Source organism: Dendrobates tinctorius, unplaced genomic scaffold, assembly GCF_039654945.1.
Source record: "Dendrobates tinctorius isolate UK_male_01 unplaced genomic scaffold, ASM3965494v1 ptg000014l, whole genome shotgun sequence".
Lineage (NCBI taxonomy): Eukaryota > Metazoa > Chordata > Amphibia > Anura > Dendrobatidae > Dendrobates > Dendrobates tinctorius.
Window position 1 is genome coordinate 7,570,950 of NW_027361682.1, and position 60,948 is coordinate 7,631,897.

The following is a 60,948-nucleotide window of genomic DNA, read 5'->3' on the forward strand; positions in this document are numbered from 1 at the left end:
AAGACTGAGAGGAGACTTAATAGCTGTTTACAAATATCTCAAGGGCTGTCACATTGTAGAAGGATCATCTTTATTCTCATTTGCACAAGGAAAGACTAGAAGCAATGGGATGAAACTGAATGGGAGGAGACACAGATTAGATATTAGAAGAACATTTTGACAGAGTGATCAATGAGTGGAACAGGCTGCCACGAGAGGTGGTGAGTTCTCCTTCAATAGAAGTCTTCAAACAGAGGCTGGACAGACATCTGTCTGGGATGATTTAGTGAATCCTGCTTTGAGCAGGGGGTTGGACCAGATGGCCCAGGATGTCCCTTCCAACTCTACCATTCTATGATTCTATGATTCTTATATAGAAGATCTCCACTGAGAGGATCCGATATTGTAGGGACCTGAATGGGGAGAAGATGACGATGTAACATCATAAAGATCCCATGTAAGAAATGTCCGGAGCTGTTACCGGCTTCACATGATCACTACATCCAGTCATGGCCCCGTCCTGCCCCCGGTATAACACATAGTCCCATTATAGTCACACACAGAGATTTATCCCAGGCTCAGCACTGAGGGGGTTAATGTCCCCTGTGCCCAGTAATGGGGAATCTCCAGCACCTACCTCCACCTGCAGACCCGCACACCACATATATGGCTGTTCTGTGCACACAGGACCTGGGATGAGGTCACAGGAGAGGAGGAGTCAGGGGTCACATGATCAGGGGCCTCAGTGTATGCAGAACTCTGCTGTGATAATAATAATGTTATTTCTATGGCGCCAACATATTCCACAGAGCTGTACAAAATAAGGGGGGACATGTACAGACAACAAAGGCAATACAAAGTAACAGATAGTTCAGCAGTTACAGGAGGAGTGGGGGTCCTGCTGCTCACACAGGCTACACTATGAGGAATTAGGGGGATACAATCATACCTCCCAACCTTTGAAGAAGGGAAGAGGGAAAAGGTTGCAAATTTTAGGCCACGCCCCCAACTACACCCATTTCACAACTAGTCACACCCATGTCCACGTCCAACCGCACCCATTTAGCACTGCTGATCACACTGACTGGTACTGAGGGCACTGTGTCTGGCATTATGGGCACAGTGGCTGGTACTGTGGGTACACTGACTGGTACTGAGGAAAAGAAGGAGAGAAAACAGAAAGAAAAAAGACAACAGAAAGAAAGAAAGGAGAGTGAGAGAGAAAACAGAGATAGAAAGAACAGAGAGTAGAAAGACCAGAGAGAGAAAGAAAGTTGGAAAAGAAAGAATAGAGAGCGAAATAAAGAACAGAGAGAGAGAAAGAAAGAGGGGAAAGAAAGAACAGATAGTGAAAGAAAAAACAGAGAGAGAAAGAAAGGGGAAAGAAAGAACAGAGAAAAATAAAGAGGTGAAAGAAAGAAAGAAGGAAAGAACAGAGAAAAAGAAAGAAAGAAAAAACAGAGAGAGAAAGAAAGGAGACCGAAAAAAGAGCAGAGAAAGAAACAACAGAGAAAGAAAGAAAGAGGGGAAAGAAAGAAATAAAGAGGGGAAAGAAAGAACAGAGAGAGAACAGATAAAAAGAACAGAGAGAGAAAGAAAGAACAGAGAGAGAAAGAGAAAGGAAGAACAGAGAGAGAGAGAAAGAGGGGAAAGAAAGAACAGAGAGTGAAAAAAAGATCAGAGAGAGAGAAAAATGGGGAAAGAAAGAACAGAAAGAAAGAGGGGAAAGAAAAATGAAAGAACAGAGAGAGAGAGAAAGAAAGAACAGAGAGAAAGAAAGAGGGGACACAAGAACAGAGAGAGAAAGAAAGGGGACAGAAAAAAAGAACAGAGGGAGAGCAAAAGAAAGAGGGGAAAGAAAGAACAGAGAGAGAAAGAAAGAGTGGAAAGAAAGAACAGAGGGAGAGAAAGAAAGAAGTAAAGAAGGAAAGAGAAAGAACAGAGAAAGAAATAGAAAGAAAGAAAGACCGGGTAAAGAAAGAACAGAGAGAGAAAGAACAGAGAACGAAAGATGAGAGAGAAAGAAAGAGAGGGAAAGAACAGAGAGAGGGAAAGAAAGGGGAAACAAAGAAAAAAGAAAGAACAGAGAGAAAGAAAGAGGGGAAAGAAAGAAAGAACAGAGAAAAAGAAAAAAGAGAAAGAAAGAACAGAGAGAAAGAAAGAGGGGACCGGAAAAAAAACAGAGAGAGAAAGAAAGAACAGAGAGAGAAAGAGGGGAAAGAAAGAACAGAGAGAGAACAGATAGAAAGAAAGAACAGAGAGAGAAAGAGAAAGGAAGAATAGAGAGAGAGAAAGAAAGAGGGGAAAGAAAGAAAGAACAGAGAGCGAAAGAAAAACAGAGAGAAAGAAAGGGGAAAGAAAGAACAGAGAAAGAAAGAAAGAGGGGAAAGAAAAAAAGAAAGAACAGAGAGAGAGAGAGAGAAAGAAAGAGCAGAGAGAGAAAGAGGGGAAAGAAAGAACAAAGAGAGAAAGAAAGAGGGGACAGAAAAAAAGAACAGAGGGAGAGCGAAAGAAAGAGGGTAAAGAAAGAATAGAGAGAGAAAGAAAGAGAAAGACAGAAAGAAAGAGGGGAAGGAAAGAAAGAACAGCGATAGAGAGAAAGAAATGGGGGAAGAAAGAAAAGAAAGAGAGAAAAAGAGAAAGAAAGAAAGAAAGAGAAAAAAATGAAAGAAAGAACAGAGAGAAGAAAGAACAGAGAGAGAGAAAGAAAGAGGAGAAAGAAAGAAAGAACGGAGAGCGAAAGAAAGAACAGAGAGAGGGAAAAAAGGGAAAAGAAAGAACAGAGAAAAATAAAGAGATGAATGAAAGAAAGAACAGAGAAAAAGAAAGAAAGAGAAAGAACACAGAGAAAAAGAAAGAGGAGACCAAAAAAAGAACAGAGAGAGAAAGAACAGAGAGAGAAAGAAAGAGTGGAAAGAAAGAAAGAAATAGGGGAAAGAAAGAACAGAGAGAGAACAGATAGAAAGAACAGAGAGAGAAAGAGAAAGGAAGAACAGGGGAAAAAAAGAACAGAGCAAAAGAAAAAACAGAGTGAGAAAAAAAATGGGAAAAGAAAGAAAGAAAGAGGGGAAAGAAAAATGAAAGGACAGAGAGAGAGAAAGAAAGAACAGAGAGAGAGAAAGAAAGAGGGGACAGAAAAAAAGAGCAGAGAGCGAAAGAAAAAACAGAGAGAAAGAAAAGGGAAAGAAAGAACAGAGAGAATAAAAGAAAGAGGGGACAGAAAAAAAGAACAGAGAGCGAAAGAAAAAAGCAGAGAGAGAAAGAAAAGGGAAAGAAAGAACAGAGAGAAAGAAAGAGGGGAAAGAAAAAAAGAAAGAACAGAGAGAGAAAGAAAGAACAGAGAGAGAAAGAGGGGAAAGAAAGAACAGAGAGAGAAAGAAAGAGGGGACAGAAAAAAAGAACAGAAGGAGAGTGAAAGAAAGAAAGTGGGGAAAGAAACAATAGAGAGAAAGAAAAAGAAAGAAAGAAAAAAAGAAAGAACAGCGAGAGAACGAAAGAAAGAGAGAAAGAAAGAGGGTAAAGAAAGACAGAACAGAGCGATAGAGAGAAAGAAATAGGGGAAGAAAGAAAAGAAAGAGAGAGAAAGAGAAAGAATGAAAGAAAGAAAGAGAAAGAAAGAAGGAAAGAAAGAACAGAGAGAAAGAACAGAGAGAGAAGAAAGTACAGAGAGAGAGAAAGAAAGAGAAGAAAGAAAGAACAGAGAGCGAAAAAAAGAACAGAGAGAGGGAAAAAGGGAAAAGAAAGAACAGAGAAAAAGAAAGAAAGAGAAATAACACAGAGAAAAAGAAAGAGGAGACCGAAAAAAGAACAGAGAGAGAAAGAACAGAGAGGGAAAGAAAGAGGGGAAAGAGAAAGGAATAAGGGAAAGAAAGAACAGAGAGAGAAAGAGAAAGGAAGAACAGAGAGAGAAAGAGGGGAAAGAAAGAACAGAGAGCGAAAGAAAGAACATTGAGCGAGAAAAAAATGGGGAAAGAAAGAAGAGAGAGAAATAAAGAAAGAGGTTAAAGAAAAATGAAAGAACAGAGAGAGAAAGAAAGAACAGAGAGAGAAAGAAAAAGGGGAAAGAAGAACAGAGAGAGAAAGAAAGAGGGGACGAAAAAAAGAACAGAGGGAGGGTGAAAGAAAGAGGGGAAAGAAAGAAAGAACAGAGAGAAAGAAAGAGGGGAAAGAAAGAAAGAAAGAACAGAGAGCGAGAGAAAGAAAGAAGTAAAGAAAGAGAAAGAAATAGAAAGAAAGAAAGAAAGAAAGAAAAAGGGGAAAGAAAGAACAGAGAGAGAAAGAACAGAGAGCGAAAGAAAAAAGAAAGATGAGAAAGAAATAAAGAGAGGGAAAGAAAGAACAGAGAGAGAAAGAAAGGGGAAAGAAAGAACAGAGAGAAAGAAAGAGGGGAACGAAAGAGAGAACAGAGAAAAAGAGAGAAAGAAAGAAAAAAGAGAGAAAGAAAGAGGGGAAAGAAAGAACAGAGCGAGAACGGATAGAAAGAATGAACAGAGAGAGAAAGAGAAAGGAAGAACAGAGAGAGAAAGATAGAAGGGAAAGAACAAAAGAACAGTGAACGAAATAAAAAACAGAGAAAGAAAGGTGAAAGAAAGAACAGAGAGTAAGAAAGAAAGAGGGGAAAGAAAAAAGAAAGAACAGAGAGAGAAAGAGGGGAAAGAAGGAACAGAGAGAGAAAGAAAGAGGGGACAGAAAAAAAGAACAGAGGGAGAGCGAAAGAAAGAAAGAAAGAGGGGAAAGAAAGAATAGAGAGAGAGAAAGAAAGAGAAAAAAAGAAAGAACAGAGAAAGAAAGAAAGAGGGGAAATAAAGAACAGCGATAGAGAGAAAGAAATAGGGGAAAGAAAGAACAGAAAGAGAAAGAAAGAGAAAAAAAGAAAGAACAGAGAGAGAGAAAGAGGGGAAGGAAAGAAAGAACAGAGAAATAGAGAAAAAGAAAGAGGGGAAAGAAAGAAAGAACAGAGAGAGACAGATTAAGAACAGAGAGAGAAAGAAAGAAGAAAAGAATGAAAGAAAAAGAACAGAAAGAACGAAAGAGAGGAAAGAAAAAGAAAGTAAGAAAGAAAAAGGGGAAATAAAGAACAGAGAGAAAGATAAAGAGAAGGAAAGACAGAACAGAGAATGAGAAAGAAACAGAGAGAAAGAAAGAACAGAGAAAGAAAGAAACAGAGAGAGAGAAAGAAAGAAATAAAGAAAGATAAAATAAAGATACAATAGCAGCCCGGCTCCCATTGCAATGCCCACCTGAGCCTCCTGATGAAGGACATATCATGATCCGCTCACATGGCCGACATCCCCGAGTCCAAGGCGATCCCGCTGTCCACGCTGTCGGAGGAGGACACGGTGATGGATCTGAAGCATTCCCTGAAGTGCCTCCATGGTTCCGTCCCAATCTCCTCATGAAAATACCTAATTTCTGGTCAGCTTCCAGCACATAACTTCTGGTGGACCATCATGTGCGAGTTTTAAAGTGCTCCTCGGGGCTCCGCCGTGTACTCCTGTGTCCGTGGTAAAGGCCCGCTTTGTATGCCTCAAACACACTTGGCTCCGCTCCGTACATCCTGTAAACACATGGCTCCACTCCGTACACACACGGCTACTCTCCACATACCCCATACACATGCGGCTCTGCTCCATACACCAAGTACACACACGACTCCGCTCCACAAAATTCATAAACGTGCGGCTCCGCTCCATACACCTCGTACACATGTGGCTCCGTACACCTCGTACACGTGCGGCTCCGCTCCGTACACCTCATACATGCGTGGCTCCGCTCTGTACACCTCGTACACACGCGGCTCCACTATGTACACCTCGTACACACGTGGTTCCGCTCCATACACATCGTACACACACGACTACGCTCTGTACACCTCGTTCACACGTGGCTCCGCTCCGTACACATCGTACACACGCTTCTACGCTCTGTACACCTCGTTCACACGTGGCTCCGTACGCCTTGTACTCGCACGGCTCTGCTCCATACACATCGTACACACGCGGCTCTGATCTGTACGCCTTGTACACACGCAGATCCACTCTGTACACCTCATTCACACGTGGCTCCGTACACCTCGTACACTCACGGCTCCATTCCGTACACATCGTACACACACGGCTCTGCTCCGTACACATCGTACACATGCGGCTCTGCTCCGTACACATCGTACACATGCGGCTCCGCTCCATACACCTTGTACACACACGGCTCCACTCTGTATACCTCGTACACGCGCAGCTCCACTCCGTACACTTCGTACACACAGGGCTCCGCTCCGTACACCTCGAACACACACAGCTCTGTAACATCCACACTGTAAACCCCTCCTGACTCTACATAGAAACTTTACCTCATCCAGCACCATGACAACCAGCACAGCAGAGTCGTGCACACATGGAGGCTCCTGATCATGTGACCCTTGACTCCTCCCCTCCTGTGACCTCATCACAAGTCCTGTGCGCACAGAGCAGCCAAGCAACATCATTGCAGGCTGTGGTGGGTCTCTGGGAGGGCAAGGATGGGGTCAGTGCATGGGGGGGCGGCGGCTCAGTGCAATGCGGGAAAAATAGCGTCCCGAGCGGGATGCGGGTGGGGGGGTCAAAAACAGGACTGTCCCGTGAGAATCAGGACGGTTGGGAGCTATGCTGTAACTGCTGAACTATCTGTTACTTTGTATTGTCTTTGTTGTCTGTACATGTCTCCCCTTATTTGTACAGCGCTGCGGAATATGTTGGCGCCATAGAAATAACATTATTATTATCACAGCAGAGTCCTGCACACTGAGGCCCCTGATCATGTGACCTCTGACTCCTCCCCTCCTGTGACCTCATCCCAGGTCCTGTGCGCACAGAAGAGCCATATATGTGGTGTGCGGCTCTGCAGGTGGAGGTAGGTGCTGGAGATTCCTCATTACTGGGGGCAGGGGACATTAACCCCCTCAGTGCTGAGCCTGGGATAAATCTCTGTGTGTGACTATAATGGGACTGTGTGTTATACCGGGGGCAGGACGAGGCCATGACTGGATGTAGTGATCATGTGAAGCCGGTAACAGCTCCGGAGATTTCTTACATGGGATCTTTATGATGTTACATCGTCATCTTCTCCCCATTCAGGTCCCTACAATATCGGATCCTCTCAGTGGAGATCTTCTATATAAGAGAATTCTCCTGAGTGACCCTACAAGGATGGATAGGGACAGGGACAAGATGGCGGAGAGGATATTACACCTCACCCTAGAGATCCTCTTCCGGCTTACTGGAGAGGTGAGAGATTCTGATGATGTCACATTACATCATTCTTATCTATGGGAATAACGGACAGAACTGGAGAGGTGAGGACTCTGGAAATGTCTGTAGTGAGGTTTATTAATGTGTCTCTCCATAACCAGGATTACACAGTAGTAAAGAAGACCTCTAGGGAGCGCTGTCAGGACCCTGTGTCTGAGGGATGGGGAAGACACCTGAGCCCGATCACGGGGCATCCACCTCCCCCCCTGATACATGAGGACATCAATGACCAGAAGATCCTAGAACTCACCTACAAGATGATTGAGCTGCTGACTGGAGAGGTGACACTGCTGGGAATGCTGGGACATTGTACCTTAACGCTATGGAGGGATCGGGGGATGACAGTATCATTGTATGTGTCAGGTTCCTATAAGGTGTCAGGATGTCACCGTCTATTTCTCCATGGAGGAGTGGGAGTATTTAGAAGGACACAAAGAACTGTACAAGGACGTCATAATGGAGGTTCCCCAGCCCCTCACATCACCAGGTAATAGACAGGACTAAATACACACGGCCTATAAATATCTGTATGTAAAGAATGAATTCAGTCCCTGTATGTGTTTCCTCCAGTTCTATCCAGTGAGAGGACAACACCAGAGAGATGTCCCCGTCCTCTTCTTCCACAGGACTGTAAACAAGAAGATCCCGATGTTCCTCAGGATCATCAGGTAGATGGAGAGAAGGTGTCATGAGATCTCCCCTACGCTGTGTAGAAGCTGTGAAGGTCTTGTGCTCAGTCTTGTTTTGTCCACCAGAATTATATGCTGAATGACCAATTTATTAGAGACAATGATTCTTTCATAACTAAGATTTCTGTATATGGTAATTAGACCAATGACACCAGAGTTCAGCAAAAAATGAAGTGATAATTTTTCAGTGTGAATTCACATTAGACTGAAAAACAAGAGTGATCTGAGCATCTTTGAATGAGGCACAGTCATCGGTGCTCGGGTCAGGACCAATATTTCAGAAACTGCCATCTCAGTGAGATTTATACTGTAATGTGTCAGGAATATACAGAGAATGTTACAATTGATAATAAACTTCCATTGAAAGGGGATCATGTGGCTATTAAAATCTCATCAAAAAGATATCAAGAACCGTTCTTAGGAACAATTGGTGCACAACTAATGCAAACTGCAACTGAATCCATAAAATAATAGGAAATTCGAGTGAACTGATCATGTCAGTCTGGTAAAGATGGAGAGCTTACCTAAGCATTGTGGACGACCAAGTTCATCACTTCATGGCAGTCGTTTACCCTGTGGTAGGAGGACAACGCCCCATACCACAAAGTTTTCTAAAAAGTATCCTGGCTTCATTGGCCAACATTTCTACACCAAGTGTAATCAACAACCACAAATTGCTGAGCTTCTGATGGCCATGGAGGTTCAGTGCTCTACTAGATGGATGTCTCTAATAATATGGCACTTCAGTGTATGTTTCATACTTGGTGAAGATGTCAGGATAAAGCTGACCGTAGAAATGAGATGTTGTCTGGATCTTCTCCAAGTTTCTGGTTATAGAGGCTGTTGGTTAGAATTAGGAGCCGACAGTTTGGATTTATACAGTCCAGCAGCTACTTGATAACTGCTGCTGTCATGTCATTTGTGGCCGTCTTGTTAATTTATAATCTTTTTTATTCTTTCCCGCACCTTTTCCATCTGTCTGTGACTTTTCCAATTTTTGTTTCAGGGTAAAGATCTGCCCCATATTCATACTACAGAGACATATAAGAGGGGTGATGAGCGGTGTAAAGAGGAGATTCCTACAGATATCTGCACAGGTGAGTTCTGATTACATTCTGAATTCTGATACAATTATGTGATTAATTTTTGGGTGCATTACTCAGCATTTTCATACTTGTTTATATATTTACTGTATGGTATGAAATGATGCTTTTCAGAATAAATAGAGAGAGTTAAGCCCCCGTTACACACTGCGATATCGCTAGCAATATCGCTGTAAAGTCACCGATTTTGTGACATTGCAGCGATATTGCTAGCGATATCGCTGCATATGATACTTACCTCCGACCGGCTCCCCCGCTGGTTATCGCTGATCGCGTGAGAAGCTGCTGGATCATTTCTCGTCGGCCACTTCCTGCTGGGCTTCCTGTGGCGCCGACGAGCGACGCGGGAGGGAGGACGCAGGATCGCCTTGTCTGACAGGTAAGTAGCGATCCCCATCCCCAGCGATGTTGCTGGTGAGATCTGCCTGTGTGGCAGCTCACTAGCGACCACCTAGCGATGCACCAGCGATCCTGACCGCGTCATATCGCTGGTTGGGATCGCTGGTGCATCGCTAGGTGTAACGGTACCTTGTGTTCTGGATGTAGAGAAATACGATTGTTGCGTCCAATCACTGGTCACAGCAGCGATGCATTGGCCCCCGCTGAGGTCAGTGAGAGGCTGAAGTGCTCCCAGTTATAAGGTGAGTATGTCTTATTATTTTATCATACGCCGGACCATAGTTTTTCCAGTCCATGAGATATAATAATTTTGCTCCGGATCCCTTTACATTTATTTTACTCAAACCTGAATTCAGGATAAGGATTAGAAGACTGAGATAACAGGGAGATTCCTATGGAAATGGTTTAGGCCTATTGATTTAAGATGAGACACATGAAATAGTAGAGAATCTGTAAAGATGCAGCTTGTAGCCCATGGGATTGTTCTGACTGATGTTTTTAGTAGATTCAGTTATTGTTTCCAGACTGAAACTGATTTCCTCATTCAAGTTTTTTGCATCAAAGGTGAGAGGAAAATAAATCTAACTGAACCTGCAATAATACACAGGACACACCCCAGGACCTTGCTTCAGGCTCTGTACCTGTATCAGAAGCGATTTGCAATGGTTGATGCACATGAGGATGTGCTTAAATAACTGAGGACAGACTGGTGGCTGCAGGAAGATCGGCCAGAAAAAGTAAACCACTTTGAAAAAATCAGTCCACAATCAGTCAAATAACTGTACAGTAAAATAAGCTGGGTACTTCAGTTATAAAGTCCATCGGGAACAGACAAAGGTAGTAACAAGGCAGCATGACACCACGAAGTCCCTGTCACGGGGACACTGTTCATGATCACTTGGCAGAACTTAAGAGGGCTACTTTCAACAGGGTTGTAGCTAGTTAACTGCTGTACAGGGATTGGGACTTACACATGTACCCCTAGACTAGGCCCACGGAGCCACTTGCTGTTCTATGGTGCAAGCTGGCCGGAAGAATTGTCAAGTAGCTGACTCAGAACCATGAGCTATGGTTAGATATAAAATCTTCAGGAAGGAGAAACGTCAGTAAGAAAGCTGAACTCAAAAACAGGAATATCCAAGAAGTCAGGATCTGTGATACACAACCAGAGCCATTTAGGTTAGAATTAGTGATGAGTAGTGTTGAGCATTCCGATACCGCAAGTATCGGGTATCGGCCGATATTCGCGGTATCGGAATTTCGATACTGAGTTCCAATACTTTTAGCATATCGAATACCGGAATCGGAAGTTCCCATAATGCTATGAGCCAGTTTGATTTGATTCAGCCAATGACAATCCTCAGAAGTGTGGGTACATCCTGTTAGGCATGTAGGCATGTTAAGTAATGGCATGTCTGTGATTGGCTGCTGAAATGATGTCATGATGCACTATAAAAGCCGCCGCCATTTCGGGTTCACTCTGCTGTGAATTCAGTTAGGGACAGGCTGCTGTTCAAGACTCTGAGGGATAGTTAGAGATAGCGATTTTCCAAATCATATTGTGCTTTACCCAGGCTACATAATAAACCACTGTAGCTTTCTTTTGCCTTGCAGCAGTGTTCACAGCTGTCTGCAAGGTCTGTGTGAGTGCAGTTCACGCTGTGTAGTGTGTCCTGCAGCCACGTCTGGTTGTAGGCCGCTCAGCGTGTGTCACTGCCTCATACATATTTTTCTTTTTTTGCTGCTCTTTTTTCATTCTGCTATTAGTGTGCATCCATCCATATCTATCTACATTGGTTGGTTGCAAATACTATAGGAGTAGACAGCGGAGCCTCTCTGCAGCCTTTCAGTGCTAGTGCCCAGTTTTCTGCACTGTTCACGGCTGTCTGAGAGGTCTCTGTGTGTGAGTGCAGCTCACGCTGTAGTGTGTCCTGCAGCTACGTCTGGTTGTAGGCCGCTCAGCGTTCGTCACTGCCTCACACATATTTTTCTTTTATTGCAGCTCATTTTTCACTCTCCTATTAGTGTGCATCCATCCGCATCCATATACGTTGGTTGCAAACACTATAGGAGAAGACAGCGGAGCCTTTCTGCAGCCTTTCAGTGCTAGTGCCCACTTATCTGCACTGTTCACGGCTGTCTGAGAGGTCTCTGTGTGTGAGTGCAGCTCACGCTGTAGTGTGTCCTGCAGCTATGTCTGGTTGTAGGCCGCTCAGCATGCGTCACTGCCTCATACATATTTTTCTTTTATTGCAGCTCATTTTTCATTCTCCTATTAGTGTGCATCCATCCGTATCCATCTACATTGTTTGGTTGCAAACACTATATAGGTGTAGAAAGAGGAGCCATTTTTCTGGCTTGTGCCCTTCAGCCGCAGCCAGATTAGTATTACCCTATTTTTTGGAGCCTCATCTTTTGCATTGTAGGTTACCTTCCTGCATTGTAATAGCTCCAAAAAGTTTGTGATACTATCACTTTCAAATCTTTGGTCACATCCTTTTTGTTGTTTTGAAAAAAAAAACAAAATAAAGTTCACCAAACACTCCATTTGACAGTTGTGTAGGCCACATTAGCTCATATTAAAGTGTAGTCCACACACTTTATAAAATTAGCGTTTCTTATAAATGTTAGCAGCTGTTCAGGAATAAGCACACTAAGCCCCCCCTTTGTACTTTTCTGCCTATCTTTATCAGTCTACCAAGATGAAGAAGGCAGGGAGTAAGGCTCGTGGGTATGGGCGTGGAGTTTCAGCAGGAAGAGGACATAGGGATTCTGCAGGGAGAGGACGTGTGGATTCTGTGCCTGCTGCGGGCACCAGTGAGTCAGCATCCCCCAGTTTTACCAGGCAACAGTCCTTTATGTGCAGCTTTGTAGGACCTCGCAGTACCCCACTGCTGTGGGAGGAACAAATTGAAGCCATTGTCGGATGGATGGCAGCTAACGCATCGACTTCAATGACTTCCACGTCCTCTCAGGGCCAGAGCACTGAAGAGCAACCATCTGTCTCTTCACCACCTGCCAAATTGCCCAGGCAGTCAGAGAGCCCTGGACAGGAGCCATCACAGTCTCTTCTTCAGTTCTCTGAATCTGTTGGCTTGGAAAGAGGGGGCCAGCCAAGCAGCATTCAAGAATGTGAAGAAGAGGGAGTATGCAGTGATGCGCAACTGCTTTGTCCCTCTGAATCTGAAGAGGCGGGTGGGCCAGTGCCTATGGTCAGCACACCTCAGTACGCATCAGATGATGACGAGACTCAGGTGCCACTTTCTTATGCGTACTGTGCTGGCGAGACTACCCAGGAGAAACAGGTGTTTGAAGAGGGGAGTGTAGATGATGAGGTCCTTGACCCATCATGGCGTGAGGAACAGGAAGGTGGTGGGAGCAGCTCTGAGCAAGAGATTCCCCGAACGGCCAAAACAGGAGGAAGAGGGAGGGGGCAGACTTGGTTGCCTGTAGCCTCCAGTTCGGCACCCATTAGGAGCATTCCTCTTCCAAAAGCCAAAACGGGCGCTCCCAAGACTTGCAGTGCGTGGTCCTTTTTTGACACAGTTGCAGATGACATTTGCTTTGTCAAATGAAGCTGTGTAATCAGAAAGTCAAAAGAGGGAAAAGTGTCAGCAACCTCAGTACCACAAATATGTGGAAACATGTGCGGACCAAGCACGTGGTGGAGTTAAAAGACACACTGAAGACGTAGGCCAACCTACAGCACCACCTACCACCTCTTCAGCTCGTGTTGTAGCTTCTCCCTCCAGCTCACACACAGCTGTTTCAGCTTCCTCACAGGATCGCCATGAAAGAACCTCTGGCACAGTTGTCCAGAGACCCAGTGACATTCCACCCACAGCACCACGTTCCCGTTCATCTTCACACTCCCAGGCCACTCTACATCCATCAGTAGCACAGGCATGGGAGAAAAGGCGGCCATACTCGGCAAACCATCCCCGAGCACAGGCTCTGAATGCTGGCATTGCCAAATTACTGGCCCTTGAAATGCTCTCATTCAGGCTGTGGAGACTGACACCTTCTGGAACTTCATGGCATTGGCAGTCCCACAATACACCGTGCCCAGCCGCTTTTATTTCAGCAGGCAAGCCATCCCTGCCCTGCAAAAGCATGTGGAGGGAAAAATTAAACATGCGCTACTAAACGCCGTCAGTAGCAAGGTCCACCTGACCACCGATGCGTGGACCAGTACCCATGGACAGGGACGATACCTTTCCCTCACTGCCCATTGGGTCAATGTTGTGGAGCCGGGTACAGATCTTGAGAGTGGCGCTGTACGTGTTCTGCCAACTCCAAGGATTGCAGGAATCCAGTCTGTACACATTGACTCCTCCTCATACTCCAGTTCCTCAGAATCAGCGCTGCAGGAGCCTGTTACGACCGATATGAGCACAGCCGTGGCCAAACGTCAACAGGCCGTACTGAAATTAATTTCTTTGGAGAATCGAAGCCACATAGCGCAGGAGCTCTGGAATGCCATCAAGCAGGAGATCGACATGTGGTTTCTGCCAGCGAATTTCCAGCCAGGCTTGGTAGTGTGTGACAATGGCCGAAATCTGGTGGCAGCTCTGGGCCTAGGCAACCTCACTCATATCCCATGTCTGGCACCTTGTGCTCAACTTGGTCGTGCAGAGCTTTCTGAGGGACTATCCGGATCTTGATGCACTGCTGCACAAGGTCCGCATAGAGTGCGCTCACTTGCGGCGTTCCAGCACGGCAATATCGCGCATTGCAGCTCTGCAGCGCCGAATACGCCTTCCGGAACATCGCATCATATGTGACCTACCCATCAGGTGGAATTCAACGTTACATATGTTGGAGCGGTTGTGTGAGCTGCAGGCAGCAGTAATGGAGTACCAGCTGCATCAGGCGCAAACAAGTCGTACTGTGCGCCGGTCACACTTCAGCACCACTGAGTGGGCCTCTATGAAGGACATCTGCCTCGTTTTGCGTGCCTTCGATGATTCCACGCGGATGGCGAGTGCAGATGATGCACTAGTCAGCATGACTGTCCCCCTTATCTGCCTGCTTCAAAAAACACTGCAAGCACTAAGGGAGGAGGTTTTGGAAGAGGTGGAGGATGAGGAGTCACAAATGCCATCTGCTTCTGGACAGTCTGCGCTACGTGGTACCTCACAAAGGCCTAGGCAGGGGACACTTTGTGAGGAGGATGAGGAGGAGTCAATGGAGGAGGAAGACATCTCTCCAGAGGAGGGAGGTACACAATGCTGTAGTCAGTATGTACAGCGAGGGTGGGGTGATGCAGAGCAGGCAGAGATGACGCCTCAAGCAGGGGACAGCGTTTTTTGGGCAGTTGGGAGTCTGCAGCACATGGTTGATTTCATGCTGCAGTGCCTGAGAAACGACCGCCGCATCGTCCACATTCTCAACACGGCTGATTATTGGGTGTACACCCTCCTAGATCCTCGCTACCGGGACAACTTACAAAGCCTCATAACACCGTTGAACCGGGAGCGTAAAATGCGGGAATACCAAGAAACACTGGTGCAGTCCATCATGTTCTCCATTCCACCCGAGAGCAGTGCTGCTAGTGCTTTACAAAGCAGCTCTGTGCGTCAAGGCAGTGGAGGAAGCTCTGCACAAAGAGGGAGCAGAGGCTGCGCCTCAGCACAAGGCAAGACCAGTATGGCCCAAATGTGGCAAAGTTTTGTGTGCCCGCCACAAATGTCTACACCATCACAGACGGCTCCAGTCAGCAGGAGGCAACGTTTCCGTCAGATCGTGACAGACTATATGTCTTGCCCTGTCAGTGTACTCCCAGACGGCTCTTCCCCCTTCAAGTTTTGGGTCTTTAAGTTGGATACATGGCCAGAGCTTAGCCAGTATGCATTGGAGGTGCTGGCTTGCCCTGCTGCCAGTGTATTATCGGAACGCGTCTTTAGTGCCGCAGGTGGTATACTAACAGACCGTCGCACGCGACTATCCTCCGATTGCGTTGACCGGCTTACTTTTCTGAAAATGAACAAGGCCTGGATCTTGCCAAAATTTGCCAGTCCTCTTCCAGAATAAATAGTTGGTTGGCAACAGTATCCAGGTCTCCTGTTGTGTTCATGTTTCTACCACCTGAACTGTAATCCCTGGGCTTCAACACAGCCAGTTGTTGCTCAGAAGTGCCGTCTGCACAGAGAAAAACACTAGCTCCTGTGTTAGTGGGGTTCAGTAACGCCAGCTGCTCCCCTGCTGTGTGGCGGCAATGTCTTCTGCTGCCTCCACATTCACACTACTTCCGATTTTCAACTTGCTCCAAGTAGGCCTCAGCGTGCTGCATGATTGATCCTGGGCTTCAACACAGCCAGTTGTCGCTTGGAAGTGCCATCTGCACAGAGAAAAACACTAGCTCCTGTGTTAGTGGGGTTCAGTAACGCCAGCTGCTCCCCTGCTGTGTGGACGGCAATGTCTTCTGCTGCCTCCACATTCGCACTACTTCCGATTTTGAATTTGCTCCAAGTAGGCCTCAGCCTGCTGCATGATTGATCCTGGGCTTCAACACAGCCAGTTGTCGCTTGGAAGTGCCATCTGCACAGAGAAAAACACTAGCTCCTGTGTTAGTGGGGTTCAGTAATGTCAGCTGCTCCCCTGCTGTATGGACGGCAAAGTCTCTTGCTGCCTCCACATTCAAACTACATCCGATTTTCAACTTGCTCCAAGTAGGCCTCAGCCTACTGCATGATTGATCCTGGGCCTCAACACAGCCAGTTGTCGCTTGGAAGTGCCATCTGCACAGAGAAAAACACTCGCTCCTGTGTTAGTGGGGCTCAGTAACGTCAGCTGCTCCCCTGCTGGGTGGACGGCAAAGTCTCCTGCTGCCTCCACATTCAAACTACATCCGATTTTCAACTTGCTCCAAGTAGGCCTCAGCCTGCTGCATGATTGATCCTGGGCTTCAACACAGCCAGTTGTCGCTTGGAAGTGCCGTCTGCACAGAGAAAAACACTAGCTCCTGTGTTAGTGGGGTTCAGTAACGTCAGCTGCTCCCCTGCTGTGTGGACAGCAAAGTCTCCTGCTGCCTCCACATTCACACTACTACTGATTTTTAACCGTTCTCCACTTAGGCCTCTGGCTCCATTGTCTCTAGTATTTCCCCTGGCCTCCAACACCGCCAGTTACTGCTCAGAAGTGGCGTCTGCACAATCCACACTTGTTCCTGTGTTACTGGGGCTCAGTCATGTCAGTTGATCCCCTGATGTGTGTCCGGCAATGTCTCCTGCTCTGTCCACATTCCCATTACCTTGGTGTTCCTCCTGCCTCTGACTAGTATCCATGTGTATGACCCGGACTGATCTCTGACCCCGTCTCTTGGTATTCGTCTCTGCTCCTACGTTTCCTCTCTGGCTTTTGACTTCCCGGCTTGTACCCCGACCACGTATTTCGTCTCATGTTTCTGGACCCTGTGCTCATGTTTTGGCTTTCTGACCCTCGGCTTGGTATTTTGACTACTTGTATTGCTGCTCCTTCTGGTACGTCTGCTCCTGCTAGTTTCTGACTCGGTTCGTCTGACCATTCTCTCTCGTTACCTGTCACACTTGTGCTATTGCTCAGTGTTTGCTACTCTTAGTGTGTAACCTCTCTTCCCTCACCAGCTCCCCCTGGTGGAGGTTTCACTATATTATCACTAACCTATACATTTTAAAAGGGATTTTGCACTTTTTTTTTTCCTCTGGTAATGGATCTGCTGCATAACTTGGCAGATCAAGTGTCCAGATTGACTCAGATGGTGCAAGATTTTTCTGTGAATCATCAGTCCCTTGTCATGTCTCATACCCACTTACAGAAAGAACTGACTGAGACTATTAAGAACATGCAGGGAAACACCTCTCATATTGTTAGTCCACCAGGTGACGCTGTAGATAAGGGACAGTTAGGTTGGAGACTCCTTTAAAAATTGTGGCTATTGATGACCTCTCACTAAGGATGGTCTCCATTTCAGTTCCAAAGAATTCACCCTCAGGGTGGGGGCCCTACACCAGGAGCGCATGTCATGCTTTGTTTTGGATAACATCCCTGCTGGCCTGGTGTTAGGGTTTCCCTGGTTGCAATGGCATAACCCGGTTATTGACTGGGGGTCCCGGTATATTGTTAAATGGGGACCTGCTTGTTCTGAAAATTGTCTTGCCACTGTGTCTATGTCATCCGTTAGTCTGGAGGATATTCTGGAGTACCTGAAGGATTTTGAGGATGTGTTCTCCGAAAAGGAGGCTGAGGTTCTACCACCACACCGCCCATTCGATTGTGCTGTTGATCTGGCTCCCGGTGCCAAATTGCCCAAAGCCCGTCTGTACAACCTCTCCGGCCCTGAGCGGGCTGCTATGAAGGAGTATATCTCTGACAGCCTCCGGAAAGGGCATATTCGGCCGTCTGTCTCTCCCGTGGCGGCGGGGTTCTTTTTTGTAAAAAAAAAAAAGGATGGTGGTTTATGCCCATGCCTCGATTTTCGAGAACTGAATAAGATAACCATAAGAAACACTTATCCTCTCCCACTGATTGATTTGTACAATCAATTGTCAGGGGCCAGGTGGTTAAGTTGGACCTCAGTGGAGCATACAATCTCATCCATATGCGGGAGGGGGATGAGTGGAAAACTGCGTTTCTCACCTCTGAGGGTCTGTTTGAAAATTTGGTTATGCGGTTCGGTTTGACTAACGCACCAGCAGTATTCCAGAATTTCATTAACCATGCTTTTTCTGATTTTATTGGATGCTTTATAGTAGTTTATCTTGATGATATACTCATATATTCTTCTGATAGACAAAGTCACATGGGTCATCTTCGTGCGGTTCTCCAGAGGCTCAGGGAGAACTCACTCTTTGCCAAACTGGAGAAATGTTCATTTTTTACTCAAGAATTGTCCTTTCTAGGGGTCATCCTGTCAGCTGAGGGGTTTCGTATGGACCCTAGGAAGGTACAGGCCATTGTGGATTGGGTGCAACCCAGAGATCTCAAGGGTCTTCAGCGATTTCTGGGTTTCGCCAATTACTATAGAAAATTCATCAAGGGGTTCTCTCAAGTGGTCAAACCCCTCACTGATCTCACCCAAAAGGAGGCTGATCTCAAAAACTGGTCAGCTCCAGCTGTGGCGGCATTTTCTTTGTTAAAAAACCGTTTCATGACTGCTCCGGTACTGGTTCAACCTGATTTGTCTAAACCATTCATCACAGAAGTAGACACCTCTGAGGTGGGAGTGGGAGCTGTGTTGTCCCAGGGTCCCACCACATTAACTAACTTAAGACCCTGCGCCTTCTTTTTTAAAAAATTTTCCTCTGAGGAGAGGAATTATGATGTGGGTAACCGAGAGTTGTTGGCCATTAAATTAGCTTTTGAAGAATGGAGGCATTTTTTGGAGGGGGCTGTCCATCGTATCACTGTCATTACAGATCACAAGAACTTGTCATACATCTAGTCCGCCAAACGTCTGACTCCAAGACAGGCATGGTGGTCACTTTTTTTTCCCGAATTCAGTTTTCCATCACTTTCAGACCAGGTTCCAAGAATGTGAAGGCGGATGCCTTGTCTCGCAGCCTAGATCCGGTATCGCCTCCTGAGCCTCCCTCCTCCATTCTTCAGCACAGGGTGGTGGTGGCTGTGGTGTCCCTGAGATTGGAGCAGGAGATTCGTGAGGCCCAATCTCTTGCTCTTTTGTCCATACCTGAAAATAAGCTCTTTGTGCCTGTTCAGTATCGATTAAGGGTGCTTCGGGAGTTCCACCACTCGGCTCTGAGTTGGCATCCTTGAATCTCGGCCACTCGTAAAGCCATCACTAGGCTGTTCTGGTGGCCCTTGCTGACTTCTGACATCACTGGCTTTTTATCCTCCTGTGAAATTTGTGCCTGCGCTAAAGCCTCCCACAACCGGCCAGCCGGGGAATAGGTGCCACTGCCAATTCCTGATAGACTGTGGACTCATCTGTCCATGGATTTTATCACCGATCTCCCCCCCTCTAATGGCAAAACTGTGATCTGGGTAGTGGTGGATAGGTTCAGTAAACAAGCACATTTTGTGCCATTAACAGGCCTTCCTAATGCTGAGACTCTATCTAAACTATTCATTGAGCATGTGATCCGGTTGCATGGTGTGCCTGTCAGTGTGGTGTCTGATAGAGGGGTGCAATTCGTGGCAAAATTCTGGAGGGCTTTTTGTCAAAGGCTGGGAATCAGTCTGACCTTTTCATCGGCCTACCATCCCGAGACCAATGGTCAGACTGAAAGGACCAATCAGTCTTTGAAACAGATTCTACGGTGTCTGGTCACATCCAGACAGGATGATTGGTGCTCTATGATACATATAGCGGAATTCGCTTTCAATAATCGTGTCAGTCAGTCTACTGGTATTTCTCCTTTCTTCTGCAACTACGGGTTTCACCCTCATTTTGGTGAATTTTCCCGACTGGATTCGGAGTGTCCAGGGGCTGATTCGGCGTTTTTGCGGTTGGGGGAGGTTTGGAGGGAGGTTCAGAGGAACATTGGGGAGGCTCAAGGCAAATATAATTTTTTTGCGGATAAACGAAGCTCTGTGGGGCCGGTTTATCAGGTGGGGGATAAGGTATGGTTATCCACCAAAAATATAAGGCTGAGAATTCCCTCTGCTAAGTTGGGTCCCAAGATTATTGGTCCGTATGAAATTCTAGAGGTGATTAATCCTGTGTCCTTTCGCCTGCGTTTGCCTCCGTCATTGCGGATCCCTCATGTGTTCCATAAGGCGCTCTGAAGCCGTCGGTGCCTTCCTCTGATGAGTCTCCCTCGCACTCGTCGCCTGTTATGGTAGATGGCCAGACCGAGTACGAGGTAGAACAGGTGGTGGATTCTCGTATGCTCCGCCGTTCACTTCAGTACTTAGTCCATTGGAAAGGGTGCGGTCCTGAGGATCGGTCATGGGTGCCGGCGCGTTCGGTCCATGCGGATCGGTTGGTCCGGGCCTTTCATGCTCGTCATCCAGGGAAGCCTGGGCATCCAGTGGCCCCCCATTGAGAGGGGGGTACTGTCATGGTCCAGTCCGGAGTTTATTTTCTGCTGTCTTCACTCTGGACTGGTCATGCGGGGGTTAAGCTCCTCAGCCTCATTCTGGAGCTAGCTGGGCTATTTCAGTGTCTCACAGCCTGCTGACCAGTGTTAGTGATAGCTCAAGGTTCCAGTTTAGAGCCTCTCACCCTTGTACCTTGGTGTTCCTCCTGCCTCTGACTAGTATCTACGTGTATGACCCCGACTGATCTCTGACCCCGTCTCTTGGTATTCATCTCTGCCCCTACGTTTCCTCTCTGGCATTTGACTTCCCGGCTTGTACCCCGACCACGTATTTCGCCTCACGTTTCTGGACCCTGTGCTCATGTTTTGGCTTTCTGACCCTCGGCTTGGTATTTTGACTACGTGTATTGCTGCTCCTTCTGGTACGTCTGCTCCTGCTAGTTTCTGACTCGGTTCGTCTGACCATTCTCTCTCGTTACCTGTCACACTTGTGCTATTGCTCAGTGTTTGCTACTCTTAGTGTGTAACCTCTCTTCCCTCACCAGCTCCCCCTGGTGGAGGTTTCACTACACCTCCCCAAAATAATCATCCCCTCATCCTCCTCCTCTTCTTCCTCCACCTTGTCCAGGACAGTTCCCTGAGCAGACAATGCCTGACTGTCATCAAGGCTTCCCTCCTCCTCCTCCGCTGCAGACGCCTGATCCATAATATGCGTCAAAGTTTGCATGAGCAGACGCATAAGTGGGATGCTCATGCTTATGATGGCGTCGCCTGCGCTTACCATCCGTGTGCATTCCTCAAAACACTGAAGGACTTTACAGAGGTCTTTCAGCTTTGACTACTGCACACCCGACAACTCGATGTCTGCCCTCAAATTGCCTGCCGTGTATCCTCCCACAAATGCATTACAGCCTGCCTCTGTTCGCACAGCCTCTCAACCATGTGCATGGTGGAGTTCCACCTTGTTGCAACGTCTATGATTAGGCGGTGCTTGGGGAGGTGGAGCGATCACTGCAGCCTCTGCATACGACTGGAGTCTACGGGCGAGCGACGGATGTGCAAGCACAGTCTTCGCACCTTATGGAGCAGGGCTGGTAACTCTGAATAATTATTTATGAAGCACTGCACCACCAGGTTCAAGGTGTGAGCCAGGCAAGGTATGTGTCTGAGTTTTGCCAGGGCTATGGCCACCACAAAATTACATCCGTTATCACTGACTACCTTGCCTGGCTCAAGATGTAGACTGCCCAGCTATGACTCTGTTTCTCGCTGCAAGTGGTCGGCCAGTACCTTCGCGGTGTGTCCGTTGTGGCACAAAGAGATCATCTTTAAAACAGCCTGCTGACACCACTAGCTGTTCAACAGTGGGACACCTCATGTGCAACACTGGCAGCTGCAGATGGAGTGCTCGTGCGACTGCGCTTTGTCAACGAGCTTTTGCTTCTGGAGGAGGAGGAGGCGGAGGGTCGAACGCCTACAGCCAACTGTTGCCTATACCATGGGCTAGGCAGCACTGTCCCACCGCCGCTGTGCCATGTGGACCCTGCATCCACCACATTCATCCAGTGCGCAGTGATGGACACGTAACGGCCCTGGCCATGCCTACTGGCCCATGCATCTGTTGTGAGGTGCACCTTTCCACTCACTGATTGTTTGAGTGCATGGACAATGCAGTCTTTCACATGCAGGTGGAGGGCAGGGATGGCTTTTCTAGAAAAAAAGTGCCGACTGGGTAGGTCATAGCGTGGGACAGCGTAGGCCATGAGCTCTCGTAATGCTGCACTTTCAACCAAACGGAAGGGAATCATCTCTAATGAGATCAGTTTGGCAATGTAGGCATTCAAAGCCAGTGTACACAGATGAGAGGATGAGTACTTTCTTGTCCTACTCAGAGTCTCTGCTAGGGTGAGCTGGACTTGAGAGCTGCATATGGTGGAACTAGCGGTGGACATGGCGGACTGAAAGGGGGTTGGTGATGGTGATGTGATGGCCTAGATGCAGTCTTTCGTTGGAAAAAAATTGTGATTCCCTGGCCTTGCGACAACACCTTAACATTTCTTGCTGGTGGTGTGCTAACCGGTGGGCTTACAATGGGGGAAGCGATGTAGCATTGCTGGCTACCTTCAATCGGAACAGGTGCACGTGTGCTACCTGAGGTTTTGTAGTCCGTCCACACTTGCATGTGGATGGTGTTAACATTTCTAAGCATGCAGCTGGTATTCAAATTTCGGAGATTTTTCCCTCAGCTAAAGGTCCTTCCACACTTCTTACAGATAACCTTTGCCTCATCAATAGGATTTTGGTCAAAAAAGTGCCACACTGCTCTCTTCTTACTATGGGAAAAATTTTCAGGGCTTGCACGCTGTGCTAATTTGACCATCTGGCCAAGCTGTCCTGCAACTGTTTTTGTTTTTTTAACACGTTTTTGGACTGCTACGGGCCTGCCACATAACCGCAGCTGCGATGTCGATGCCTGCTGCGGATCTTCCTCCTCTTCTGAGCTATTGCCAGCAGCACCCTCTTCCCCCAATGGATGCCAATCCGGGTCAACAGCTGGGTCATCCATCACCTCCTCTTCAATTTCATCTGCACCTTCCTCTGTGTCACCGTGTAAGGTGGTATAGTATGCGGGAAGGGGCACCTGAGTTTCATCAGGGTCAGAATCTGGCTCAGTAGACTGTGAGGGCAATGCAGTGCTCTGGGTGAATGTACCAACAGAATCATATACTGCTGGCTATGCATCAATGCACTCCATGTCATATTCATCTTGGACTGGGGAATTCAGGATTTCACTTGATAACTTAGGCATGGTATGTGAAAAGAGCTCCAGGGAGTAATCTGAAGTGTGGCCTGCCGCATCCTTCACTTTTGGTGGGGGTGAAGGACACAAGGAAAGGTGTTGTTCCTGACCAGGAGCCTACACTGACGACACAGTGCTTGCAGTTTTTGAAACTTCAGAAGAGGAGGCGATATAGCTGGAGGCTGTTTCGGCAATGTAAGCCAAAACCTGCTCCTGATGCTCCGGCTTTAAAAGTGGTTTACCTACTCCCAGAAAAGGGAGCCTTCCAGGCCTTCTGGAGCCAGATGATGCAGGCTCAACACCTCCTGCCTTAGGTGCTATTGTGCTTTTGGCACTACCAGCAGATGCACCACCACCACCATCAGTACCAGCTGCTCCCCCCGCCCACGTCCGCGGCCTCTTCCACCATACTTTCTCATGTTTGGGAAAATGTACCAAAAATACCAGCAGATATATGGTACTATATGAGGAGCGTACAGCTGTATACAGTGTAGAGTAAAATTTAAATCTCTGTATTTATTTCCAGAGTCACACACAGATAGTCAGCATGTATTTCTCTGTGATACCAGCGGGTACACGGTAGTGTGTGAGGAGCGTACAGCTCTATACGGTGTGGGAAAAAATGAATGGTCGGTAACTGTGCAGAAAAAAAAGAATAAAAGTATTAGTGCTGTGTAAAAAGCTGTCTGCACAGCAGTGTACACACACAGCAATACAGCTATCAGGCAGCCTAATAACCATCGCTGTTGCACGCAAGAAAATCCTCCCCTGTCACTGCACACTATCTGTACAGCACAATTGCTATGAGCACAAGCACATAAGAACTTCTTATATCTTTACAGCCCTTACTGTCTCCCTACTGATAAACAGCAACCTCTCCCTACTGTTAAGATCGGCAGAAGTAAATGGAGGTCGGCGGTCAGGGCTTTTATAGACACTATGATGCCAATCACTGCAATACCCTTCTCTACGATGGTGGAGGACGCTGCACATGTCATCTCGTTGCACACAGTGTACGTCTTTGCTCATTGGCTGAAAAAAAGGCACCTGCAAGCATTCTGGGAGATCCGACTTTGGCGCTCGTTTTGCCGACCGCATGACTGACTTCACGCTGTGGTTGGGTTTCGGTCGGCGAAACCCGAGTTTGGCATAAGTCGGCGACTTATGAATCTGGTCGACCTGTTTCGCTCAACTCTAGTGATGAGTAAACACTAAAATGCTTGACTCGAGAAACAAGTATAATGGAAGTCAATGGCAAACTCGAGCATTTTTCCGGTAGTCCCCACCAGGAGATCTGGCGGCAGTAAAATCACTGAAATGAATTTAAAAAGTGCTCATCTGGAATGGGAACAGCACAAGAAAGATGCCTGGACACATTTCTGACTCCCAGGTAGCTGCTGGGAGCAATATTGTTAGAGTATTACTCCACTTTTACGGACTGACAATAAAACATACCAAACTGAAGATAAATCGTATTTTACAGGAAAAATGTTAGAAAACATTGTTTCCTGCATAGTGACTTGTAAATACAGCAAAATTAAAAAGAGAGAAAAAACGCCTCTGCCACCCCTTAGGCTATGTTCATTTTTGCTGCAGTTTTGCACTTTTTCATAGCTTTTAATGGTGAAAAAACGCAGCAAAAATGCTGAAAGAATTAGCATGATCCTTTTTTAAAAAATACAGCAATTTTCCATTTCAGTCAGGAAAAACAAGGAATCGTGTGAATCTCACTGCAGCTCAGCCTGGCTGGGAGCAGAGCCCAGTGACCGGAGATAACTGCTACTGTATGACGTCACCCCCGGTCACTGACTATGCGTTCCCAGCAGCTCATTCACCAGTGGTTTTCAGCCTGGACAGTCGCATCTTGGCACCGTCCAGGTTGAAAACTAATTATCCCCCAGACTTGGATTATGGCATGGGACAGAACGACAGACAGGTATGGTATATTGTTGTTTTTTTTTATTTTAGTTTTATTACAGGAGACCAAGGGCTTCTGTGGAATAGGCATTTTGTGAGTATAACTGTGTTTGTTATTTTTAAATCAAAAAGTAAAACTGTGTTTTGTTTTATTTCTAATAAAAGACTTTATTCTGGCTGTGTCTTTATTTACCATGTAACTATAGGATTAGTAATGGATACATGTTTTATAGACTCTGCTCCATTTCTAAGCCGTGGGCTTGATGTCACCTGACAATACAAAGGTGACATCAACCCCACAAATATGAACTCCAGTTGCCATCGCTACAGGGCAAGAGGGAAGAGCCGGGCAAAGCATCTAATAGATGCGCCTTTTCTAGGCAGCTGCGGGCTGCTATTTTTAGGCTGGGGGAGTCAATATCCATGGCCCCTTACCAGCCTGAGAAAAACAGCACTCAGCTGTGAGCTTTATTAAGGCTGGTTGTCAAAAATGGGGGAACCCTACTTAAATATTTAATTTAAAAAAAACAGCTTGGGGACCCCTCTATTTTTGAAGCTGACAGCTTAGGATTGCAGCCCCCAGCTGTGAGTTTTGAATGGCTGGTTATAGAAAATACAGAGGAACCCCTATCAGCTGCTCCTGCTGTCACTGTTATTAGCAGCAGCAGGGCTAGGCTGATGGGAGAAATAGTCCCATCAGCCACCGCCTGCTGTCTCTTTTATCACTTAAATGTAGCTCATCATTCTCCCCTGCTCGCGCCGATCGCTTGCAAAGCAAGGGAGAATGACGAGAGCTGTGTTCAGCACCCTGCGCCGATACATGTCATATGGATGACATCCATGTGTGTTATGCATATGGAACGCCCCGCAGGGCCGGGGGTTACTCGGTACTGGGCCTTTCAGGCTCTTTGAAGGGGGAAAGTGTCACGGTGGTGATGGTGACCCGGTCCATGGCCCTGGGTGTCCAATAAAGAAGATGGAAGTTCAGTGAGGGGGAAGATGGTGAGATAATTACAGTTGTGGCCAAAAGTATTGACACCCCTGCAATTCTGTCAGAAAATACTCAGTTTCTTCCTGAAAATGATTGCAAACACAAATTCTTTGGTATTATTATCTTCATTTAATTTGTCTTAAATGTAAAAACACAAAAAGAATTGTCCTAAAGCCAAACTGGATATAATTCCACACCAAACATAAAAAATAGGGTGGACAAAAGTATTGGCACTGTTCGAAAAATCATGTGATGCTTCTCTAATTCGTGTAATTAACAGCACCTGTAACTTACCTGTGGCACCTAACAGGTGTTGGCAATAACTAAATCACACTTGCAGCCAGTTAACATGGATTAAAGTTGACTCAACCTCTGTCCTGTGTCCTTGTGTGTACCACATTGAGCATGGAGAAAAGAAAGAAGACCAAAGAACTGTCTGAGGACTTGAGAAACCAAATTGTGAGGAAGCATGAGCAATCTGAAGGCTACAAGTCCATCTCCAAAGACCAAAATGTTCCTGTGTCTACCGTGCGCAGTGTCGTCAAGAAGTTTAAAGCCCATGGCACTGTGGCTAACCTCCCTAGATGTGGACGGAAAAGAAAAATTGACAAGAGATTTCAACGCAAGATTGTGCGGATGTTGGATAAAGAACCTCGACTAACATCCAAACAAGTTCAAGCTGCCCTGCAGTCCGAGGGTACAACATTGTCCACCCGTACTATCCGTCGGCGTCTGAATGAAAAGGGACTGTATGGTAGGAGACCCAGGAAGACTCCACTTCTTACCCCGAGACATAAAAAAGCCAGGCTGGAGTTTGCCAAAACTTACCTGAAAAAGCCTAAAACGTTTTGGAAGAATGTTCTCTGGTCAGATGAGACAAAAGTAGAGCTTTTTGGGCAAAGGCATCAGCATAGAGTTTACAGGAGAAAAAAAGAGGCATTCAAAGAAAAGAACACGGTCCCTACAGTCAAACATGGCGGAGGTTCCCTGATGTTTTGGGGTTGCCTTGCTGCCTCTGGCACTGGACTGCTTGACCGTGTGCATGGCATTATGAAGTCTGAAGACTACCAACAAATTTTGCAGCATAATGTAGGGCCCAGTGTGAGAAAGCTGGGTCTCCCTCAGAGGTCATGGGTCTTCCAGCAGGACAATGACCCAAAACACACTTCAAAAAGCACTAGAAAATGGTTTGAGAGAAAGCACTGGAGACTTCTAAGGTGGCCAGCAATGAGTCCAGACCTGAATCCCATAGAACACCTGTGGAGAGATCTAAAAATGGCAGTTTGGAGAAGGCACCCTTCAAATATCAGGGACCTGGAGCAGTTTGCCAAAGAAGAATGGTCTAAAATTTCAGCAGAGCATTGTAAGAAACTCATTGATGGTTACTGGAAGCGGTTGGTCGCAGTTATTTTGGCTAAAGGTTGTCAACCAAGTATTAGGCTGAGGGTCCCAAGACTTTTGTGTGGCCCATTTTTGGAGTTTTGTGTGAAATGATCAATGTTTTGCTTTTTGCTTCAATCTCTTTTGTGTTTTTTCATTTAAGACAAATTAAATGAAGATAATAACACCAAAGAATTTGTGTTTGCATTCATTTTCAGGAAGAAACTGAGTATTATTTGACAGAATTGCAGGGGTGTCAATACTTTTGGCCACAACTGTAATTGTGAAAAGGGGAATCGAGACACCACCCATGGTACTCGGCTAGGGTAGCCGACGCTGCTATACAGATCCTCTGGAACGGTGGTGCGGCAGCAGCAGAGGTGGTTTAGCTCTCCACAGGCAGAGCTGTGCCCCAGGGCAGTTAAGATGGTGCTTGTGAGCCGGTGATGGTGAATGCAGTGTATGGCAGGCGAGTTGTAAATGACACCAAGGACACAGTTGGGTGCATTTTCAAGGTCTTTACTCACAGTTCTTGTGCACACGATGACCCGCTTGGTACTGTGTCCTCCGAGAGAGGGGTCCGGCAAACTCCCAGGTAGATCAGGAACACCTTTTCATGACTCCTCGTTGTGTTCACCTTTCTAGACCATGTCGACTCTCTCTCTGCGCTGATCTCCTCACTCTCCTGTCCTGCGCCTTCAGAAGCATTGTCGCCAATCCAGCAGTCTTGGACCTTGCCGGGTGACGTGGGTCAGGCCCCGGGGTCCTTTCCACAGCTGCCTTTTGAGGAATGCTCGTGGATTTGGCTGTTGCCCTGCAGTCACTACAGTCTCTGGCTTACTAGTTGAGCCTTGTTCGGTATACCCCACTAGACTTAGGATCTGGCTCCCTCACTCTGGCCTGGTCCTTCCCTTCTGGGATACGGGCCCCACAGTTGGCTTTCGCACTATCCGTGCCCCAAGGACCCATTCCTTCTATTAGGAGCTTTCTTCCTTCTTTAAGGTATCTCTCTGACTCTACTCCCTCCACGTCCGTCCTGCTTGTCTGCTGTCCTGCCACCGACTGACTGGATCTTCCAGAAAGATCCTTTACCTCAGTATTAACTCCGCCCACTCACTCCTCTGATTGGCTGTTCTAAAATCACTCCACTTTCTAAGCTCCTCCCCTTCTACCTACCTTCCCCACTAACTCCCCAACACCCTTTCCTAGCCAGTCTGGGATGAGGCCATCCTCCCAAAGGGTACACCCAGATGCCCTGACTAAACTAGTGTGTGTTGGGTGCGAGTGATAGGAGTCCTGGGTGGTGATCCCTCCTTACCTGAGGGTGGGATACCACACCTCTGGATGAGGTGCAGTACCTCTGTGGTGACCGGACCCTCAGGGGTGCCACATACCCACCTCGTTAAACACGGCACGTACGCGGGCTTGAACAGAGTAGAAACAGATATTATGAGAAACATACAAAATTTTCAGTGATGCATCACAACAGGTATAAAAGTCAGCAGGTAAGGTTCTTCCCTTTATGGGAGGCACTTTTCTTAAACATTACAAATAACTATTCTCTCTTGAATATATACCTTATAAACTTGAATTGATAAAATACCATCTCTTCAATATAAATACTTGTATCAAATGTCAAAAATTCAACATTCAAATATAAACATTTATGTAACTCATTTGAATAAAACATTTTTCTTGCACAGTTGTCCATCCCTGACCGGGGTATTTTCCTTTGGTGCGATGCGGGGGACCCATCTGTAAACCCCCAATGTAGGCCTTGGGCGGGCTACAAGGCATAGTTGATCTGTACTTTGCACCACGTTTTCGGCCTCGCCAACAGGTTTTTGTTCTGTGGTCAAAACACTTTCCAAAGACCTGACGTAAAACCAAGATGGAGCACCTTAAGTGCTAACTTTTTACACTAATAGTTCGGATCATTCATTGTTCATGACCTCACAGTCTTTATTAAGAACCATCAAACAGACCTAACCAGGATCATAAAACAGACCTAACCAGGTAATACTTAATGACATCAACCGTTTAACTAGTTCCAGTCATACCAGTTTCTACTTATTTATGTATGTTTTTCAGGGTAGCACCTGGTACTGGCCACTACCTAGTCAGGACAGTTCTTGCTGCCTGACAATGCCTGCATCATTGCCAGCCATAGTACCTTCTGCATCAGCCTCCTCTAACTCCCACGCTATATTATAATATGCCCATTCAGGTGTAGGGGCTGTGGGGACAGGAAGGGGGCCCATCAGGGTATCCTCAGACCCGATGACTGGGTCAGCCGCAGCTGCGGTATTTGGTGGTTTGACCTGCTCTGACTCCCATCCTCCTACCGCGGTCAGACACAGATCCTGGAGCAGGCTACTCAGCTCCTCTGCATCGATGGTTTTATTCTCTGCATTCAGGCTATTGCCTCTTTCTGCATACCGTGCTGCTGCCATATTTATTGTTCTGTCTCCTCTGTTCTTCCTGCTCACCCCTGACATCTTCCGGGGGCTGGCTTTTCTCTGCTCTTTATGCCTATCAAAGTAATACAGGAGGTGGGTCTTTCCTCCTGACAGACACCTTTGCATCACATGAGGATGTTGGTGGCTCATTCCTCTCACAGCTCCTGCTCTCTGTAATCTGACAAGCCCACACAACCTGTGACACAGCTATTTAACCAGCACTCAGTAATAGTGACGCAGTTAATAATGCCACAGTTAGGCGATGATTTAACAGCCTTACAAACTCACTATTACTCAATACAGATAATCCTTTTAGCAATACTACAAAATCTCTTTTACACAGTATAGTAAATTTCTGGCACACTATACATTAAAGCTTCTGGCACTCAGTATGCTGCAGTCTCTGGCACACAGTACCCAGCTTTGCCAGGCTCTAGGTACCCAGCTTTGCTGAGCTCCAAGTACCCAGCTTTGCTGAGCTCGATGATCCTGTTCGTTGTGATGTCAAAAGTTGGAGCGCCCCGCAGGGCCTTAGGGTACTTGGTACCGGGCCCGTTAACTTCAGCGGGGAATGTCACAGTGACGGTGACCCGGTACGTGGCCCTGGGCGTCCAGTAATAAAATTGAGGAAAGCTGTGTGATGTTGTTGTGTGATGCCACCCGTGGTGTTCGGCAAGGAATGGCCGACGCTGCGGTTTTGGTCCTCTGGCACTGATAGTGACGCAGCAAAGAATGGTTCAGCTCCCAACAGGTAGAGTGGGGGCCCCAGGGCAAAGATAGTTGGTTAATGGTTCAGATGGCGGTGAACGTTGGGGTGCAGAGGAATAAGAGAAGGACACAGAAAGGTGCAGGTTTCTTTACCTTTTACTTGCAAGTCGTTGCAATTCGGGGTACCATATACAGGTGATCGATTGAGTCCGGCTCGCCTGGAGGCATTCAGGGGATCCACCCTGCCAGGTGGGGTTTGGGACCTTCCTTCGGCGCTTTGTTTTCGGGTCCCTGCTGTTAGTAACTAAGCTGCGACCCTCTCTTGTGTGATGGTTTCTATCCTGTATGGCTGACAGCATGAGCCTATATCACGGATACTGTTCTTTTCACCGTCAGCCCCGGGCTCTTGATCTGCTGCCGTGCCTTCAGGTGTTCAATGTCGCCCAGGAACCTGCAGTCCCCTGTACTTTCATATTCGGCTGTCAGGGCGTACAGCTCCTGTTCAGCCTAAGACTCGGGCATCCTCTTTCTTTATCAGTGCTTCGCTCTGGGGTCAACTATACACAATTTTAGCTTCCCCAGAGCCTCTTGTCTCAGCTCCTGTCTTTTCCCTCTTCACAGATCAACTCCCCCATCTCCAACTGACTGGATCTTCCAGAAAGATCCTTCACCTCAGGCTTAACTGTCTTGTCATCAGCTCAGCTGCTCTCGTTTCCATGACAACTCCCTTGTTTACTCTCAGCTGACTCCTTGCTGACTCACTAACCCCATCTGCTGGCCAGAATTTATAAGGAAGCTCCCCTTTCTGACCTGCAGCAGGAATTAACATTAAATCTCTGTTACCTGGCATGGGGCCCCCCCTCCTGCCTCCAGGCATGACTTTACCCCTTAGAGGGAGGCAATGTCACTGTGACAACCGGACTCTGGGGTGTCACACTTATGCACATGTGCGGGACGTTTTGTGGCCCATGCCAACATAAAAAAATGGACATGTCAGCGTGTTTTACCCACGGACACATGGTCTGTGGAAACACACTGACAAGTGCACAGACCCATTCACTTGAATAGGCAAATAATGCTCCGTTCATCCCGAGTCTCTCCGCATGGCTAATTAGTACTGTACAGCCACTATGGGGTATTGCCACATTCAGGAGAAATTGTAGGACAAATTTTGGTGCCATTTTTACCCACTTCTTGTGTCAAAATGTAAAATCTTTGGCTAAAACAAATTTTTGGTGGTAAAAATTTAGTTATTTTGTCTTCACTGCCCAATATGATCCCTGCACCCCTAGATGAATTCATTGAGAGATATAGTTCATAAAATCAGGTAATTTATGGGGAGTTCTGCTGTTCTGGCACCTCATGGGCTCTTCCAGGGGGTCATGGCACCTGCAAACCAAAACATTAAAATCTGGTGCTCCTTGCCTTCTGAGATTTGCACTGTGCCTGAAAAGTATTTCCCGATTACGTGTAGGGTCTTGTCACACTCAGGAAAAATGGACCTCAGTTTGTTGTAAAAAAAAATTAGGCGAGGTTCACTTATGCCTTCCAGAGGGCTACGGATGGCTGCCTACATCCTTCTTTCTTCCTCCGTGAAGCTCCACCTACTTCTGTATGTGTCCTGCGTTTCCCTGCATACCTATCTTTAACATTGGGTACGCAGGGACATATGTTGTGTGCGGATGTGTCCGCACGAGGCAATTTGACGTGTGCAGCAACCGCACGAAAACGGCGTCAGGAACCTCATCCCTCATTGTCACCTATTACTGCCCTGGCTAGTACACTGGCTGGCAAAGAATGCTAGTGGGTCACCCTCCAAGGGCTGTGGGGTACTCGGTACCGGGCCGGTATCAGTGGGATGTGTCATGGTGGCGGTGACCCGGACCGTGGCCCTGGGTGCCCAAGTAATAGGAAGATGTGAATGGTGGAATGTAGTTAAAGGAATAGTTCGTGACGCCACCTGTGGTGTTCGGCAAGGGAGGTGTTAAGCCGACGCTGCAGACAGATCCTCTGGGACAGATGGTGTGGTGCAGCAATGATGGTATAGCCCTCCACAGGCAGGGCTGTTGTCCCAGGGCAGTGTAGATGTGGAGACACTTAGGTGGTGCTGTGTCCGGTGCAGGGGATGTAGCAGTGCCAGGCGGACGGACGCAGGAAGGAATGGAGGACATCAGGGCATGTAGTTCCAAAGCTTTACTCACAGTCTGCAGTGCCCGCTTCTGTGCCGTGTCCTCCAGGCAAGATGGAAAGCTCCCTTCCACACTCCGCCAACTTATGTGCCTTTTCTGAACGTCTCCTCTATAGCGCCTTTAAGTGTGAAGATCTCCTAGTACTGTGTTACACTGGAGTTCCTCCTGTCAGATGTTCCCAAGAACTCTACTTGCAAGGCAGACAGCTGTAGCCTGCTTCGGGGACTCTCTACTCCTAAGTCCCGGCTCTCTATCTGTGTTGCTGTTGTGCCCTCAAGTCTTAGATGGGAGTAGTGCATTTACAGCCCACTACTCCACCGCTGTCTGCTGCAGAACCATTAGTGTCCATACAACCTCGGGGACCGGGCCCCGGCCTTGCGCTTAGAACTTCTAGGCAGGGTTCTTCCTCTAACCCATGTCCTCTGTGTTCCCTTTTACTCCTACGTTCCGTACTTGTCTTTTCCCTTCTATGGGAGCTCAGGCTTCCAGTCAATGTCCTTCTCCTTTCCTTTCCTGTGCCAGCTGGCTCAGATCACTGAGGCAGCTGCAGCACTCCTTCCTCCATCCCTCTTCCAGGGATCCCCACTCCTCTTTGAGTGGCTTCCTTCCTCACTGACCTCCTGTCAGACTGACCTGTCATCCTAAACCATCCCGCTCATATATATATTCTGAACTCCACCCACCTCCCAGCACGTCTAGTGTTATGAATGGGTCACCGTGGAGAAAAAAGCAAACAAGCTAAGCCACAGAAAACCAGAGTGGTTGGTAACTATGCAGATTGCAGATCCCTGATCTTACCACACAACTAGCATTAGCCGTGGAGCGTGCCTACGATGAACCTAGACGCCTCGTCACGGCCGAGGACCACATAAGTCTAAAGCAAGAAAAGGGAAAACTAACTGCCCCAGAGCAGACCCCAAAGGAATAGATAGCCCCCACACATGTATTGACGGTGAAACAAGATGAAGGCACAAACACAGGCAGGAAAATAGGCTGAGCAAATGAAGACACTATCTGCAACCTGCAAAAAACCCTACAAAAATAATGTCCAACACTTCTGATAGCAAAATTAACCCTGACGTCACTAGACTTCTCCCACTATATCAGCACTCTGAAATATTCTGAGACAGCGCAAAAAGAGACCGAACTAGTAAGGGACAAAAAGCCAATTGACAAAATACTGATAAATAAGAGTGGAAATTCAGCTCAGCCCCCAGCCGGGATTGGCAGACCACACAAAAAACTGAATAGACCAACAAAATCAAGTGTGAACATTAGCAGAAAAACTTAGCTTTAGATGACTGGAACAGAGCTGAAAACCAAGAGCTGACAAGCCAGAAGGAATCACCAGCAACTGAACAGGGCGTCGGCTGTCTTAAATCCAATCTGAGAATCCTGAGATCCAATCGTCATCCTCATTCTCAGGTGGCAGATCTCCACCGATCAAACCAACCGCACCACCTCCCGTCACCACCAGAGGGAGTCCAGAAGGGGAACTCACAAATGGTGAGAATGAACTCACAACAGTACCCCCCCCTTGAGGAGGGGTCACCGAACCCTCATCCACGCCACCAAGCCGATCAGGATGGGCCCGGTGAAAAGCACGAACCAATCTATTGGCAAGAATATCGGAGGCAGAGACCCAAGAATTATCCTACTGACCATAACCCTTCCATTTGACCAAATACTGGAGTCTCCGTCTAACCAAACGAGAATCCAATATCTGCTCTACCTCATATTCCACATTTTTTCGACCAACACAGGGTCAGGAGGTGCTGCCATAGGAACCACTGGCTCAACAAACCTCTTCAACAGAGATTTGTGAAATACGTTATGGATCTTGAACGTAACTGGAAGAGCCAATCGAAATGAAACAGGATTAAGAATTTCCAAAATCTTATAAGGACCAATAAATCTTGGCTTAAATTTAGGAGATGCAACCTTCATAGGAATATTCTTAGACGACAACCAAACCATATCACCCATTTTAAACTGGGGACCAATGGTCCTATGCCGGTTGGAAAATCGCTGGGCCTTTTCCTGAGAAAGTGACAACTTATCCACCACTTGGTCCCATATCTGCTGCATTCTCTTAACCACTGTGTCCACACCTGGGCAGGATGAAGATTCCACTTGCCCTGAAGAGAACCGAGGATGAAACCCAAAATTACAGAAAAAGGGTGACCTCAAAGTGGCAGGACTAGCTCTATTGTTCAGCGCGAATTCGGCCAAGGGCAAAAATGAGACCCAATCATCCTGATCAGCAGATATAAAACATCTCTAATAAGACTCCAAGGTCTGGTTTGTTCTCTCAGTCTGTCCATTGGTCTGGGGATGAAACGCGGAGGAGAAGGATAACTGAATTCCCAGATTGGAACAAAAGGCTTTCCAGAATCTGGAAACAAACTGGACTCTTCTGTCGGACACAATGTTCTCAGGAATCCCATGTAACCGAACCACATGTTGTAAAAACAAGGGCACCAACTCAGCAGAAGATGGCAACTTTGGGAGTGGTACAAGATGGACCATCTTCAAAAATCTATCACAAATCACCCAGATAACAGTCATTCTCTGAGAGACAGGAAGATCAGAAATAAAATCCATTGAGATATGGGTCCATGGCCTCTTGGGCACCGGCAAGGGCATCAGCAACCCACTAGAACAAGAACAGGGTTTAGACCGAGAACAAGTCCCACAGGACTGTACAAAATTCCTGACGTCACGACATAAGGCAGGCCACCAAAAGGACCAACTCACCAAATCTCTAGTCCCAAAAATACCTGGATGACCAGCCAATGCGGAGCAATGAATTTCAGACATCACTCTCTTTCTCCACTGGTCAGGAACAAACAATTTTCCCATAGGGCAACGCTCAGGTTTATCCTCCTGAAATTCCTCCAGGGCGCGTCTCAAATCGGGCGAAATAACAGAACTACCCCCTCACCTAGGATGGTAGTAGGCTCAGTCACACTAAGAGAATCGGCAAAGAAACTCCTAGAAAGGGCGTCTGCCTTAACATTCTTAGTGCCCGGAAGAAAAGAGACCACAAAATTAAAACGCGTGAAAAACAAGGCCCATCTAGCCTGTCTAGGATTCAAACGTTTGGCCGACTCCAGATGAATCAAATTCTTGTGATTGGTGAGGACCACAACTTGATGTCTAGCTCCCGCCAACCAATGTCTCCACTCCTCAAATGCCCACTTCATGGCCAACAATTCCCGATTCCCCACGTCATAGTTGCGTTCAGATGGGGAGAACTTTCGATAAAAGAAGGCACAGGGATTCATCTTAGAAGTCACAGGGTATTTTTGGGACAAAACAGCTCCTGCACCAGTCTCGGAAGCATCTACCTCCACCTGAAATGGAAGTAAGACATCAGGTTGCTGTAAAACTGGAGATGAAGTAAATCTCTGCTTAAGCTCCTGAAATGCTGAGATAGCCTCAGGAGACCAATTCAGCACATCAGCGCCCTTCTTGGTCAGATCAGTCAGTGGTTTGACAATACCAGAAAAATTACCTATAAATTTACGATAGAAATTAGCAAAACCCAAAAGCTTCTGGAGGGCCTTCAAAGAAGTAGGCTGAACCCAATCAAAAATGGCCTGTACCTTGGCCGGGTCCATTTCAATAGTCGATGGAGATAAGATAAATCCCAAAAATGAAATCCTCTGTACACCAAAGAGGCATTTCAATCCCTTAACAAACAGGGAATTCTCTCTCAAAATCCTGAACACGGTCCGGACGTGCTCCACATGAGAATCCCAATCACTAGAAAAGATCAAAATATCATCCAGATAGATGATCAAAAACTTATCCACAAAGTCACGGAAAATATCATTCATAAAGGACTGGAAGACAGAAGGGGCATTAGTGAGCCCAAAAGGCATCACCAGGTACTCAAAATGTCCCTCCGAAGTATTAAACGCCGTCTTCCATTCATCCCCGTGCTTGATGCGAATAAGATTATACGCCCCCTGAGGTCAAGCTTAGTAAACCAGCAGGCACTCTTAACTCTGGAGAATAAATCAGACATCAGAGGTAACGAGTACAGATATTTAACCGTCATCTTGTTAAGGGAACGATAATCAATACACGGTCTTAATGAACCATCTTTCTTGGCCACAAAAAAAACCCAGCACCTAAAGGTGACGAGGATGGTCTAATATGACCCTTCTCCAATGACTCCTTAACATAGGATCGCAAAGCATCATGTTCGGGTACTGATAAGTTGAAAAGCCGACCCTTGGGAAATTTACACCCAGGCATCAACTCAATTGCACAGTCATAACTCCTATGAGGAGGCAAAGACGCAGACTTGCTCTCACTAAATACATCAGAAAAATCGGCTAGGTAATTAGGAATATCATGAGACTGAGGAGAGGTGGAGAAAACAGGAGCATCCCTAAGAACACACTGACAACCCTAACTCACCACAGACCCAGATTTCCAATCCAAAACTGGATTATGAGTTTGCAACCAAGGAAAACATAGAACAATAGTATCATGCAAATTATGCAGCACGAAAAATTTACAATTTTCTTGGTGGTCTGGGGCAACTCGCATCGTCACCTGGGTCCAAAACTGAGGTTTATTCTCCGCCAAAGGAGTAGCATCAATACCCCTCAAAGGAATAGGCGTCCGCAGAGGCGTCATGGAAAAACCACAACGTTTAGCAAAGTCCAAATCCATCAGATTCAACGCTGCTCCTGAATCCAAAAAAGCCTTTGTGGAAAATGTGGATAAGGAGCAGATCAGAGTAATTGCCAAAAGAAACTTAGGTTGTATACTGCCCACAGCAAATGTGTGTGCAAAACTTTTCTCTCGTTTTGGGCAGACAGAAATAATATGAGTGACGTCTCCACAGAAAAAACACAGCTTATTACGCCTTCTAAACTCCTGACGTTGCGCCCTAGACAAAACTCTATCACATTGCATAGGTTCAGACATTTGTCCAAAAGGTGGCAACTCCTCTCGTGTAGTTTTGCGTTCACGTAAACGCCGATCAATTTGAATGGCTAATGACATAGAATCGTCAAGACCAGAGGGAACAGGAAATCCCACCATAGTATCTTTTACGGTTTCTGACAAACCCTTCCGAAAGAGAGCTGCCAAGGCACCATCATTCCAGGTAGTAAGGACCGCCCACTCTCAGAATTTTTGACAGTATAACTCTGCAGAATCCTGACCCTGGTTCAATGCCAATAGGGCTTTCTCAGCTTGATCAATAGGATTAGGTTCATCATACAACTACCCCAAGGCTTGAAAAAATGCATCCACATTAGTCAGAATAGGATCTTCAGGTGTCAAAGAAAACGCCCAATCCTGGGGATCGCCGCGCAGCGAAGAGAAGACAATTTTAACCTGCTGCGCAGAGCTCCCCGATGAATTAGGCTTCAAGGCAAGAAATAATATACAATTCTTAAAATTCAAAAATTTAGACCGATCCCCAAAAAACACATCAGGAGTAGGGATCCTTGGTTCAGCAGCATGTGAATGATCGAGATAGGCGGAAATTCCCCACACTTCAGCAGTGAGCTGCTCCACACGATCAGACAATTGCTTAATCTCCTTTAAAAAAAAAAAATCCTCCTACGGCCCCAGAGAAAAAGAGGAAAAAATATACATATATAAAAAAAAAAAATTCTGACACTTTTTTTTTTTTTTTTTACAATTCTTTCCTGCTTTTGAATACCCTAGAATCTGCAGTATGGGAACCACCAAAGGTGCTCTGCTTCTCGCTAAGCAAGGAGCCGCAATGTGTTTGTGCTGAACTACTCTATTGTGTGGGGTGCGAGTGTTGGAGCGTGGTCAGGAGCCTCCAAGTTCCCTGGATGGTGGGGCACCACACCTTAGGAGAAGGTGCAGTAGCTCTGTGGCGACTGAGCCTCAGGGGCGCCACACTAGCATCACCACTGCAGATAATACAACACAGGGGACAGTGACAAACACCAAAGGAACAAGGAGAAAACACAGCACTTAGCTCCCAGACACCGCTGCCAAAATTCACACCGCAGCGCAGATAGCACAGCAACATGACTCCAATCACCAGAAGTGGCTGACACCAGAGAGCTGCTCCTGCAAACATGGATCATGGCACCTGAAGCAATGCTAAGCCTTTACACCCCCCCTTGGTGCAGTCTTTACATTTGTGGAAGTCAGATGTATTTATCCCCATCTAATAAATTGAATAGTGTTAGGTAGGTAATGGCAATGATATATATTGCTCAGGTGGTTGGTCCACTTTTTTGCAATGTGAGGCGTGGATCCATGTTGGTCTCCCTTCGAGTTTCACTGAGGTAGGTGTTGTTAGGAGTACGTGGTATGGCACCTCATATCTGGTCTCGAGCGGCGATTTCCTGGTGAACTTTTTGACCAGGATTAAGTCCGTGGTCTGCAAGCTGTGGGCGGACTCGTCTTGGTCAGGATCTGAAATGGAAGACAGAACCTTTGCATGTGTTACTGACAGTTCTTTGGTTAATGCAATAGCAAAATTTACCAACCCATCTTGTCCTGCACTAAGCTGTTGAGGGAAATGACATCCTAACTTGGGTGGGCCGGTGAAAAGAATTTCATAGGGTGTCAGTCTGTGTACCCCCCAGGGGAGTGTTTCAGACAGAATATAGAGCAATTGGGAGAATATACGGCCAGGGTAAAGACACTTCCTGGCTAATTTTGAAAATTTTGTTTTTGAGGGTGCCATTGAGTCACTTAACCTTACTGCTGTTTTGCGGGTGATAGGGTGTGTGTAAGCCCAGTCCCACCCTGACCGTGTCCCAAAGTTCTTTTGTGATTGCTGCCGTGAAGGCCGGACCTTGTTCGCTCTCCACAACTTCAGACATAACATATCTGCAAACCACTTCTGTCATAAGTGTTTTTGCCATGGTCCTGGCTGTCACGCTGGCTACTGGGTAGGCCTCTGGCCATCTGAGAACATGTCCCTTCACCACCAAGGCATATTCGAATCTTTCGGCCTTAAGCATCTGGATATTGTCGACCTGAATACTCTGAAAGGGGTATAGGGGCTTTGCCAAATGTTTCTGGGGTGTTCTTGCTGTTCTCCCTGTGTTGCAAGAGGCACAGACCAGACAGGACTTGGTGTAGCCTTGTATTGGCATAGATATGCCCAGTGCCACATAGTACTTGTTGATAGTGTCATGCATCTGGTTCTTTCCTCTGTGACCTACCCTTAGGCCCATGCTATAACGGGAAAAAAACACACATGTGACATGCACAAATGTGAACAAGTCTGTTGGACAATGTTCACACCACCCTGACTGAAACACAAACAAAGAGCACAGAATGACAAATGTGCAAAAATACCTTGCAGTAAGACATACAACAGTAGTCAGCAAGTGCTGATAAAAGGTAATAACAAATACAGGGTATTTAGTCGATATGTTTTTTTGCAAAAAAATGTATGCCAAGCTGCTCCACCTCGTCAAGGTAATCCGTATTGAAGCAGTCCCTATCTAATGTATTTAAAACCTGAACATATGAACATTGTCTAAATGAGCAGGATTAAGACAGGCGCTTTCTAGTATGGGCACGTGGTGCAAGACAGCTCCTTATGTGCATGTCACACAAGAGAGGGGTGGTGGTTTTTCATCTAACCAATGCATCGCAATAAGCTTCCTAGCAGTATATAGCAATCTTGCAATAGCCAGTTTCCCACATTCATCTGTAGCAATATCATCCATACATCCCAGGAGGCAAGTCAGCGCGTTATGCACAATATTTACCCACAACACTTCTTGAATCAGATTGAGCACTTTCACCCAAAAGGGCTGAAGGCAAGAACACAACCACATCAGGTGTGTAGAAGGCAGTCTCCTTCCTCAGAACACCTTGGACATTTTGAGTCTCGCATATCCTTGTTTTTACTTCTCATGACCACATACATCCATGCTTCCTCTTTCCCTGGGTCCCACAGGGCTGCCCGTTTTGCCATCTGGTCTGCCAAGTAGTTTCCTTTTGCTTCTGCAGAGCTCAACTTGCCATGAGTGTTGGTCTTAATGACTGCTATCACCTTCGGGCGCGTCAGATCCTCTATTAGCTGGCGAATTGCTTCGGTAGCTTGGAGTTTGGCTTTCTTTGCTGACATTGAAGGTGACAAGGATCCAACTGAGAAGTTCTTCTTGGGTCACTACAACCATTCTGGTGTGAAATCATCCAGTTTCATCAGCATACCTGGATCCATCTGTATACACCACAAGGTCGGCTCCTGGTAGCGGTGCTTCCGATATCTCGAGTAAATATTGAGTCTCCGATAGCATGTGTTCCAGGCTGTCATGACTGAAGGGGCCCAGTGCATCAGGTAAAAGGTCGCTGGAGGTTTGGGGGTCTCTGGCCATGGGTGGTTGAGATCCACAGGATCCCCCCCTGGAAAGAGGAAGTAGGGTGGATGGATTAAGCACAGTACATCTCTTCAGCGTTACATTGCTTGGAAGGAGAAGAGAACATTGGAGTCTGAGGTGTCTCTGAGTATACAGGTGCTGAGGCTGTGTCTGGGAGAGGATGGCTTGTATGTCATGGGGAGCGTAGAGAAAAGGTTGGTGTCCTAGAGTTATATCCGCTGTCTCATCCAAGAGGATGTGAGCTGCATGAACGGCTTTGAGACAGGACAGTGAGGCAAGGGCAACAGAGTCCAGTTTCGCTGTATAGTATCCAATAGGACACATTTTCTCTCCGTGCATAAAACTCCAGCTGCGTAGCCATCATTTTTACTGATAAAGAGTAAAAGACAAATCCATAGTTTGGTATACCAGGTGCTGGTGTTGACTTTATAGACTCTTTCAGGCCTCTGCAAGCACCGATGTGGTTTCAGCCAGGGCCTTCTCGGGATGTGACTCGGTTGTCCTAAGATGGCCACCGATGGCAGCTGGTGGCTGGATGGGGTGTGGTTTGTGTGTCCTAAGATGGCCTCCAATGGGGGCTGGACCTCCGGGCACAACGACTGTCACCAGAACTAGAGCAGGTGGGGGCGGGACAAGTAAATGCATTACATTTCCCTTCCCATCTTTCCTCTCCTCCTCCACCCAAGTTTCCATAGACAAATTTTTGCAGTATAATCTGCCATCTTCACATTTCCCCCCCTTAGGCCGGGTTCACATTTTGTTTTAGCAGTCCATTAGACGGACTGCGTTACACCGCGGCATAACGCGGTGTAATGCAGTCCATTAACGCTGCCATTGCCCTCCATTGTCAGGCGCATCGCGACGCATGCCGTAAAGCGGCACACATTCGCGACGTGCCGACATTCAGTGACGGAACCTTGGATGCGGGCTGCAGCATCTGAGGCTCCGTCACCACTAGCACAGATGACACATCTGCTCTAGTGGGTATAGCTTAACGCGATCGGGTTATGCTTACCGTCTAACTAGCCTGTCAACGCTATGCATTGAACGGCCTGATTAAACGTAATGTGAACCTAGCCTTACAGAACCGTAAAGCTTTTCTATTATCTCGCTGCCTTTAGACAAACAAAAAGAGATGGAGTGTTCTCAGTCACCAGAGATCCCACCCCAGATCTGTGCACAGTGCAGAGATTTAGAGAGGTGTCTGCCTGTTGTCTTGCACACTCGTGGTTTGACCACACTGTGCCTCTGCACTTGGAACCACATCGAGAACCTGGGAGCACACAGAACCCGTGCTCACCAGGGCACAGACTACCTCCCCTTTCCTCGCTTGTTGTCACAGGTGGGACTGGAAATCCTGGAAGAGAGAAAACACACTCAGACACACAAACGCATAATTAGATGGACGAACACAAAAAAAACTGAGCGTCCTCTGTAGCTGAGATTTCTGTTTCAGACCTTGTGAGCAGTGCTATGGTTCGAAGAGGTGCCTGCCTGTTTTCTTGTGCCCACTATGCCTCTGCACTCGGAACCACATAGAGAATCTGGGAGCACACAGAGCCTTGCGCTCAACTTACCACAGATCACCTCCTCTCCCCCCTGCTTGCCACTACACAGACAGAAATCAGATAGCCCAGAATAGTGACTCTCTCAATACACGTACATACAACAGGTTACAGGCAATCAACCACAGTTTGCGTTCCTAACAGCCAGTAGCCGTGGCTTCTTTAGGGCCCCCCAGGGTATGTATCCCACACCCCACCGTGTCATGGTGACACAAACATCCTGCAAACATGAGTACGGAACTACACAGACTGGCTTGAGTCACACAGGCAAGTACTACAGATTGACAAGGAAATCAGCAGACTCACCGTGCTCTCATGGAGGTGATACGTCTCCAATTCAAGCCACCCTGGACGTTCCCCCTCAATCCAAGCCAGGTGTCGATGTCTGGTGAGCGTACCACCTCAGTGGCCCCACGTTGTTGCACCAAGAATGTCGGGGTGATCTCTTAAGGTGAGATCTATGCGATTGCCTATCCCTGACCTAATAAATATGAGCCGAGTGCATGCTTAGAAGAGGGAAATCGGATATAGAAATCAGATGTGTTCTCTTCTCTTGGCAGGATCTGGCACAAAACAGAATTTTATTACTAGAACAAAAGATCATGTAACAGACAGTAAAAGGACGTCACACAACTCCTGAACAGCAATGGTGTCAGTCTGTGATAGTTCCATGCTAACGCCATTCCATATATAGTCTTCAGTGTTCAGTGTATCTACTTCACATTCCAAGGATTCCAGGGCGTAGTCAGCAGGATGTAGAAGCCATCATGTCATACCACATCTGAACTAGCTTATGTAAGGTTAATAATTGATTTCATTAGCTATTTTCTCCTTCGCAAAATGAGTTCACATTAGGAGGTTTCTGTTGTTCCGGCACCTCAGGGGCTCTGCCAATGTGACATGCACCCTCAAACGATTCCAGCAAAATCTGAACTCCAGTATGGCGCCTCTTCCTTTCTGACCTTTACACTGTACCTCAAAAGTAGTATTCCCCTACATATGGGGTATAGGCGTACTCAACAGAAATTGCACAACAACTTGTGGGGTCCAATTTCTCCTGTTACCGTTGGTAAAATAAAAAGTATTGGATCTGAAGTAAATTTTTTTGTGAAAAAAAGTTAAATGTTCATTTTTTTTTAAAGATTCCAAAAATTCATGTGACGCACCTGAAGGTTTAGGCTGAGTTCACACGTGGCGTTTTTTTCACGTTTCCGCTGCGGTTTTAACCGTGCGATTTTGCCGCGAAAACACGAAAAATAAGCATCCCATGCATTCCTATGGGATTCCGCAATGCTGTGCTAATGCTGCGGTTTTTACCGCGGCAGAATCGCTTTGCGGTAAAAAACGCAGCATGCTCATTAATTTTGCGGAATCGCGGCGATCCCGCACCCATAGGAATGTATTGTTCCGCTTACTTCCCGCATGTGGCTGTGCAGAACATGCGGAAAGTAAGCAGAACATTTGCGGATGGTACCCACGTTCCGGAGGAGAGGAGACTGTCCTCCGGATTTTGGGTACCATATCCCTGTAAAAAATAGAATTTAAAATAAAAAATATTGTTATTCTCACCTTCCGACGTCCCGCACAGCCTTCCCGCCTCTCTCCACGCTTTCGTTCCCAGTAATCCTTTGCGAAAATGCCCGCGATGGCGTCCGTTCTTGCGGGATCGCGAAGTCTCGCGGTCATTCGCGCGACGTCACGATCCCGCGAGAACGGACGCCATCGCGGGCATTTTCGCAAAGGATTACTGGGAACGGCTACGCGGGACGTCGGAAGGTAAGAATAACACCATTTTTTTTTTTTTTTAAATTCTATCTTTTACTATTGATGCTGCATAGGCGGCCTCAATAGTAAAACGTTGGTCACACTCGTCAATCACTATGTTTGACGAGTGTGACCAACCTGTCAATCAGTTCTCCAAGTGATGCTACAGATCACTTGGAAAACGGTAGCATTCTGCAAGCTAATTACGCTTGCAAAATGCTAGTTTTTCCGCCAGAAAATCGCGGGAATTTAAAATGCGATTTTCCTGCGGAATGGAATTCCGGAATTCTCGTGGTAATTTCCGCGAGAGTTCCGTTACGTGTGCACATAGCCTCAATGAACTTCTTGAATGTGGTTCTCAGCACCTTGAGGGGTGCAGTTTTTATAATGGTGTCACTTTTGGGTATTTTCTATCATATAGACCCCTCAAAGTCACTTCAAATGTGATGTGGCCCCTAAAAAAACAAAAAGGTGTTGTAAACATGAGAATTCTCTGTTTAACCTTTAACCCTTATAGTGTCCTAACAAAAACATGTTGGTTCCAAAATTGTACTGATGTAATGTAGACTTGTGGAATAGGCTACTTATTAATTATTTTGTGTGACATACAGTATTTCAAAATTTTTGCCAAATTTCCATTTTCTTTAACAAATAAATGCAAGTCATATCAAAGAAATTTTACCAGTAACATGAAGTACAATATGCCATGGGAAAACATTCTCAGAATCACCGGGATCCATGGAAGCGTTCCAGAGTTATTACCGTATATACATGTATAAGCCAACCCCCCCTTATTTTGCCACAAAAAACTGGGAAAACTTATTGACTCGCGTATAAGCCTAGGGTGGAAAATGCAGCAGCTACTGGTAAATTTCAAAAATAAAATCCAATTAAAGTAAAATTAATATTGAATCAGGAGCCCCATATAATGCTCCATACAGCTCATGATGGGCCCCATAAGATGCTCCATAGAAAATAAACTCCATATAATGCTGCACAAAGGTTAATAATGCCCCCATAAGATGCTCCATAGAATAATATGCCCCATTATATGCTCCATAAAGGTTATGGCCCTGTAAGATGCTCCATAAAGGTTATGGCCCTGTAAGATGCTCCATAGATTATGCCCCCATAAGATGCTCCATAGATTATTCCCCCATAAAATGCTCCATTGATTATTCCCCCATAAGATGCTCCATAGATTATGCCCCATAAAATGCTCCATAGATTATGCCCCCATAAGATGCTGCATAGATTATGCCCCAATAAGATGCACCATAGATTATGCCCCAATAAGATGCTCCATAGATTATGCCCCCATAAAATGCTCCATAGATTATGCCCCAATAAGATGCTCCATAGATTTTGCCCCATAAAATACTCCATAGATTATGCCCCAATAAGATGCCTCATAGATTATGCCCCATAAAATGCTCCATAGATTATGCCCCATATGATGCTCCATAGATTATGCCCTCACATGTCGCTCCCTAGAATATGCCCCCATATGCTGCTCCATAGACTATGCCCCCATATGCTGCCACATAGAATATGCCCCCATATGCTGCCCCATATGCTGCTCCATAGACTATGCCCCCATTTGCTGCCCCATAGAATATGCCCCATAAGATGCTCCATACAAAATAAACCCCATATAATGCTGCACAAAAGTTAATAATGCCCACATAAGATGCTACATAGAATAATATGCCCCATTATATGCTCCATAAAGGTTATGGCCCTGTAAGATGCTCCATAGATTATGCCCCCATAAGATGCTCCATAGATTATTCCCCCATAAAATGCTCCATAGATTATTCCCCCATAAGATGCTTCATAGATTATGCCCCCATAAGATGCTCCATAGATTATGCCCCCATAAGATGCTCCATAGATTATGCCCCAATAAGATGCACCATAGATTATGCCCCAATAAGATGCTCCATAGATTATGCCCCCATAAAATGCTCAATAGATTATGCCCCAATAAGATGCTCCATAGATTATGCCCCATAAAATACTCCATAGATTATGCCCCAATAAGATGCCTCATAGATTATGCCCCATAAAATGCTCCATAGATTATGCCCCATATGATGCTCCATTGATTATGCCCTCATATGTCGCTCCCTAGAATATGCCTCCATATGCTGCTCCATAGACTATGCCCCCATATGCTGCCCCATAGAATATGCCCCCATATGCTGCCCCATAGAATATGCCCCATATGCTGCTCCATAGACTATGTCCCCATATGCTGCTTCATAGACTATGTTCCCATATGCTGCCCCATAGACTATGCCCCCATATGCTGTCCCATAGACTATGCCCCCATTCGCTGCCCCATAGGATATGCCCCCATATGCTGCCCCATAGGATATGCCCCCATATGCTGCCCCATAGGATATGCGCTCATATGCTGCCCCATAGGATATGCCCCCATATGCTGCTCCATAGAATATCCCCCATATGCTGCTCCATAGAATATGCCCTCATATGCTGCCCCCATATGCTGCTCCATAGAATATGCCCCCATATGCTGCTCCATAGGATATGCCCCCATATGCTGCCCCATACGATACGTCCCCATACGCTGCCCCATAGGATATGCCCCCATATGCTACTTCATAGAATATGTCCCCCATATGCTGCCCCATAGAATATGCCCCATATGCTGCTCCATAGAATATGCCCTCATATGCTGCCCCATATGCTGCTCCATAGGATATGCCCCCATATGCTGCCCCATAGGATATGTCCCCATACGCTGCCCCATAGGATATGCCCCCATATGCTGCTTCATAGAATATGCCCCATATGCTGATCCATAGAATATGCCCCCATATGCCGCCCCATGTGCTGCTCCATAGGATATGCCCCCATATGCTGCTCCATAGGATATGCCCCCATATGCTGCCCCATAGAATACGCCCCATATGCTGCCCCACAGAATATTCCCCCATATGCTGCCCCCATATGCTGCTCCATAGATTATGCCCCCATATGCTGCCCCATAGTATAATCCCCCCATATGCTGCTCCATAGAACATGCCGCCATATGCTGCTCCATAGAATATGCCCCCATATGCTGCTCCATAGAACATGCCCACATATGTTGCTCCATAGAATATGCCCCCATATGCTGCCCCCATAAGATGCTCCATATATTATGCCCCATATGCTGCTGCAAAAAAATAAAAATGCCATACTCACCTCTCCTGCTCAGGACCTGGCACTTGAGATATTCATCTGTCCGGGGTCCATCACTGCTCACTACTGTCTGCCGCTTCCTGTGTCAGTGACTGTTCAGCCAGCAGAGGCCGCAGCGCGCACTAACCACATCATCGCGCCCTCTGCTGCCTAAATGTCACTGACACAGGACACAGCAGACAGCGGTGAGCAGCAATGTACCCCAGACAGGTGAATATCGCTATACTTACCCCCTCCTGGTGCGGTCTCTGCAGCCCCCCGCTTCTCCACGGTCTCCCTTCCTGCCTTCAGCAGTCACGTGGTACTGCTCATTAAACTCATGAATATGCACATATTCATGAGTTTAATGAGCAGTACCACGTGACTGCTGAAGGCAGGAAGGGAGACCGTGGAGAAGCGGGGGGCTGCAGAGACCGCACCAGGGGTAAGTATGATCTCTGACACCCCCACTCCCCCTCCCCTGCCGACCCCCAGGTATATGACTCTTGTATAAGCCGAGAGGGGTACGTTCAGCCCAAAAAAATGGACTGAAAATCTCGGCTTATACACGAGTATATGTGGTACCTCATAAAGGGACAGTGGCAGAATTGTAAAAATTGGCCCGGTAATTAACATGTAAACCATGCTTAGGGGTAAAGGGGTTAATATTCCTCTTAGGAGACTTGAAGCTGTGATCATCTGATCACCTGTGCTATACATAGCAGAGCTTCAGCATTGCTGTGTATAGCAGAAATCATTATCTCCTATGATTATCATTATTGTTATTATGATTATGAAATCATTATCTCCTATAACTATGATACAGGAATATCATAATGATAGCACAGAGGTCTTCTGCTGACCCTTTGCTGGGCTGTCATGACAATTCATCAGCATCCTGGATCATGCCACTGGCACGCTGATAGGAGCGCCCTGCTGACACGTGTTAAATCTCGCTGTCCGAGACTGACAGTCAGATTTAACAAATTAATAGCTGTTAAAGACACATGACAGCTGAGTGCGGTCTTCCGGAGGAGGATATGACAAATGACGTAAATATATGTCATATGATATGTCGTGAGAGGGTTAAGAGATTTCCAAATCATTGCATCTTTGTTTTCTTTCCATCTTATACAGTGTCCCAATGTATTTGGAATTGGGGTTGTTTGACGTCTTTTGTTAAAACCAAAATCTAATTTTACTACCAATTGTATAGACACTTTAATAAACACTTGTTGTAAAATGTATATCAGAATTAATAAACCAAAAAGGCACTGTTATTGAAAAATATCTATGGTTTTATTTTTGACAGATGACTGTACCAGGAGCTCAAAGGAACATATAATATTTTCAGATGTTAAAGCTGACCGTAGTATCACACCAGATACATATGAAGAGTATGTCATTATCCAAGATATTCCTCCAGCCCTTCACAACATAGATGTATCATCTGATCCCTTTCACCAGGTTCTTTCTACTGATTCATCAGAGATTTTTAAACAAAATAAAAATAACCAAAGGCATGGTAAACATCAAAGATATCACGCAAGGAAGAAGACGTGTTCATGCTCAGAATGTGGTAAACTTTTAAGAGACAAAAGAAGTCTTGCTATACATCAGAGAATTCACACAGGGGAGAAGCCATTTTCATGTTCAGAATGTGGGAAATGTTATAGAAACAGATCATCATTTGTTAGACATCAGAGAATTCACAGAGGGGAGAAGCCATTTTCATGTTCAGAATGTGAGAAATGTTTTAGTCAGAAATCACATCTTGTTGAACATCAGAGACGTCACGCAGGAGAGAAGCCATTTTCATGTTCAGAATGTGGGAAATGTTTTACAGACAAAACAACTTTTGTTAGACATCAGAGAATTCACACAGGGGAGAAGCCATTTTCATGTTCAGAATGTGGGAAATGTTTTACTCAGAAAACAGATCTTGTTAGACATCTGACAATTCACACAGGGCAAATGCCATATTCATGTTCAGAATGTGAGAAATGTTTTAAAAGGAAAAATAATCTTGTTTCACATCAGAGAATGCACGTTGAGGAGAAGCCATTTTCATGTTCAGAATATGGGAAATGTTATGTAAGCAAAGCACATCTCGTGAAACATCAAATAATTCACACATGGGAGAAATTATTTTCATGTCCAGAATGAGGGAAATGTTCTTCTCAGAAATATGATTTTGCCAAACATCAGAGAACTCACACAGGGGAGAAGCTATTGTTATGTTCAATGTGTGGGAAATGTTTTTCGCAGAAAAGAAATCTTGGGCATGCGCAGTAACAGCTATCGGAGACAGCCGAGAGCTGCTACTGCTCAGGAGTGGGTGGAGCCATCTGGGAGGAGGAAATTTGTTTTCTTCTCCAGCAAGATGGCTCCGCCTGCGCAGTAACAGCTATCAGATCACTTCTATAGACACCGATACCTGCTACAGCGCAGGTGCGGCGAGCACCATTTTAAAATTGTTTTTTTTTGTACTATCTGAATAACCTCAAGCACAATTATTATTAGGAAGTAAACATATGGTTATGCTGCAGCGCAAGTGTCATGGCTGGCACCTGCCTGCAGAAGGAAAGTTTTTTTTTTTCTTCAGTATGTACAGATATTCATTATGCAAACTAGGGGGCAAGTCACAGAGGGATCAGTAACCTGTCAGCACTCTGCATGGTAGTGCATGGTAATGAAATGCTACCATGCGTTAGTGCATACCGTTAGCGCTAGGGCACAAAATATGTCAAAAATGACATGATTGTTAGTGCATCCGTTTAAACGGATGCCCCTAATGCAATGTGAACCAGGCCGTAATGATATGAGCTTGGCCAGCAGCAGAAAATACAGCTGGAAGCTGCTGCTCCTGGTCAGTAGCCCGGCCACATTGGCCTGGACAGGTGTGTGACCTGAGCTGAGGTATTTCCAGACTCCCAGTAGGGAGAAGATCAGGGACACAACAGAGCATTGCCAGGCTCTCAGAAGGGAGAAAATCTGCTGCCCCAGACTAAGGACTTAAGGACCATAACACGGGCCTCAGGTCTTCAGAAGGGCCTCTTGCTGAAGAGACTATAAGTGTCCAGATCCCAGAGAGTGGATAGTGTCAGGGAGAGAGCAGGAAGCCAGCGTTGTAATCTTTTTTTTTTTTTTAATCAACGTTTATTAAAAGTTATTCCCTGTTGGACAGCAGCCGTGTTCTTGGATTTACTTACTGTGGACTCTGCCTTTAAGTAACTCAGCCATAACTCCCCCCTCGTGCCACCTTGTAACACATATCTGAGAAATGGAGGCCTACAAAATTTTTACAAGCTTTTCAGCAGGTTTACAGATCACAGAAATGTTCACAGACCACATAGTGCTCTGAGAAATGAAGGACTACACATTTTTAAAAAGCTTTTTAACAGTTATAGAGATCACAGAAATTTACTGCACACTACGGAATAGTACAAAAACAGAGGAGCATGATTCCCTCAACGATAAATACAATTTTAGATTACATAGATTAAAAAGATATATATTTTATTACACAAAATCCAAAAGACATGAATAATAGACACAAACAATAAAACTGATCTTAGTAATAATAGCAATATCATGTAGGTGAGGATACAAAGGGGTGAAAACCTGAACTGAGCCACACTGCACAATGCTTAAGGCACCAAACCCCAAGCAGCCCAAGATTATGCATGCATAATAAATTATCTGAAGGAAGTCACACCAGCGCATAAAGAAGTGGAGTCAAACAGTGTGAGTACCAAGCGTCGGTGAGATAAACCAACGGATAAGTAAAACTCCTTTCTAAAGTTTGTCAATATAGGCACAGGATCTATATAATCAATAATGCCAAAGAAAGGAGAGAAGCAAGCACAAAAGGAGGGTAGAAATAAGCCAATAATCCCTAACTAAAGTGCGGGACATAGGGCAGTATATGAAGGTGATGTGGGTGAGAGTGCACAGTGATCAGCCAGGACCGTACCCCGATGCACGTTTCACTCACTGGGCTTCCTCAGGGGGTGATAGGGAAGTCATGCTGTGTATTTATATCCTGATGTCCAGGTGTGAGGGATTAGTGTGCCGCGGTCCAGCGGCACATGTGAGGCAAAACTCCACCCACCATAGCGTCACTTCCGGTCATCCATTGACGATGCGCTCCAAATGAGAAGTCCCTCTGACGACAGTGGAATGCAGCACCATTGTAAGGAGGCCTTTAGTGACGCAGGCAGAACGGGCCGCCCACACATGCGCACACCACGGAAGTCATGTTGGATAAGGACAAAAACTATGGGCAGGCATATTTGCATGAGAATAGATCAAGGAAAATGACCCATCCTTAAAGATTGTACGTCAGCCTAGACAAGCAAAGGTCGTGCTAAAAATAAAATGAAAATAGAAAAGTATAAATAAATACATAATGATGAATACAAGCATATACAGTATATCAAATGTAAAGATATCTTAAACATACCCCCATAGGAGTATTTAAACAGATAATCTATGTGTGTATATATATATAAATACATACTAGATGGAGGCCCGATGCTATTGCATCGGGAGGGCAGTGACGTCCCAATGGGGGCAGGCTTTGCCGCACTGAGAACCTGTCATCCCCAAGGGCTCACCCACCTATCTACTTTCTCTTTTCACCATGTGCTGAGTTATTTTGTCTGTGCTCTCTCCTGTCATCTGTGTCTCAGTCTATATTTAGGGTATGTGCCTATGTATGCAGTAAAAACCCGCATTTCTTCCCAGGAAAAACGTGCGGGGTTTTTTGCGTCTTTTTCCGATTTTTGCACGTTTTTTCCGTGTTTTTCCCACGATTTTCACTTGTGAAATTCAAGCACTTTCCAAGTGATTTGAAGCATCGCTTGGAATGCGATTGACAGGTTGGTCACACTCGTGAAACATAGTGTTTGACTAGTGTGACCAACTTTTTACTATTGAGGCTGACTATGCAGCATCAGTAGTAAAAAGATCTAATGTTAAAAATAATTTAAAAAAATCGGGTTATATTCACCTTCCGGCGACCTGAGCAGTTTTCCCGGGCCTCAGCGATGCTTCCGTTCCCAGTAATGCCTTGCGAGACCTTTGATGACGTTGCGGTCTCGCGATGCTGTAGCGGTCTCGCGAGGAATAGGGACCGCTACATTATAGTGAGACCGTGATGTCATCAAAGGTCTCGCAAGGCATTACTGGGAACGGCAGCATTGCTGAGGCCCGGGAAGGCTGCGCGGGACGCCGGAAGGTGAATAAACTGTATTTTTTTATTCTTTTTTTACAGGGATATGGTACCCAGGACCTGGAGGACAGTTTTCTCTCCTCCACACCGTGGGTACCATCCGCACATGAGCCGCTCACTTTGTGCATGGTGGGCATAGCCACATGTGGGAAGTAAGTGGATCTCATGCATTCCTATGGGTGCGGAATCGCGGCAATTCTTTTCGGAATTGCGGCGATTCCGCAAAAAGAATGAGCATGCTGCGTTTTTTTCCGCGATGCGATTCCGCCGCGGAAAAAATCGCAGCATTAGCACAGCATGTGCGGAATGCCATAGTTTTTTAAGCATTTTCGCGGAGAAAATCGTGGCAAAAACGCTTAAAAATCGCATCGTGTGCACACAGTCTTAATGTATGTCTGTGATTTCAATCTATGACTTATTTATGTGTTTATGTATCATTGATGTATGTTATCTGGACCTATCATCTATCAATGTATGCGACATGTATCTAGCAGCTATGTATGTAGTTCATATCTACATAGCATTTACCTATATCTATGTAGCTACAGTATATATCTATCAATATCTGATATCTATTTATCTCTATGGACCACACCCTGGGGTGGAGATATGGTGAACAGCCATCCCACCCATCTCTTTAGCTGCTCACAAAAGACCCAGTCCTGTTAAGGTTAATTTAAGTCTCTCAGCACCTGTGACACCGGAGCATTAAATCTGGGTTTATATTGCCAAGTTTTACAAACTGGATGACTAATATCTCCCCAGTGATCACCTTACAATATGAAATATTTATGTATATATCACACAATCTATATCTCCTAGCTATAATCTATCTATGTCTATGTGCATATATCTATCTATCTATGTATGTATGTCTATGTGATATTTATATCTTAAATATCTATGTATTTATAATACTATGTATGTATATCTATGAGATATTTATCTATCATCCACCTCTAAATCATGTATATGTTAATCATATTACAAATGCAATATATTACTTTAAAACATTTTTATAAACATCATTCCTTGTAAAAATGTTATCACTATTACCTAAGAACTTTCCTTGAAGCGGTGTATTAATAACTTTCACTTTGACATATGAGCGTTGCTTCACTCTGGAGAAAGCAAGATATAGCTGCCCATGACCAAAGACTGGTTCAGGTAAGTAAATACCCACTCGATTGAGGGTCTGTCCTTGGGACTTGTTAATAGTCATGGCGAATGCAGGCTTGACTGGAAACTGTCGTCTTCTTAATTTAAAGGGTAACCCAGTCTCGGAAGGACATAAATCTATGCGTGGAATAAATCCAATGTCCCCTTCAGCTGAGCCAGTACTCACTTTCGCCTGTATGATGTTGGGGTGTAAGGCAGTGACAATCAGTCGAGTTTCATTGCACAGACCTTTGTTGGTATTGAGGTTTCGCAGTAGCATGACAATGGTGCCCATTTTAAGTTGGAGTCGACGTGGTGGCATTCCCGATGGCGTCAGTGAATTTAAAAATTCAACTGGGTATTGTTCATGGTCATCAGCTTCATCAGCATCCACAGAATCGTCGCTTGTATATAAAATGTACTCGCCACTTATTCTATCCATTATTTGAGAGTTGAGAAGGTGTACATCTTCATTTTTTAGAGTATTGCATGTGATGCTACAGTGTTAACACTATCTGTGTCATTGACATTTATGGTAATGATGTTTTGTCCAAAGAGGTCGGTCACTAAACAGCCAGTGGATAGCATGTCAGGAGGAATTTCTATGACATCATCACCAAGGTCATGTTCATTTGACAGTTCACCGTTTCCGAGTTTAAGCAACCAACTGCTGTATTCAGGATCCCTGGACCGCATGTTATTCAATAGCGACAGTCTTGTAAAGTTTTTCCATTGTTATGAATATTTAACACAGCAATCTACAATTTCTGTTCTTGTGGCATTAGCAAGTACAGGAAGGCATTGTCTGAAGTCTCCTCCAAGAACAAAAACTTTACCTCCAAAGTGTACTTTATTTTTGTCAGCAATATGGGATGTCATGACATCACGTAGAAGTCTATCGATGACATTCAAAGCATGGTTTTGGCCATTGTGCACTCATCAATGATAAAAAGTTTACTATGTTGTAATTTTTTGGCAGCGTTGGTATCACTTTTAATCCAGGAAACAGAAGTTTCATTGATAGGAATTGGTATGCCGTAGAGAGAGTGCATGGTTCGTCCTCGTAGCAAGATAGCCGCTATTCCTGTTGTGGCTGCAGGTGAGACAAGGTCTCCTTGTCCTCATACATAATGCATGAGTAGATGGTGTATATATAGGTTTTTCAACTGCCACCAGGGCCATCAGTAAAGAAGCACTTGGGTGTTAATGTGATGTCTTACAAAGCTTGAACTATGGCCTCATAGGCAAAACGTTGCTCCTGATTCAGAGTTTTTTTCATCTCTGCAGTCCTTGTTAACTCATATTCCTTATTGTACTCATCTTGAGGTCAACTTGTTTTGTTTGTTGGTCGTGTGGTAAATTGAAATCACCAAAAGACTTCCCATGGATTAGCAGCACATCTTGCACATCTTTCATAGCATACCCTTCACAATTGATGCAATCTTCTGAGTTATTGTGGTATCTATGACAGTAGTCTTTTAAAAAATGTTCCTTAAACTCCTTCCACAACTCTAGGGGATTAGTAGGTGGGCCGAAAACACAAATGTAAGCAAACATTTCCCTAAGTTGTGTAGGCATATTCAGAATGGTTGCATCTATTATAGTATTTTTCCTGACATTGTCATCTATCAACAATCCTTGTGCTACTGCAGCATCATTAAATGTTTGATGTGTAACCCTATGGACGGATTTAATGCTGTCAAAACTTGTTGCACCTTTTACATGCAATAGTAACAAACCTAAATAATATCGTTCTTGGTCTTTTACATGAACTGTATACATTCTTCCAATTACTTTAACGCTTTGTCGCTTTCTGGGTTCCCATGTGCCTTGTTTCCAAACAGTGCTCCGGGATTTCTCGGTAGTAATATTGATGTGCATTTAGGTCGATCTTATTAAGATTGAAGTACGCCATTAGTGTGGAATTGTTGTGGAGCTTTAGTTGAATGTTGTCAATGGGATCACCTTCATGAAAATATAGTGGCTGAGAGTTAGGCAGGTGTACCGCTAGGTGAATGATGCCATGAGATTGTTTATGCATTGGGTAAGCAAATATTCTCCATGCAGCTTCTGGTGCACTGACGTATCTCGAATCGACAAATTGGTTTGTTTCATCATGTTTGATGTCTCTTTGAGCTATTTCAATATTAGCTTTGTCGTGTCCTTTGTATACATATTTAAACAAATATTTAACACTTTGGATAGAGGCACAAATTTCCACATTAATGTGGCAGTTGTATTTTTGAGCAAATATGGGCTGTATGGAGCAACCCATGAATTATCAATTGTTTTTGAATGATGGTCGTAGGTTCTCCCAATGTTTCTTCGGTAACTTGGATAGCCGTCCTTTTGCTTGACATTATATTCTTGATATTTTTTTGGGAAACCTTTGGTACACTTCCCATTATCCATACAGGGAGAGTTAGGATTGGCTTCTCCACAGGGACCATGAATCATGTTTTTAATAACAATGTTGTGGAGCTGAGGGTATTTTGTTTCATTGGGAATTTCTGCCCAAACTATGTTGTCCATGTCCTCCTCATTTCTTAATTTTGAATTGTTTTCCAGGATTATTAAACTATGTGCGTGTGGAAGACCACGCTTTTGAAACTCAATGACATGGACGGCTGTGTTAACCTCTCCAAATAATCCATTATTAATGTCTGCTAATAGGGAATCAAATAAATACCAGGAGGAAAAACAGAGCATGCAGTAAAGGTTATATCAAGTTTTATTTAAGTAAAGTACTACAAACAACGTGTATCTAATAGTGTACATTTTATGGACAAAAGCAGACAGTATCCACCCACAGTACCCCAAACCTCCATAATGATGGAAAATGATCCCAAGCTATGTCCCCGGAAAATATTTCAACCCCGCAGTCAATACTGATATTTAATGCCCAGGCACAATGGCCTAAATATAATTGCAATAAGATAAACAAATGGAGGGCATCAATGTAGAAAAATAAACCGCAGTATGCAGCTGCGGTATAAAGGTGGGGAAGTGAAATCCCAGGGGCACTTACCGGGAGTGGAGGTAAGGGGGAACCAGGCTGTACCACCCCCGATGTGCGTTTTGCGGCGTCTCAGGCCGCTTTCTCAAGAGGGATATGATAAAAATGGTCCATCAGGACCTTAAAATAGCCCCTGACCCTGGCCATGTGACCCGAATTAACCAATAGAAAAACGCTGTCAGCGCATGCGCCCCAATCACCGCCAAAGCACAAGGTACAAATAGGACCTTGCGAGAGCCCCTGACCTTAGTCATGTGATTTACGGCTGGCCAATAGTGGAGGCACTACCGGCGCATGCGCCCTAGACCCCGAAAGTCCTGTGATGCACCACAGGCATCAAGTGTCGCTGCACACAATCCGGGATATAACCCGGATGTGCGCACCACACATAGAGATGCCGGGCGCAGAGCAGGGCCACGGAGCACTGAAGGCGACGCGCACTGCCAATCACCAAATGGCCAGTGCCAAAGATAGATAGAATCAATGGGGCAGAGGGCTGAGCACACAACAGATATATGTGCAAAAAACCTTATAATTCAAACCACTAAATTTAAGTGGCAAGAAATGTACCAATATTCCCGGCCACATATATATATAAATAAAAAATAGTAATCAGAACACCACAATATATATATATATATCACAATATAGCCAATAACAATTAGAGCGGTATAAGATATGAACTGTACACAGTAATGGATGCATAGTACAATATATAAAAATACAGGATATAAATAAGACAGAAATATACATTTATCACAATTATAGAGAGGCATCCAGTATTGTGAAAAGTAGCACTGTGGGCGCTTGCAGATGACCAGTCCAATTGTGTAAACAATCACGTCACAAATCCACGGGCAGGGGGAGTGCTGTATGCTAAAGATAAATAAATATAGAAAAAAAATTTTATTAGTTAAAAACAAAAGATAAAAACAAAAAATAAAAACCAAAAAGGAACTGCCACGGAATCAAATGGGGGATACGGAATATGGAAGCAACAAAAGGGAAAGGAAAAAAAGGAATCTCACAAAGTAATTGAGACAGGGCCAATGTCAGGAAAAAATTATTATTTATTGCATGCTACAGGGGTTACAAGAAAGGAGCGAAACTGAGATGTTCATTAAGTCCCCTTGGAGTCATGGTATCCAGTTCCACAATCCACCTTGTTTCCATTTGTGCAAGTATTTTCTTGTTGTCACCACCCCTGATGCCCATATGCAATACGTCAATCCCCCTCACCTTCAACAAACTCCCATCACTATTATGATGTGATCGGAAGTGTCGGGGGATCGTCTTCAAGTCAGCCGGATCGGACACCACCCTAGCCGCGCCAATGTCCCGCACATGCTCCCGAACACGTGTCCTCAGCTCTCTGGTGGTCAGACCAACGTAGATTTTTGGACACGGACATGTGGCATAATATATATATCATATCCCTCTTGAGAAAGCGGCCTGAGACGCCGCGAAACGCGCGTCGGGGGTGGTACAGCCTGGTTCCCCCTTACCTCCACTCCCGGTAAGTGCCCCTGGGATTTCACTTCCCCACCTTTATACCGCAGCTGCATACTGCAGTTTATTTTTCTACATTGATGCCCTCCATTTGTTTATCTTATTGCAATTATATTTAGGCCATTGTGCCTGGGCATTAAATATCAGTATTGACTGCGGGGTTGAAATATTTTCCGGGGACATAGCTTGGGATCATTTTCCATCATTATGGAGGTTTGGGGTACTGTGGGTGGATACTGTCTGCTTTTGTCCATAAAATGTACACTATTAGATACACGTTGTTTGTAGTACTTTACTTAAATAAAACTTGATATAACCTTTACTGCATGCTCTGTTTTTCCTCCTGGTATTTATTTAATTGTTTGAGCTTATGCTTTTTTGGCATTGGAGGTCGAACTTTTCTCCCTTCATTAGCCATATGATGACTATAGGGCTTCTAACTTCATTAATTGTTTCTGTGTTTTTCACAGCTATCCCTATTCCTATTATGGATTTTCGAGCCCGTGACCTCACGTGGCATACGCAATTAAGTGATGTGCTTCAGGACAACCCAGATGGGGAATATGTTGGCTCCAATAAGGATATACAGGAAGTTATATTTAAATTTAAGGAATTGTTACGTAAGAGAACCCGCATTTGGTGGAACCACGAGTTCCTGGACCAATATATACGAAAGGATCTGATTCCAAGGGGACTCCGAATTCCTGACATTGGCCCTGTCTCAATTACTTTGTGAGATTCCTTTTTTTCCTTTCCCTTTTGTTGCTTCCATATTCCGTATCCCCCATTTGATTCCGTGGCAGTTCCTTTTTGGTTTTTATTTTTTGTTTTTATCTTTTGTTTTTAACTAATAAAAATTTTTTTCTATATTTATTTATCTTTAGCATACAGCACTCCCCCTGCCCGTGGATTTGTGACGTGATTGTTTACACAATTGGACTGGTCATCTGCAAGCGCCCACAGTGCTACTTTTCACAATACTGGATGCCTCTCTATAATTGTGATAAATGTATATTTCTGTCTTATTTATATCCTGTATTTTTATATATTGTACTATGCATCCATTACTGTGTACAGTTCATATCTTATACCGCTCTAATTGTTATTGGCTATATTGTGATATATATATATATTGTGGTGTTCTGATTACTATTTTTTGTTTATATATATGTGGCTGGGAATATTGGTACATTTCTTGCCACTTAAATTTAGTGGTTTGAATTATAAGGTTTTTTGCACATATATCTGTTGTGTGCTCAGCCCTCTGCCCCATTGATTCTATCTATCTTTGGCACTGGCCATTTGGTGATTGGCCGTGCGCGTCGCCTTCAGTGCTCCGTGGCCCTGCTCTGCGCCCGGCATCTCTATGTGTGGTGCGCACATCCGGGTTATATCCCGGATTGTGTGCAGCGACACTTGATGCCTGTGGTGCATCGCAGGACTTTCAGGGTCTAGGGCGCATGCGCCGGTAGTGCCTCCACTATTGGCCAGCCGTAAATCACATGACTGAGGTCAGGGGCTCTCGCAAGGTCCTATTTGTACCTTGTGCTTTGGCGGTGATTGGGGCGCATGCGCTGACAGCGTTTTTCTATTGGTTAATTCGGGTCACATGGCCAGGGTCAGGGGCTATTTTAAGGTCCTGATGGACCATTTTTATCATATCCCTCTTGAGAAAGCGGCCTGAGACGCCGCGAAACGCGCGTCGGGGGTGGTACAGCCTGGTTCCCCTTTACCTCCACTCCCGGTAAGTGCCCCTGGGATTTCACTTCCTCACCTTTATACCGCAGCTGCATACTGCGGTTTATTTTTCTACATTGATGCCCTCCATTTGTTTATCTTATTGCAATTATATTTAGGCCATTGTGCCTGGGCATTAAATATCAGTATTGACTGTGGGGTTGAAATATTTTCCGGGGACATAGCTTGGGATCATTTTCCATCATTATGGAGGTTTGGGGTACTGTGGGTGGATACTGTCTGCTTTTGTCCATAAAATGTACACTATTAGATACACGTTGTTTGTAGTACTTTACTTAAATAAAACTTGAAATAACCTTTACTGCATGCTCTGTTTTTCCACCTGGTATTTATTTAATTGTTTGAGCTTATGCTTTTTTGGCATTGGAGGTCGAACTTTTCTCCCTTCATTAGCCATATGATGACTATAGGGCTTCTAACTTCATTAATAGGGAATCAAGTTTAATTTTAAAAACACGTGCCACCAAGTCTGGCCTATGCTCCACACGTTGCCACTGTTCTAAATTTTTTGTTATTTCAG

General features: G+C 45.5%; 1 protein-coding gene and 2 long non-coding RNA genes across 4 annotated transcripts; all 3 read left to right on the forward strand.

Moving 5' to 3' along the window:
• The first annotated feature begins 6,356 nt into the window (after positions 1 to 6,356).
• LOC141074297 (uncharacterized) lies at positions 6,357 to 7,236 on the forward strand. Its single transcript, XR_012227179.1, has 3 exons — positions 6,357 to 6,474; positions 6,745 to 6,867; positions 7,092 to 7,236. It is a non-coding gene; the product is annotated as an uncharacterized lncRNA (long non-coding RNA).
• Positions 7,237 to 7,324: 88 nt separating this feature from the next.
• Positions 7,325 to 52,729, forward strand: LOC141070663 (uncharacterized). Its single transcript, XM_073559570.1, has 5 exons — positions 7,325 to 7,546; positions 7,629 to 7,752; positions 7,836 to 7,933; positions 8,961 to 9,051; positions 49,064 to 52,729. Exons 1-5 carry the CDS (start codon positions 7,325 to 7,327, stop codon positions 49,915 to 49,917), a joined length of 1,389 nt encoding a protein of 462 aa, XP_073415671.1. The 3' UTR covers positions 49,918 to 52,729.
• Positions 52,730 to 52,952: 223 nt separating this feature from the next.
• On the forward strand, positions 52,953 to 60,729 carry LOC141074246 (uncharacterized). Of its 2 annotated transcripts, none has more exons than XR_012227163.1 (3): positions 52,953 to 54,154; positions 59,141 to 59,402; positions 59,555 to 60,729. It is a non-coding gene; the product is annotated as an uncharacterized lncRNA (long non-coding RNA). The 2 variants fall into 2 exon arrangements; XR_012227164.1 differs by lacking the exon at positions 52,953 to 54,154 and adding an exon at positions 54,161 to 55,244.
• The last annotated feature ends 219 nt before the right edge of the window (positions 60,730 to 60,948 follow it).

Excerpts from the sequence above, each read along its gene's own strand:
- LOC141070663 (XM_073559570.1), top strand. The coding sequence starts at position 7,325 with ATGTCTGTAGTGAGGTTTATTAATGTGTCTCTCCATAACCAGGATTAC. Across the intron at positions 7,547-7,628 it reads TTGAGCTGCTGACTGGAGAG|GTTCCTATAAGGTGTCAGGA; the intron begins GTGACACTGCTG and ends TGTATGTGTCAG. Across the intron at positions 9,052-49,063 it reads TCCTACAGATATCTGCACAG|ATGACTGTACCAGGAGCTCA; the intron begins GTGAGTTCTGAT and ends TATTTTTGACAG.